General features: G+C 39.5%; 2 protein-coding genes across 2 annotated transcripts; one reads left to right on the top strand and one right to left on the bottom strand.

The window, feature by feature from the left end:
- Positions 1 to 26510: 26510 nt before the first annotated feature.
- Positions 26511 to 53009, top strand: CYP27A1 (cytochrome P450 family 27 subfamily A member 1). Its single transcript, XM_074307600.1, has 9 exons — positions 26511 to 26851; positions 41916 to 42106; positions 45223 to 45422; positions 45561 to 45758; positions 46014 to 46186; positions 50339 to 50505; positions 50767 to 50848; positions 51639 to 51851; positions 52625 to 53009. Exons 1-9 carry the CDS (start codon positions 26585 to 26587, stop codon positions 52742 to 52744), a joined length of 1611 nt encoding a protein of 536 aa, XP_074163701.1. The 5' UTR covers positions 26511 to 26584; the 3' UTR covers positions 52745 to 53009.
- A 6166-nt stretch (positions 53010 to 59175) lies between these two features.
- Positions 59176 to 67974, bottom strand: PRKAG3 (protein kinase AMP-activated non-catalytic subunit gamma 3). Its single transcript, XM_074307601.1, has 13 exons — positions 67746 to 67974; positions 67313 to 67477; positions 66553 to 66938; positions 65591 to 65672; positions 64832 to 64890; positions 64662 to 64707; positions 64436 to 64490; positions 63809 to 63935; positions 63352 to 63517; positions 62341 to 62378; positions 61976 to 62122; positions 61389 to 61635; positions 59176 to 60326 (listed from the first exon to the last, which is right to left on the bottom strand). Exons 1-12 carry the CDS (start codon positions 67768 to 67770, stop codon positions 61519 to 61521), a joined length of 1413 nt encoding a protein of 470 aa, XP_074163702.1. The 5' UTR covers positions 67771 to 67974; the 3' UTR covers positions 59176 to 60326; positions 61389 to 61518.
- Positions 67975 to 72089: the final 4115 nt, after the last annotated feature.

Below are 72089 nucleotides of genomic sequence, written 5' to 3'. Positions count from 1 at the left end.
TTGGTATTGATGTGTGAGAATGAGGGGGAGAGATCCCCTGCAGTTGTCACAGGTTCTTGTGAAAGAATTCACAATCTGGAATGCAGGTGAGGTTTGTGGCAAAAAAAAAAAAAAAAAAAAAAAAGGTTTATTACACTGAAAAATAACTTCCTCAGTGGGCCGAATTCAGAAAGATTTGGGATTCAGCCTTATACTGGGCTTTTGTGGCCCAAAGGTAGGGAAGGATCTCCAAATGAATTTGAAGGACTAATTTTCAATTCAATAAAGGGTGGTGATTATGCCCCAGGCCAAGATCTCCAATTGAATGCTATGGGAGTTTCCCCTAGGAACAGGAGGATGGGGTTCCTCCCAGAGGCCAGGAGGGGTTGAGATTTTAAAGTTTCTCTAACCCAGGTCCACCCCTTCCCCAAAGATCTGGGGGACACAGTTTACATCATTGATATACATTTTACCACTTCAGAGACACTATTTGCTCAATAGAACCTTAAACCTATGCAATATCCTGTCATTTTCTATAGATCTGGTAATAAGCTTCCAAGTACTTTTTGAAGCTTCTATTTTACCAGGGATTTTAAAGGGTTGTCAGTGCCCTATCCACTGCTCCAGCCACTCCTGATTGTTAATCCTTCCTTCATCAGAAATGGATAATTTCCTTTAGTGAGGGATGCCAGCTATACTTAAGATAACATAGTTCAGTTACACTCCCTAGACTTCTTTGGGAATTTTTGCAGAAGAAAAAGGATAAAAAGGCTGATGAAAAAAGATATCAAAATGACCACTACTTGGATTCAAGTTCATTGTCTCTCTAGACTTTTCCTATTTATTCCAGCTTTTTGATCCTTTCTAAGATTTGGAATGTTTCCTTTGTGGATGAAAGCCTTTCCCTTTACATTTGCTTATTGAATTTAATTTTCAATTTTTCTATTAATAAGCATTTTTATTTTTCTCTTTTCTTGCTATTGAAAAAAGGACCAAAAAATCATGTAAGAAATATATACAATCATCAATCAAAATAAATACCCACATTGGCCATATTTGAAAATGTGTGTCTGATTAATCGAGTATCTTAAGTCTATCATTTCTCTGTCAACAGATGGATAAAGTATTTCACCATTAGTCTTCTAGTGTTGATAGTCATTCCATCAATCAGAAATCTTAAGTCTTCCAAAGTTTGTTTTTACCATGTTATTGATGAGGTTTAGATTTGGGGAATTCAAATGAAATTAAGGTTTCTGGTAGTCAGGGAGTTAAATGAGGTCTAGTGGCAGGTTCAAGGTTCAGGGAATCAAATGGAAGACCCTGCAATCCCTTGGGATTCGGCACACGGGTAGGGAGTTTGGGGGACTCCCTTTTGGTGGTACAGTGGTTCTTTGTAAAGGAATTTATAGACCTGAAAACCTAGATTGATAAAATAGGTTTATTATGGGGATTGGAAGTAAGGTTAAAGTCTGGTTAGGGAAATAGGTGAGGGTAAAGAGAAGATGGTACTGAAAGAGTATTCCAGCAGGCAGATCTATGGAAAATGGAGTTTTGCACTGAGAATGCAGTTCTCAATGGGCACAAGATCCTCGTGGCTGAGTGAGACACCAAGGTCCATCTACAATGACCTTAGTTGATGGAAGCTCATTATATTGTTTGTCTTGATTGGGGTTGGGAAACCCAAGCAGATCATCAGAATGGGGACTAGGAGAGCCCAAGTTGACTCAGATGGGAGCTGTGACAGGCCCTGATCTCCTATTGAAATTCAAAAGGATGCTTTTGACCAGGATTTGTGAATCAAAGGCCCTGGCTTCCTAAACTGCTAATACATCAGCCAGGAAAGGCTGGGAATAATCTGAAATGAATCACAGATCAATCTGAAAGGAATCACAAATATAGTTTCTTAAAGGGACCACAACCCGCTTCATTATAATTGTATAAATTATTCTCTGCTTACCTCATTCTGCTTCAGTTTATATAGGTCTTCCCAGTTTTCTCTGAATTCATCCCTTTTATCACTTTTATGATGTTTTATGCACTATTTTCATGTGTTCTATTACATTCATATAAATATACTTCTTAGTTTCTAGTTCTTTGTGTTAGAAATGAAAACTTCAGACTCAAATTCTTGAAGTGAGTGGGGGGAAAGCTTTATTAAATTTCTTGCAAGAAACAGGCATGATACCCTTTTAGAACACACAAGCAGCTTACAGATGTGTGGGATGGCAAGCCCTAACTCAAAATGACTACTCAGAGATTTCCCAAAGTGAAGAACAGAAGCTTTATTAGAATCTCGTGAAAAGCAGGGAGACTCACTAGAGTCTTAGAGAGAAAGGAAGATCGGCTTCACAAAGGCTGAGAGAGAATTTAAATGGTCAGAGAAAAAAAAATTACAGAAACTATTTGTCCACCCATCTTCTGTTAATCCTCTAAAATCATTGGCAAACTCGACCTTTATTCCTTTATTTGTCTCTGGAAAAAGGTGGGCTTTTGTGGCACCAGGGTCTTGGGGTGTATACAAGACTTGTTTCAAAAGAAAGAAAGAATCTGTTCTGCTTCTAAGGTTACTAATCAATTTAGAGATTTCTAAGGAGACTTGGTTTTACCTCAGGCTTTTCTCACTCAACAAATAGATCCTTAGTTTGTAGACTTCTCAAATATCTCCAGGCCATTAAATAGTCAGATTCTTCTCTAAGCAGTTATCCCTTAAATGTTTTCTCTTGGAAAGTCTTTGTTCTTCTTCCCAGAGCCTAATGATTAAACCCTTGGTGCTGAGTCTTATTCTGAGAAGACCTCAGTTTCCATTTCACTCACCATTAAAGTGTTATAAAGTTACAATGTTTGTTACATTCCAGTCTGTTACCAATATGGTTGACTTATTACAAATGTTTCCTCAAGCTTAGCTGGTTACAATACTTAAACTATTTTAAAGTTCTTTATCATGATATTTATATAAAGAATTTCATTTCCCAAACCCATCAATTTATTTCATTCATTAAAATCTTAATGGTAGGTTCAGTCTACCTTAATTAGTGATTTTATGAGAAACCACACAATTCCTCACAAAAGTGATTATTATGAGAAGTCCTCAGTTTCCCCATTTCGCTCACAGTGGTTAGAATGAGCAGTTATTTTCTGTTATCCCATCCTAACTCCTTATCCCCTTCTTAGGGTTTCTATTGGAGCAGACCCTTTCAATATTTAATATTTCATTATACTTCCTCTACATATACTCCTTGGTATGTTTTCATATTCCTCCTTCCCCTTGCCACATCATCACCTATTCAAAAATGGTAGATGTCTCCTCTTTAAGGGAGAAGTTAATATACATGAGGCTTATTAAACATATTTAATTTAAAATTTAGCTTGCCCAGGGAATAAACCCAGATTATTTGCACTCAATTTCTCGTTACTTTTGTTGACTTAAGACATTCTCAGCCTGGATGTACTGTCCCTAAAGCTTACACTATATTTTTTCCTACCATGGCATTGTAAGGTGAGACTGTGAAACTGAAACTTTTCAGCTGTAGAAACAAAACTCAACAATGTTACTTCTCACATTTGTTGCTACAAAAAAGCTGCTATAAATATTGTTATACAGATGGAGCTTTTTTCTTTCTTTGATATCTTTGAGGTATAGATCTAGCAACGGTATAGAATTGTGTCAAAGAACATAAGAATCTAGTAACTTTTTGGACAATTGTTCTCTAGAATGACTGGACTAATTACAAACTCTAACAGTGCATTAATGGGCCTGTTTTCTTGTAGCCCTTACAGCATCAATCATTTTCTGTTTTTGTCAATTTGGCCTTTCTGAGGGGCTTGTTATGAACCTTCTGATTTGTTTTAATGTGTATTTCTCTATTACTGAGATAAAGCATTTTTTTTTCATGACTTGATAACTAGATGGTAAAGTGGATAGACTGCTGGGTCTAGAGCCAGGAAGACTTATCTTCCCAAACTCAAATCTGATTGCAGGCACTTACTAGCTGTGTGACACTATGGGCAAGTAACTTAACTCTGTTCACCTCAGTTTCCTCATCTATAAAACAAGCAGAAGAAGGAAATGGTAAACCACTCCACTATCTTTGCCAAGAAAACTCCTAATAGGTCATGAAGAATTGGACATGATTGAAAATGACTAAACAACAATTGGTAACTTGAATTTCTTTCTTTGAAAAATACCTATTCATATATTTTGACCATTTATCTATTGAAAAATAGCTTATGCTTATAAATATAAATCAGTTCCTCATTTCTTAGATATAAGACCCTTAAATATTCTTTCCTAGTTATCTGTTTCTCATCCAATTTTAGCTATGTCCCACCAATTCCCTCCTTTTAAATTTTTTTTAATTAACAAAAATCATCATTCTTCCCCTCCCACCTATCCTTTTCCATTGAAAAAGAAGGAAAATAAAAACTTTTGAAGGAAATAGGCAAAGTCCAACAAAACAAATTCTTGTATTATCCATATCCATAAATAAATAAATAAATTGTGTGTGTGTGTGTGTGTGTGTGTGTGTGTGTGTGTGTGTATACAATCTATCATCTCTCTATCTGGAGTTGGGGTAGCAGGTAGCATGTTTCATTGTGAGTCTGCTGGTCATTGCATTAATGATGAGACATGAGTGTGCTTTGGATCTGATATAATCTGCTTCTGCTCACCTTGCCTTTCTTCTCTTTCCTGAAACCAAAGGTTGTTATTCTTTCTTCCTTTGTTTTCTTTGAAACTTTCTTCAAAACCTGCTCATTATAATTAGTTGTTTGTTTTCCTTAGACTATTTCCTCCCTTAAACTATCCTTGCTTTTATTTCCACCTTTCCTTTCCTATTTTCTCATCTGTTTTCTTATTGAATGAAACATATTTTTGTACCCAACATAAGAGTGAGTGTATAGGTGATGTGGTTTGAGGACCAAAATGATGTAGTTGATATAGACACCAGATGATGGTAGTCACCAAAAGTTGGGGTCAGTCATGTGAAATATTCACATCAGCTATTCTTTTTGGCAAAAGGTAGATTTATTTTGAGAAGAAGTTACAGACAAAATGAAGCAATACAATAGACAATGGGAATGGTAAATATGAAATATAGTTGGGAGAGCATATGAAAGACAAGTTCATCCATGGAACTCACAATTACCCAGTGGAAAGGGAGCACCTCATGAAGTTGGGGCATGCCTTTAACTAGCAGACTAAATCCTGAAAAGTACTTAGCACCCTAAAAGAGTTAGTTGTAAGGAGGAAAAGTGAGATTGAGAACACTGGAGTTAGAAGAGACACTGATGGAATATAGCTTCTAGGGGAAATAGCAATAAGGAGTCCCCTCCCCCCCCCAACTAGCCAGTCTTCTGGCTTTAGAATCAGTGATCCCAAGGTCCTCCCGACCTTAGAGTGCTATTGTTTTAATAATCTGTTCATCAAAGATTGTGAAAGTCTTCTGGCATAGGAATATAATAATATTTCTTCCCTTAGACTTAGTGATCCCTAGACCCTTTGATCTTAGAGTGCTATTGTTCTGACAATCTGTCTGTCAAGGATTCTAAAGTCTTCTGGCTTTTAAAAGAGTTCTACAAACATTACTGGCAGATAATCTGTTGGTAAGTGATAACCCAAATTCCCGAGACAATAGTGAATAGATCACTCCTCAAATCTACCTTAAAGTCATAAAATTAACAAATAAGTAACATGAAGCTCTGATCTCTGTCCTATAACTCTATCTCCTTTCTCTCCATTCTTTGCTAAATTCTTTTGGAATTTAGCCCACTTCAACTGGCATTACAATTACAATAAACTTTGTCCCTTGACTTAGAGATGGTTCAAGCTACAAATTCTTTTGAGATACTTTGTGACACTGGTCTCCAACCCCAACCTTTTGGGGTTTCTTTCTGAAACAACATTTGATGGCCTGTACAGGGAGAATCTGGCCTCCTCTGGCTTGATTCCCTCCTTGTTAAGGTAATCCCCTCATTTTTTTCTCCTTCAATCCTATAGCTGGTATACTCTGAGCAACTGGGAGGAGGCTTGTCTGGGTCATCATGAGCTCTGCACTCAGCAAACAAATTTTCTTTTACTGAGGATGCCCAGATTTGGAAATTCTTGCAATTTTGGGGGAAAATTCCTAGGAACCTTTGCCACCTTTCCACCTTCTCTGGAACCCCAGAGGAGTCGAGGCACTATAGGATGGTTTTTGGAAAATAAATTTTATGGCTTTTGGCAAAGATGGGGCAGTCTTCTTTTATGTTATTTTTCTCTGTGCCTGCTTCTCTATGCAGAATGTCTATATCATGTTTGTTCTGTGAGCTAGATTCTGTTACCTGGAAAGATTTAAAATTCAGTCATCCACAAAACAACTATGTTGTAGTTGAATGCTGGGAAGGTTTCTTAACATCCTTGACTCCCCCCTTAAAAAGGGAAAAAGTCTAACTTTTTCCTGTGGATCTCAGCTCTGGCCAAGCTGGGGGCTACAGAAATAAAGTTAACTAATTAAAATTAAAATAACATCTTAGCAGATTCTCAAAGTTTTGAGAACAACAATTAAGACATTTGTCAACTAGTCATTTTAAGATTGCCAAAAAAAAAAAAAAAAAAAAAAAATATATATATATATATATATATATATATATATATATATATATATATATATATATATATATAGAAACATATTGGGGATAATTCCAAGAATTTACCTCATTCTGAAAGAAAAGAAAAAGAACAAAACAAACTAGGTAAGTAGCAACTTTTTGATTCCTTGACTCCTTCTTTGACTCGTATATTGTCGGAAGGGACTCTGATCCTTTGGGAAAGTGTCCAAGAAGGTATTAAGGACTCTCTCTACTCTACTCCCCAGAGTCCTGAGTATATCTCAGACTTTAAGGAAGATATACTAGTGATCCTGACACCCTTTGACCTTAGTTCTATTGTTCTGACAATGTCTGTCAAAGATTTCTAAAGTCTTCTGACATTAGAACAGTTCTACAAATATTACTGACTGACAGACAGATAATCTGTTGGCCAGTGATAACCAAGTTCCTGAAACAATAGTGAATAGATCACCCCTCAAACCTATTAGAAAGCCATAAAATTAGCAAATAAGTAACATGAAGCTCTGATCTAATTCTATCCTATAAATCCTTTCTCTCAGTTCCTTGCTAAATTCTTTTGGAATTTTGCCCTCTTCAATTGGCATTACTATTACAATAAACTTTGCCCCTTGACTTGGAGATGGGTCGAGCCTACAAATTCTTTTGAGACACCTCATGATATTGGTCTGTGACCCCAATCTTTTGGGGACTCTTTCAGAACCTCAAGAATACCACATGGCATGGAGGGGGGCAAGGAGAAAGACATCACAGAGGTGTTTTCTATGGCAGACTGACCAAAAGAGAGCAGTAGCTATGAGATGGCCCATACATAGATTTTATAGGTAAAATTTAATCTCAGAGTCATGACTGGGATTTCTGATAGGACATGGCAAGGTGAGACTGCTGGAGACTCCTATAAAGGGTGGGTATCAGGAGTTTGACATACCTTGGATTTCAAACTGGACTACCTCCCAGAGGGTGTGGGATCATGGAGCTAAATTGATCTCTATCAGTGCCTTCTGTCTGCTTGCCACAGGGATCAATTCTTTAGTTTCTCCCTGTCCAAAACACTATTCAGGACCTCATCATGTATATGTGTGGGGGGAGAGGCATGCGTGTTCACATTTGTGTCTTTTTCTCCTTTATGGAATAATTTGTGTATTTCTTCGATTTATATTGAACTTATGTTGTTTATATGTAGTTTTGCTTTTCTTTATATTCCCAGTACTTAGCACAGTGTCTGGCACATAGAAAGCACTAAATAATTGCTAGTGACTTGAGTTGTTAACTTAATTTGATTTTTTTACTAAGTTTTATTTTATTTTCAAAGATCATTTTTTCCTCCCTTCCACTGCCCTCCATTGAGAAAGCAAGAAAAACTAAACCTTTGCTACAGTCATGTAGAGTTAAGCAGAACAAATGTTTGCATTGGCTATGTCCAGAAAAAATGTCTCAGTTTGTGCTATGCATCCATCATCTTTCCACCAGGAGGTGGGCAGCGTGTTTCATCAAGAGTTCTCAGGAATTGTGTTTATTAGAATTCCTAAGTTTAGTTTTTTGTTTTATCCAACCAACGCCCAATTTTTTACCCTGCAAACCCAAGCTCCCCATTGAGAACACACACACAAAAATGAAAGCCCATTATAAATATGTATAGTCAATCAAAACAAATTTTTGACATGGGCCATGGAATAAAATAATATTTATCTCATTCTGAGTCCTTCACCTCTCTATCAGAGAATAGGTAGAAGATTTCATCATTAGTCCACAGGAATTATGCTAGATCATTGTGTTGTTAAATTAAGTAAAACAGTATTTCATCATATCCATGTACCAAACTTGTTCATCATTAAAAAGAACTATAAATATTTTTTGTACATCTTTAAAATTTGTTTTGTTTAGGATCAATCCCTCCCTTAATCTATCCTCCTAATTCCCCCTCCCTTTTTTTAAAACTTTTTTTTTTTTTTTAAATTTTCTGAGGCTGGGGTTAAGTGACTTGCCCAGGGTCACACAGCTAGGAAGTATTAAGTGTCTGAGATCACATTTGAACTCGGGTTCTCCTGAATTCAAGGCTGGTGCCCTATCCACTGCGCCACCTAGCTGCCCTTTTTTAAACTGTTGAGTGAAATGTATTTCTGTACCTGTGTGTGTATGTGTGTATGTATTCCTTCTTTTGACCAGTTCCCAGTGATATTCAAAAGTCAGCTGCCTTCTCTACTCCTCCTTATTTGTATAGATGTCTGTATGTTGTATATGCTAATTATGTGTGATAATTTCCCTTAATCTTCTTTTCCTTTCCTTGGTTTACCCCAGCTACCAGTGTATAAATCCCTTCTTTTCATAATTTCATTACAATTGTCAAAATATAACAGAATTACTTTCAGGTCTTATCTAATTGGACTCCCTCTGTGAATCCTTTTTTTTTTTTTTTTTTTTTTTTTTGTTACTTAAAAAAAAGTATTTGTTTATTTTAAGACACATTGCTTTATGAATCATGTTGGAGGAGAAAAATCAGAGCAAAAGGAAAAAAAAACATTAAAAAAGTGAACATAGCATGTGTTCATTTACATTCAATCTCCTTAGTTCTTTTTCTGGATGCAGATGCCATTTTCTGTCCAATGTCTATTGGGATTTCTTTGAATCCTCTGTGAAACCTGATGGCATTAAGGATTAGAAGGGACACATACCATATTTGAATTTAAACAGTTTATCCTTGTTTAGTTCTTTGTCATTAATTATTCATGTTTTCTTTTTGGTATCTCTCTTCACTCTTTTGTTTCTTTCCAGTTCTATTTTTTTTTTTCATCAGAAATTCCTGGAAGTGCCCTCCTAGCCCCTCTCCCCCTTATCCCCATAGCATTATACTCATTTTTACTGGGTTAAGTTATTCTTAGCTACAAGCCCTTATCTTTTGCCTTCTAGAGTTTTGTATTCCAGACTTTGTTTTTGTGGTGACTGCAAAATGTTGTATCATCCTCATTATCACAATCTTAGTATTTTAATTCTTCTTTTCTACCTGCTTGCACTATTTTTCCTTTGACTTAGAAGCTCTGGATTTCAGTTATTGTGTTCCTAGGAGTTTTTACCTGGGGCATTTTTTCAGAAGACTAGTGATTTATTTCAGGGAATTTGTTGCTTTGGGCAAGGTTCTGTATCTCTTGTGCCAAGCTGTTAATTTCTTTTTCAATTTTTTCTTCCAAACCCTCATTTCTTTTTTTTTTTTTTTCTTTTTCTGAAGCTGGGATTAAGTGACTTGTCCAGGGTCACACAGCTAGGAAGTGTTAAGTGTCTGAGACTAGATTTGAACTCGGGTCCTCCTGAATTCAAGGCTGGTGCTCTATCCACTGCGCCACCTAGCTGCCCCACCTCATTTCTTTTCCATTTTTTTTTTTTTTTTTTTAGCATTTCACTTATGAAGTAACATTTTAAATTCATAGCAAATTCTTGTTACATCTCTTTCAGGAATTCTACTTGAATTTAGCTTTAACTTGTATTTTACTCTGAGGTAATACTTATAGATGCTTTAGAGTCATTCTTTTCTTTTGTATTTATGTCTTGAGTGGATATCCATTCCTTCACAATAGTTCAAAATGGATTTTTTTTTTTTTTTGGCCTATTCTTTCAGCCTACCTCCTGACTTTGGATTGTATGTTAAAACTGGGATCTGCCACATTTCTGGAGGGAAGATGGTACTGCTGTTTTGGGAGTATTCAATTTTGTATTATTCCAAGTTCTCAGAGATAGGCTAGGGACTTGCAGAGAGGTCTGATCCAGTGCAAAGATTTGTTGATAACCCCACTGGTTTGAACTCTACAAGTCCTTGACCTCTGTTTGGATTGTATAAGAGTATATAGCTGTTGAGTAGACAATTTCGATATGCATAATAAAATAATGAAAACAAGAGAATACTACACTGGTGACCAGAAAGCTCTGTTGATTCAGAGCAGCAGAATTGTAAGCTCCTCTTTGAATTGTTATTCTTTTTAGACTGGGTTAGACTGTGAAAGTAAGACTGCTCTGCATTTGGAGTCTGAGTTACACTACTGCTGTTCTGGGCTTTCTTATATAACTCAGAACTTCCCTACCCAGGAACACCATCCTTGCACAAGTCCTCTTCTTAGTGTGAGAAATGCTAAAAAGTTGGATTTCCGCAGTGTTTCACTACCTTTGTGGTAGTATGAGACAGTGGGTACCACTGACTAACAGGTTTTCAGAATATGAGAGGTTAAGGAAGGTTAAGATTCCACAGAGCAATTAAGTGATCAATAGAATCCTTGAGCAAACAAGGAATTAGGCAGTCTTGAGCAACAAGGAAATGCGGAGGCACATGTTTATCTATATTTAGGGGGAAACATGTAGTGATCATAGCAGAAAGATTATAACCTGGAAGGGAACAGATCAACCCCTTCTTTGAAAGGAGAGGCTGTACCACACTAACAAGTATAATACTTCTCCTGCTTCTGTGCTCAGGGCTACCTCTTTCTGAAGAAGTGGGGCCCACCTCTGGCCAGAAATGTTAAAAAGATTTCTTAAGAAAACAAGGTTTCTGCTCCACCCTTCTCCCCACACTTTTCTTGTTGTATAGCTTTCTAATTGCACGCTATGAGAAATAGATTTATTTGGTTTCCACAGTATAAAAATTAAATTGGAGAAATCAAACTTAAATTGAAATCCACAGGGTGATGGGGGTAGAGATTATTCCCCCAAAGAATGTAAGAATGTAAGCAACTTAGGGGCAGGAAGTAGGTTTCATAATCAGGTCTGATGGCCAGAGATTTGAAAAGAATCTTTTGTTCTTTGCCCTTGGCTCTCCACTGTTAACTTCCTCTTCTAGAATGGAAGCAGGGACTGGATTGAGAGAGAAACACCCTACTCTGTTAAGCATTTAATATCCTTAGACTTTAGTTCATTTTTTTTTATTAAAACTTTTTATTTCCAAAACATATCATGGGTAATTTTTCAATAGTGACCCTTGCAGCTTGGAGAGACTTGCATGAACTGATGCTGAATGAAATGAGCAGAACCAGAAGATCGCTGTACACTTCAATGCTGTATGAAGATGTATTCTGATGGAAGTGGAAATCTTCAACATAAAGAAGATCCAACTCACTTCCAGCTGATCAATGATGGACAGAGGTAGCTACACCCAGAGAAGGAACACTGGGAAGTGAATGTAAAATATTAGCACAACTGTCTATCTATCCAGGTTACTTATACCTTCGGAATCCAATACTTAACATGCGACAAGAAAATTGGATTTACACACATATATTATATCTAGTTTATACTGTAACACATGTAAAATGTATGGGATTGCCTGTCATCTAAGGGAGGGAGTAGAAGGAGGGAGGGGAATATCTGGAAAAATGAATACAAGGGATTATTAAAAAATTACTCGCACATATACTGTCAAAATGTATAATTATAAAATTAATAAAAGAAAAAAAAAGAAAAAGAAAAAAAATATTGACCCTTGCAAAGCCTTCTGTTCCAAATTATCCCCTCCTTTCCCCACCCCCTCCCCTAGATGGCAGGTAGTCCAATACATGTTAAATCCAATGTATGTATACATGTTTATACAGTTATCTTGCTGCACAAGAAAAATCGGATCAAGAAGGAAAAAAAATGGGAAAGAAAACAAAATGCAAGCAAATAACAACAGAGAGAGTGAGAATTATGAGGTTTAGATTTGGGGAACCCAAATGAAATTAGGGTTTCTGGCAGGGAGTGAAATGATAAGGTCTAGTGGCAGGTTCGGGGTTCAGGGAATCAAATGGAGCACACTGCAACTCCTTGGGATTTGGCGCAAGGGTAGGGAGTTTTCGGGACTCCTTTCTGGCAGCACAAAGGTTCTCTGTAAAGGAATTTATAGACCTGGAAACCTGGATTGATAAAAGAGGTTTATTATGGAGATTTGAAGCATAAAGTCTGGTTAGGGAAATAGGTGAGGGTAAAGAGAGGATGGCACTGGAAAAGAATATTATTCCAGCAGGAATTTCCAACTGAAAATGCAGTTCTCAGTGGGCAGAAAGACCTGGTAGTAAAGGGTAGTAAAGCAAAGACCTTAGTTGATGGAAACTCATTATATTGCTTGTCTTGGTGGGGGTTGGGAAACCCAAACAGATCATCAGAATGGGGGCTGAGAGAGCCCAAGTTGGCTCAGATCCCACAGGAGCTGGGACAAGCCCAGATCTCCTATTGGATGGAATTCAAAGGGGTGCTTTTGACTAGGATTTGTGAATCAAAAGCCCTGGCTTCCTGAACTGATAAGTCCCCACAACCAGCTTCATTCCCTATTGAAGCAGCAAAACTTAAATTCATTTAAGGGAAAAAAGACTTGGGGCAGGGTCTCTTATTGAGGCAGAATTGAAGATTTTCTCTGTCAAGGATTCTCAGAGTTTTGGGGTCCCCTCTTCAAGAATGCTATGTTGTTTTCCACACTCTGTTCCCACAGTTCTCTCCTGGGTGTAAATGGCTCTCTTCATCACTGAACAATTGGAACTAATCTGAATCTCACTGTTGAAGAGGGCCATGTCCATTAGAACTGATCATCATTTCACTCAACATCAGTTCATGTAAGTCTCTCCAGGCCTTTCTGAAGTCATCCTGCTGGTCGTTTCTTACAGAACAATAATATTCCATAACATTCATGTACCATGACTTATTCAGCCATTCCCAAGTTGATGGGCTTCCACTCGGTTTCCAGTTTCTTGCCACTACAAAAAGGGCTGCAACAAACATTTTTGCACATATGAGTCCCTTTCCCTCCGTTACGATCTCTTTGAGATACAGGCCCAGTAGAAACACTGCTATCTCATTTTTTAGAAACTGCACTTTAGGGGGGCAGCTAGGTGGTGCAGTGGATAGAGCACCAGCCTTGAATTCAGAAGAACCTGAGTTCAAATCTAGTCTCAGACACGTAACACTGCCTAGCCGTATGACCCTGGGCAAGTCACTTAACCCCAGCTTCAGGGGAAAAAAAAAGAAAGAAAGAAAGAAAGAAACTGCACTTTAGAAACCCTAGTCAATGAGGAAAGAAGGCAGGGGGTTGGGGAGGAGAGCTCACGTGTTGGGGACTGTCTTTTGCCTGGGTGTGAGCGTCTCTCAAGCCACATTTTTTGTGTTAGAGACTTTGCACCCTTTCCCATGAGAAAGAAATAAACTTTTTCCTACACTCATACTTGGACTTCTGATTGTTTTTGTGGACAGTGACCCTTACCCAAATTAAAATCAGAGACACACAAGGTTTAAAAAAAAAAAAAAAAAAAAGGATTTATTACAATCTGGCAAGAAAGGACAACTCCCAATAGACAAGGTGTCAGTAGAAGAGTGCAAAGTGCAAACTGTAAAACACAAGATTAAACAGACCCTAAAACAGACACCCTCCCCCACCTCTTCTCCCATTGTCTGGGGGGAGTCCAAGCTTACATTCTAAATTCAGAAATCTATCCCCAAAACAAAAGAATATTAGAAAATAACAAACCCTTAATTTAAATTTCCCTAGAGAGCTGCTATACAAGCAGATATTTTTGGATGAGAGAATTATTACCTGAATTCCCAAAGACATTACTTTTAAAAGAAATACTTAAATGCTAATTAAGAGACGTAGGGAAACAGGAGGCAAAATGTTCATCCAAGACAATCCAACACCTGAAGCTTTTTAGCTATAACTCAACTTGTTACTGCAAAGTCTCAAGTCACAAATAGGGCAGAATTCAAGGCCACATTTCCATGAGAGCTCTTCACTCAGCTTATCCCTTTCAATCACTACTTTCCTACACACACACACACACACACATACACACACACACACACACACACACCCTCCCAACTAATGAGAGTTAGGTAAGGGGTACCTAGATGAAATTAGGGTTAATTGAGGTCTAGTGGCGGGTTCGGGGTACAGGGAGTCAAATAGAGCTCTCCTGCAACCCCTTTTGGTTCGGCGCAAGGATACATAGTTAAATGCAGTCTAGTGATGATGCAGAGTCCCCTGGAAAGGAATTTACATACCTGAAAACCTAGATTAATAAAAGAGGTTTATTTGGGGTTTGGAAGTAGAAAGATGCCAGGGCCAGGGCTGGCGCCAGGCGGACAGGAACCCTTAACATAGCCAGCATAAGGATGCCATGTTTGGGGCTGCTGCAAAGAGTGGGCTCCAGGGTTCCCCTTTTTATAATGGGGTTCCCCTTTTTATAACCCTGGCTGGCCAGGGTTGAAATTGAATAGAATTCAATGGTTGTTTTTTTTTTTAAATTTATTTATTTTTTCTGAGGCTGGGGTTAAGTGACTTGCCCAGGGTCACACAGCTAGGAAGTGTTAAGTATCTGAGACCAGATTTGAACTCGGGTCCTCCTGAATTCAAGGCTGGTGCTCTATCCACTGTGCCACCTCGCTGCCTCTCAATGGGTTTTTAGATAAGGAACTGTTTGTGCTGGGGGTGAGGGTTGGGCAACCTGAGCAGATCATTAGAGTGGGGGCTGGGACAGCCCAAGTTAGCTCAGATCCGGTGGGGGCTGGGAAAGCCCAGATATCTCCCATTGGGATTCATGGGGGCTGGGAATTAGAAATGAATCTTTAACCCACATCACAACTATTCGAAATAATTTTTCTTCCTCTCTCTAGTGCATTCTTTTTCTTTCTTTTTAAAAAATCATCAAAACATTAAAAAAAAAAAAAAAACTCAAACCCCACTTCCAGGACTTCTTAATAATTAGATTCTCTCCTATAATTCTTGATGATAATAGATTTTTGATGAGACACAAATACCATTTCTCTATGTGAGAATATTAAGAATTTATCTTTAGTTCCTTGATTGTTCATTCATATTTATCTTTTTCTGTTTCACTTGCTTCTTGTGTTGGTATTTCAGAGTTTTTATTCGGTTCTATTCTTTTCCCCAGGAATATTTGTAAGTCCTCTGTTTTATTAGAGATCCATTTCCCCTCCTATAGGATTGTTGAGGAGAAAGACACCCCAACAAGATTAGGTTCGCCCCTGGTCCATGTGGTGGGTTTGGTGAAAGAATTTGCACATTCAGTCTCCAAGTTAAGGGGCAAAAGTTTATTATGCTGCTTGACAATGGGCTAAAATTCCAAGGGAATCTAGTAAAGAATCAAGGTTTATAGGAAGAAGACAAATATGATTTAAAGGTACAATTGCTGAGTGGTAGGTGTGGGGTAGTTCCCATTATGGAGTTCTACAGTTTACTGACCAACAGATTGACCAGCATTGTTTGTGGCACTCCCCATAGCCAGATAGCCTTAAGCTTTGTAGGAAATTGATATTTTTTCACACCTTTTCATTCTTCCCCTCAAGGAGGAGAATTGAATTTGAATTAAATTGAAATGAAATCCAAATTCTTTTGGGGCAAAAGGAGCTGTTTCAGGCTGACAAGGGGTGTTGAGCTGCCCCTGCTTAGCTGAGTCCAGTTTGAGGAGGGAAGACTTGATGATGGCAGCAGCATCCAGGGGATGTTGAGTTTTAGGATTAGGTAGCAGGTGGTATTCAGGTTGGGAAATTCATGGATTAGAGTCTGGAAGATACAAAGTTTACTAGTAGTGGGGGGGGGGGGATTTCCTAGTAGCAGGGGGAAAAGTCGTAGGGGAAAATCTTGGAGAAATTGGAGGATAATGGCAACAACAAAAGGAAAGCTGGGATGAGCCAGATCTGTTTAATTCTTTGAATAGTGAAAATTAATTTTCTAAGGGATTGGAGGGCATTGTTTCCCAAGTGAGTAGTTTGGTGCAAACCAAAAAAAAATTCCACTGGGATGAGAAGTTGACTTGAGGTTGTTTGAAACCACCCAGAAGGAGAAAGTGTATATTCCCTTTCTTTAGCAAAGAACCTATTCCTGGGAGTTTATATGAGGGAGTCTAGGAGTTGGGGAATCAAAGATGCCATCAGGGGCACCTAGGCAATAGTGATGTAATAGGATCTTTGGTCCCCTGATTTTTAGGGATAGCCTGGGTCAGGAAATCCTGAATATTCCGCTTTGGAAACTCTCCTAATTTTTCAATTATTTATTTATTTAAAGTTTTTTATTTACAAAACATATGCATGGGTAATTTTTCAACAATGACCCTTGCAAAACCTTCTGTTGCAGATTATCCCCTCCTTTCCCCCACCTCCTCCCCTAGATGGCAGATAGTCCAATACATGTTAAATATATATTAAATCCAATATATGTGTATGATGTGGCTTGAGGTCCCTTTCAGATTCCTTTCTGATTCCCAACTCCCTCATCACTGAAGAAGCTAGGATCTTTGATTCATAAATCCTGGTCAAAAAGTACCCTTTTGAATTCCAGTGATATCTGGGCTTTCCCAGCCCCTACTGGATCTGAGCTAACTTGGGCTTTTCCAGTTCCCCACTATCTGCTCAGGTTTCCCCAACCCCCACAAACAGCTTCTTCCTTATCTAAAAACCCATTGAATTCTATTAAATGCTAACCCTGGTGGAAACCAGCCAGGAGCCTGGGACTCCTTCAAGATCCACCTTCAAGATCACCAAGAGCCCCCATTATAAAAAGAGAACCCTGAAGCCCATTCTTTGCAGGAGCTGAAACATGGCATTCTTACATCAGCCATGCCAAGGGTTCCTGTCCTCCGGGTGACCAGCTCTGGCCCTGGCATCTTTCTACCTTTACCCTTACTTCCAAACCCCTACAATAAACCTTTTTTATCAATCTAGGTTTTGGGGCTTGTAAATTCCTTTACAGGGGACTCTGTGCCATCACTAGACTGCATTTAACTATGTATCCTTGTGCCTAATAACAAAAGAGAGAGTGAGAATGCTATGTTGTGTTCCACACTCATGTCCCATGGTTCTCTCTCTGGGTGTAGATGGCTCTCTTCATCACTGAACAAGTAGAACTGGAAACTCCTAATTCTGATCTGTCCTCAGCTTCTAGTCTCAGGAAACTCCTACGATAATCACCACCCTTAATTCATCTGGAGATTACTCCTTAGCTTTGGATCATAGAATCAACATTATTCCTTAGCCTCAAGCTATAGAAGACTAGATAAAAATGAACTCTTTCAGTTACCTGCTATTTTCCAATCAGGAATTTAGCCTGCAGAGAATTCTCAGTGTCTAGATAAACTCTTTTTTTTTTTTTTTTTTTTTTTGGCCAACTTAACTTGGAGACTGGGACTGTGGATTCTTTTGCAACACCCGAGACACCGACCTAGGAACCCCCAAATGTTGTTAGGTTGTCTCATCCTCCAACAGCAGCTTGGGATGCTGAATCACAAGCCTGTTTCTCATGGCCTGAAGTGAATCCCCCTTCTTGTGTCCTTTACAAACATAACAGAAATCTCTCTAGGTGCTTGGACAGGTTGCAATAACTGTGAAATTTCCCTACATACTTAATGGGGGAATATTTGGCTGTCAGAAATCCCCTTTCTTTCCATATAGCTCTATGAGCATGCAAGACATGAAAGGCGTGTTTGGAGTCAGAATAGATGTTCATTCTCATTCCTTTCCCCACTTCTAAAGCTAGGTGAGGGCAAGGAGTTCCGCCCTCTGAGCAGAGGTCGCAGGAGGGAGCCTCCAAAGTATTAAGGCTTACCACAAAATAACCTTACTTCCTTTCCCCATTTAAGTCATTGAGGCAGAGGTCAGTTTGGCTTTCTTTGAGGTAGGTTCTTGCAGTGATGAAATCACCAGCTTCTTCTCCTGTGATAGTGAACAGAAGGTGGGAGTATTCATGGCTCAAATACTTAATGAGAGCCATGTGGGCCTTAGACAAAGAAACTTCATCTTCTCTGGAACCTAGAAAGTCAAGGGTTTTTTATGGAAGCTTCCAGAGAAGTCTCTTGGGTTGGGCTGGAGACAATGAGGCTGCAATTAAGCTGTTCCCGGTTTCTTAAATCTTTAACCAGTATCTGTCCACATGAATCTGGGGTCTGAGAAGAAAAAGTTGGGCCCCCAATTTCACCATTGAGTCACATCTCAGCAAAGTTGGCAGAACAGGAGGAAATGTTTGAATGGCAGGTCACCAAACTGACAAGGCAGGGAGAAGGTCTCGAAACAATTCCCTTCAATTCCCATCACCTCAGGAGGGAAGGGGCGGGTGCAGCTGGAGTGCCAGGGCAGGGCAGAAAACAGGTCAATGAATTGCCACATCCCAAGGGTTCGGCCATCACCATGGAGCAAGGGGGAGCCTGGCCAAACCCCACACACTGTGACTTCCGGTCCTGAGGATACTCACAGAGACCAATGGCCCTGGCAGTGGCATCTGAAGCATGAACCTACATGGTTCCCAGTTGAATGGAAAATTTACTATTTCTTCAAAAGAAAAGTTATAAATTAACCAAACTATGGGATCAGTTTCCTATTTTCCCCTGCCTTTCCTCATTGGCAAATAGTTCCCAAGATATGGGGAGGAGAACAATTCTAGGAGAGTGTAGAGTAGACTGATTCAGTCCTAATCTATCCAGCTCATAAGCACATGTCTCAGGGTCAGTAAAAGGAATGAATGTCTGTTTAAATTTGAATATATGTGCTGCTTTCCCATTTGCTGTAGTTTTAGCGCTTAGAATATAAGATCACATTCTCTGTCAATGAGAATGGGGAGGGGGGAAGGAGGGGAGATGTTAATATTATGTTAATATTACATCAGGGAACCTATATATTGACCTTACTATCTGCGCTCAGGACCTCACTCCTCCGCTCCCCAAGATGGTTAGAGTGACTTCCTGCTTCTCATGAGAACCAAATAAACTTTCTCCTTGCACCTTGAGAGATCTCTGGGACTTATTGGATGGGTTGCACACCATACACAGTCACCACAGGAGCTAAAATTTGAGCTTCCTCTCTGATTCTTGCCCTGGCCCTGCATTCATTCTTCTCTGCATTAGCTTGGTCCCTATTGTTGAAAACTCCAAAAGCTATTTCCAACAGCTGTGACTGGGGAGTTTGAGGACCCAGGGCTAACTTCTGCAGCTTCCTTTGAATATCTGGGGCAGGCTGATTAATAAAATACATGCTGACAGCAGTAGTCTCCTCTGGAGAATGGGGCAGTCCAAGCTAGTGTATTTCTTCAGAGCCTCTAAAGGAGTCTCTGAAAGAGGGCAGGATTTACTTCAGTTCTTGGATAACTTCCTTAAATTTTTCATAATTAACCTGCTTCTTAATTCCCCTCTTTATGCTTTTAATGAGGCAGATTAGAAAATGATCTCATTGTCATATAAGAACTGCTGTTAAAAATATATATGATTCTTCTCTTCAAGTATGCTTCTTTCCTGATAACCCACACAGGATCTGAGGCTGGAACAGCAATAGTCCCTGGGAATATTTATCAGAAGAGGAAGAACTATGTCCTCTCCAAACTTTTGGGCTAGATCCCAGATTCTCTTTTTCACCTTTATGGTGAAAAATGTACCTTTATGGTACATCAAAGGGAGATAATGATGTCAGCATCTCCCCAGGTAAGATCAAATTGAAGGGAGATGGCTTTAAAGTCCTCAATATATTTAGTGGGGTCCTCATGGTAAGGGCCAAATTTTTTCCTTAATTTGGGAAAGGTTTGATACTGAAAAAGGCACATACAGCCTGACTATTCCACCCCTAAGAGCCTGTTAACAGTAACGATAACAATAAAAAGAAAGCTACTTTTCTCAATAGACAGAGTTTAGAAGGGGTGGCTGGATCAGGATCCTCAGAGAGAGAAAAAAGAATTCTACTCTTATTATAAAAGGAGTGGGACTGGGAGGTTTCTGACTTAACAGGTGCAGGTTCAGGGGAAGGGTACTGAGTTGAAGAAATATTGCTAGACATAGGATCCAAATCTTGATAAGGGGATGATCCTAGAAGGGACTTTTGGGTTTCTGCTTTCAATTGTCTTTTGGTAGATTTAAGGATAGAAATGAATTGTCCCATTTTTGCCATGAGCCTTAGAATTCCCAGACCTATAGCCTCCTCAAAAATCCAGGGAGGGTGAAAAAGAGTGGCAAAGGTTCCTTAGTCAAGAAGGAACTTTGCCAAGAAATGGCAAGATATTCCAAGTCAGGTGCGACTGGCAAGGAAAATTTGTGGAGCTTGGAGCTCAGACAACCCAAGCAAGTTTTCCTAAGAACTTGGGGTACCCCTCAGGTATGGGATTAGGGTGAAAAGGGCTTACCTTGGCAAGGAGGGCATAAAATTTGGGGGGCAAGGGAGTACCACATTGGGGTGAGAAGACACCCCAATAAGATCGAGGTCCCCCCAGTCTCAATGATAATGAGATTGACTCACTTGTTGCCCACTCTAGCTCAATATTTGAGAAACTTGGAAGGAAAGCGTGAGAGAGGAGAGGTAATAGGCTGACCACCAGACTGAAGGTCTGACTTTATTGTTGTATATCTGTGAAACCTGGATAGTCTACCAGCACCATGTCAGGAAATGGAATTGCTTCCAATTGAATTGTCTCAGGAAGATTCTGAAGATCAGCTGGCAAGATAAAGTACAAGGTCCTTTCTGGAAATATTCTAAATCTTCTAAGTCTTCTGCAGACAGCACAACTCTGCTGGGCTAGCCCCATTGTTCGAATGCCAAATGTAGGCTTGCCAAAAAGACTATTTTATGGATAACTCACACAGGGGAAGATCTCATAAGGGAAAAGTGGCCAAAAAAAAGTGATGCAAGGACACTCTCAAGGTCTCTCTTAAGAACTTTAGAATTGATGTATCACATAGGAGACTTTGGCACAGGACTGCCCAGCATGGTATGCCCCGTTCTTCGATGCCCAGAATGGCATGTCCTCATCAGAGAAGATTCTGTATTCTATGAGCAAAGCAGAATTGAATTAGCTCAGAAAAAAATGTGAGATGCTTAAAGTTAGGGAAGGTATTCCAAATGTTCGTAGGGACTATTGTTTCTGACAAATAAAGTCTATTTGTGGTAGAGTATTCTGAACTTATATTGGTTTGATCAACCACACTTTAACTCAACTTTAACATAATGATGCCATTTTGGTTCTCTTTGAGAAGGACAACAAATCAGTTTTCAGGTAGTCCAATGAGTGTTAAATTCACTCTCTTTTGTTTTTCAAATCAGTTGTTTTTGATATAAAATAACTTTTACTATTTTCTCTTTTTTCAACCTTTTAATTTTGTTTTAATTTTTTCTTTTACTGAAGGTTTTAAATTTTATTTGGTTTATTCTAATTTTTAAGGATTTGGTTGCTTGAGTGAGATTTTGTATCTCTTTGTATCATGTTAAGTCTCTTTCTAATTCTTTCTTCCATAGCTCTTATTCCATTTATAAAATCATCTATAGTTTTTTTTTTTTTTTTGTTTTTGTTTTTTTTTTCCCTGAGGCTGGGGTTAAGTGACTTGCCCAAGGGTCACGCAGCTAGGAAGTATTAAGTCCTCTTGAATTCAGGGCTGGTGCTCTATCCACTGTGCCACCTAGCTGCCCCTATAGTTCTTTTTTTGTTTGTTTGTTTTTTGTTTTTTTTTTTCCTGAGGCTGGGATTAAGTGACTTGCCCAGAGTCACACAGCTAGGAAGTATTAAGTGTCTGAGACCAGATTTGAACTCCTCCTGAATTCAAGGCTGGTGCTCTATCCACTGCTCCACCTAGCTGCCCCCTGCCCTTATAGTTCTTAAAAAAAAAAGAAAAAAAAAGCCAAAGCCAGACAATTTTTTCTTCATCTCTTCCTGGAATACTAGTTGAACTTATGTATAAGCTGTGTTTTTATTGCTGCTTCGCTTATGGAAATTTTGAAGTTAGTCTTTCCTAGGTTTGTATTCTGAGGGTCCCTGCCACCATATTTTGTGTAGTAGATTCTCTTTTGCATGTTTTTCTAGACTTATTTCTTGACTTGTTTATGTTAGGGAGAATACTTTGTGTGTAGGACCAATTTCCTTGTACTTTTGGAGCAAATAGCTGGCTTTGTTTGGGTCTGTTTTGTGTCTTCTTGGATTCTGCTGCTTTCTTGTATCCTTGAGTGTTGTGTTATACCAAGATCTCAAGAACAACTCAAATTAAGTACCTGCAAACTTTCCAGCATGTCAAAAATGGTCCCATTCAGGAGGAAAAATGAGATTGCTTTCTTGGTCTTATTTTTACTAAGTTTGGGTATGAGCAACACAATTATGGATTTGCACCCTGATTGGAGTGCTAATCAACTGTCAATGGACTCCAACACTGTTAACCATTTGGAAAATTCTGCAGGTTCAGAGTAACAGAACTGAGGACTTCCTTTTGATCTTAATTTCATGCCTTGATTATTTCACTCCAGGCTTTCATCATAATCATTAGACTAAAGAATGGAAGAGTGACCCTATTTTGCTCCCAAGGGTCACATAGCTTCTTCTTGCTTCTATTTCTTTGATTTATACATAGATTGATGCCCGCTCTTGCTTATCCCTAGGTACCGGTCCTCTTCTCTCTCTTCCCCTCCTACTGGGGAAGTAGTAGTAGTGATACTTGTTTCTGCTTGCTGCATAAAGGCCCCCTTCTGTGGGTCTGGGACCACTTTTTGCCCTGAGATATCACCTCAGGCAGCCCTTTATTCAGTTTGTGCATTGAAATGATATTGTGCATGTCCCACTATATACTTCTCTGTCTCCCAAAGCTAAACTGCACTGGAAAAATAACTCAACTGATTTTTTTCCCATTGAATTTCAAAATTAAGACTTGGTGTGGTGCATTTTCCAGCTCTCTGTGGGAGGAAATCTTTCTTCTACTCTTGGCTCATCTTTCTCTTTCATATCTTAAAGTCTATTATATCTTAAAGCCCCTTCTAGCCTTTATCTTTGCTAAGTCTCAAGTGGACACTACCAATGAACTTTTTATAAAGACAAGATGGAAGGAGGTATTGGTAGCCCTGAATTCCAAGTTTCTAACTAATCATATTGTTCTCCGCATCTATGAGGTGGCAGGCTTTGTAAACAATCATATTTTTTTTCCCATCTATGATGCTGCCTTCTAATTTTTGAATGCTCCTTCTTTTGTTCATGAAAATGATCTGTCAGCTTTCATTCAGGGTTAGCTAGCTGAGGAGACTGAGACCCTGTTTGTTGATAAATTTGTACTTTGCTAATATATTGATTCAACTCAGAGGTCTGTGTCTGTTACCTTAATTTCAATTGTGGCAATTCTTTGGCATTAGGGCCAATTTGTTTTATTAAAAACAAATGGTATTATTTGTTATTATTAAATACTTATTAGCCACTTGGGTTTTATAAGAGGACTAAGATAGAAGGAAACTCGTAGTATTTTATTTAAATACTAAGAAATATCTACAGAATGCTGTAGGAATAAGTTCCAAAAATTAATGAGGCCTAAATTCCAGACATCAACTCTTGTGTTCAGGATAATATTGTCAATACTGACATCTGTGACCTTGAAAGCAAGTTAATGGGCAACTAGACTAGCAATTGGGAACAAATAAAGCCTTTCCTTTAAGACTAGTTTGTCATTATTTCATAAGAGCATAAGTGAGGAAGTATAGAGCTTTGAAAGGACCTTAGGGATTGTGTGGTCTACTTCATCTACTTTTAAATTAAATTTTGTGGATTTTTTTTTTTTTTCAATTATCAATCACATTTTTTTTCTTACTTCTAGCTTGCTCTATCCTCTTGGGGGAATATAAAAGAAAAAGAAAAATAAGCATAGCCAAGAAAAAAAATCCTATATTGGCCATATTAAAAAACGTACTTCAATCTGTATATTAAACCATCACTCCTTTGACAGGAGATGAGTAGCATGCATCATTAGATCTCTAGATGGTTAATCACAATGATGATCAGAGCTCTCTAATCTTTCAGAGTTGATTATCTTTACAATACTTGTTAACTTAAAAATGTTTCTTGGTTCTGCTCACTTCACTCTACATCAATTCTTATAAGACTTCCCAAGTTTCTCAGAAACTATCTCTTCAGTCCTTACAACACAATAATAGTTCATTACATTTCATATACTACAATTTGTTCAGTCATTCTCCAAAAGATGGCATCTCCTCAATTTCTTTTTTTTCTTTTTTTTTTTGGATAAGACCTGCCACAAATATGTGGCAGCATGGCCAGCTTTATGATATGATATGATAGGTTGATTTTTTTTTGAGATAGTTTCTTTCTTTTTTTTTTAAATAATAGCTTTTTATTTTCAAAATATATGCAAAGATAGTTTTCAACATTAGTCCTTGCAAAGCTTTGTGTTCCAAAAATTTCTCCCTCTCTTACCCTCACTCCCTCCCCTAGACAGCAAGTAATCCAACATGTGTTAAACATGTACAATTCTTCTATATCTATCTATCTATCTATCTATCTATCTATCTATATATCCACATTTATTATGCTGCATAAGATCAAAGAGGAAAAAATGAGGAAAAAACAAAGCAAACAAACAACAAGAAAGGTGAGAAAACTATGTTGTGATCCATATTCAGTCTCTATAATCCTTTTTCTGGTTGCAGATGGCTCTCTCCATCACAAGTCTATTGGAATTGTTTTGAATCACCTTAGTTTTGAAGAGTCACGTCCATCAGAATTGATCATCACATCATCTTGTTGTGCACAAGTCTCTTGGTTCTACTCACTCCACTCAGCATCAGTTCCTGCTGATTGTTTTTGTTTTTGTATTTTTATAGAACAATAATATCCATAACATTCACATACCATAACTTATTCAGCCATTTCCCAACTGATGGGCATCCACTCAGTTTCCAGTTCTATGCCATTTGGAGGCATAGAACTCCTCCTTTCTCTTTTCCCCTCTTCCTCCCTTCCTTCCCTCCTCCCTCCCTCACTTCCTTCCTCTCTTCCTTCCTTCCTTCCTTCCTTCCTTCCTTCCTTCCTTCCTTCCTTCCTTCCTTCCTTCCTTCCTTCCTTCCTTCCTTCCTTCCTCCCTTTCTTTTTCCCTTCCTCCTCCCTTCCTTCATTCTTCCCTCCCTCCTTCCCCCCTCCCGTCTTTCTTCTTTTCTTCCCTCCCTCCCTCCCTCTCTCTTCTTTCTTTCTTATTTATTTTTAATTAACTTTGCTTTATGAATCATGTTGGGAGTAGAGATAGTTTCAAATTATTTTCAAAATTCCCCTTTTATCAATGAAGAAATCAAAGCATAATTCCCTGACTCACTAGATTGTTACACAAGGCTGATTCAATTTAAATCAACAGGAAGCAGGAAGCTGTGTTTTCTTCTTAATCCTCCTTTCAGACTCCCAGAGTAGTTGTTAGTCAGCTCCAAGAGCGAGAGAGAGAGCGAGAGAGAGAGAGACAGAGACAGAGAGAGAGAGAGACAGAGACAGAGAGAGAGAGAGAGAGAGAGAGAGAGAGAGAGAGAGAGAGAGAGAGAGAGAGAGAGAGAGAGAGAGAGAGAGAGAGAGAGAGAGAGAGAGAGAGAACTGAAATGAAGACTTCTATATAGTTTTAACTTGAGGAATTATGTAATGTTAAACATTCATTTGTCCATTTATTGAGCATCAGATGTCTCCTATACCGCAGGAATAGGAGACCTGTCTTTATTTGTAGGGATACAGTCTGGTGCTGTCCCACGTCAACAGAGACCGTGAGGGCCTGGGGGAAACATTTCAGACCTCAGGCCTCTAGTCAGGGAGGGCAAGGTATTCTCTGCCCCTAGAAATAAAGATAGGAGACGCTCCTCTTCCGGACTTCTGGCTTGGGTGCTGGGGAAGAGAGACAGGGCGGGAGCGGTGGATAAGGAACTATGGTCATTTGAAGGAACTCTGAGTCCGCAGAACCACAAGTTTCCCTACCCGTTTGTTTCATTCTTGGACTCTTCCTCTAGAAGTCACTTTCTTTATCCCCCCTCGCTCCTCAAAAATGGGGAGAAGTCTTTCCTTTCCTACCGTGTCAGACCCCAGCAGAAGATGTGGAGACTGTGGGGTTGGGAGGCAAGATTCGGGACTCGTGTTCCTGGATGCAAAGGGAAAGTTACTCGAGTGTGAGAACAGAAACAATGTGTTATTTTTCCTCTGGGACTCCGCCCCTTGCCCTGATCTCTCCAGCTCCGCCCGGGAATCGGGTCCAGGAGCTCGCTCCGGTACTTGGGGCTGGAAGCAGTGCCTGGTATGCAGAACCTCGGGTCCCTGGCAATGCGGGGCCGCATGGCGCGCCTGTGGGCCCCTCTGCGAAGGGCCCCGGAGCGTTGTCCCCTCGGCTCTAGGGCCAAAGCTGCGTCCACAGTGCTGACTGCGGATCCCGGTACCTTGTCCTCCTCCGCCGGGCCTGGCGGTCGGCAGCTGCGCAGTCCAGAAGAGCTTTTAGGCCCTGGCGCGCTGCGCAATTTTTTCTACCTGTTTGTGCAAGGCTATGTCTTTCACATGCACGAGCTTCAGGTACTCAGGGCAGAGGGTGGAAGAGCGCTCCGGGCTGCGCCGGAGGGGAGGCTTTGGCCACCGAGGGATGCCGCAGCTCCCGTGGGTCTGGGAGGGCTCCAGGGGCTCTCAAAGTTGGACGGGCTTTCAGAGCCATTCATGAGGCGGAGATCCAAAGCATAGGGGATTTGAACTCCGGTCCTTTGACCCCAAAGAAAGGCTTTAAGAGGATTCCGTAACAAAGCTTTGGAGAATTACAAAAAACTTTAGGAAGGATCTGAGCCAAAGAAGAGAAAGATAAGAAGTAAGGGGAACTTCCAAAGGAAAAACTATGGAATCTGCTGATCGAACCATATTCGTTTCAGTGTGTGTGTGTGTGTGTGTGTGTGTGTGTGTGTGTTTCCCTTTTATTTGTTTCTTCTTTCACATGATGAATCTGGATGTGTTTCCTTGATTGCCCTTAAAAAAAAAAAAAAAAAAAAAGGAGGGGAAAGGGCAACAAAAGCTAAAGAACCTACAGGATCGCAGTTCAGTTCTCTGACCACACCAGAGTCCATTTACTTTATCCATAGTAATAATCCCACAGAGAGATTTATTTTTACTAACCCCTAATAAGTTCTCTGTATGTAAACGTGTTAGTATTCATATATATATATGCATATAGATGTAAGAATGCATTTCATATGCAAATACTACATACATAAATATATAGTTTAATGAAGGATTAATGAAAACAGCTTTCTGGAGGTTTATATTCACACAGTATCTATATCTTCATGCATATCATACACATACGCACAAACGTACCTATATACGCATGCAAACATAAATAGCTTAATGAAGGGTTGGTGAAAAGAGATTGTTCTGAGGGTTTCTATTTTCATATATACCTATTCTTCCATAGACATGTGCATATGTATAGACGCATGTATGTATATGCTCTATATATAAATAGATTAATGAAGGACTAATGAAAACAAACCTTTCTGATGTTTTATATACACAAGGAGATATATGTTTATATATGTCCATGTATATATGGATATATGATATATGTGCTCATATGTATATGGACATATGTCTCTTGTATGCACACATGATGTGTATGTGTAGAGATACACACATACATATACACATATATAGTTAGATAGAAAGGTATAATCTCAAGTTCTGGAAGTACAAAGACAAAAAGTAATTTCTAGCCTGAATGAACTTCCATTTAGCTGGGGATATGTGCCTTTCAAGAGAGGGTAAGTATAATATGGGATAGTAGAGCAAACAAAGGAGGCACATGCTCCAGAGTAATTCCAGGAGGGAGAGATATTAGAGAAAGTTTCATGGAATAGTTGGCATCAGGAGCCGAAATTGAAAGGAAGATAAGGAACTAAAAGGCAGGGATGGGGAAGGGCAATATTCTGGGGGAAGGCCTGGGCAGGTGCAAAGATGGAAGAGAGAAGGTGAGGGCAAAGTGCATAGAGAGTATTAAAGCAAATCAAGCAGGTAGGAGGTGCAGAGGAATCTCCTAATATACTGTAGAGGACAATCTCAATGGTCATTTTGGGAAGAATAGCTGCAACGAAATTTAAAATCATGGTTTTTAATGAAAAAGTAGATCATTTCTTATAGCTAATAGTGAGTTGCAGAATCTGGAGAAAAGAACAAATAAAGCAGAGAGATAATAGGAGAAAAAGCAGAGAGAGAGAGAAAATAGGAAGACACTTATAAAAGAAAAAAAACAATAGTTTATATTTGGCATCATTTTCAAGGCTTATAAAATTCTTTTCTCATAAATAAACCCTGGAGTTTGGTGACAAAAGTGTTTATATTTTCACTGAACAGATGAGGAAACAGGCCAAAGGAGGTCAAGCGACCTACTTTTGCAGTAGCTAGTAGGCAGTGTCAGAGCCAAAACCTGAGCCAGGAGCTTTGCTCCAAATTCCCTGATTTTTCCATTATAATTTCTTGCTGTATAAATTGGGCCATAGAAGGGGTCCAAGTATGTATAAGGCAGAAATGGCAGTTTTCATATCTAAGGGACTTTGTAGTGTTCATTCTTGTTCCTTAAGAATGCCTTCAAAACAATTGGTACTAGGGGGGCAGCTAGGTGGCACAGTGGTCAGAGCACCAGCCCTGAAGTCAGGAGGACTTGAGTTCAAATTTGACCTCAGCCACTAACACTTTCTAGCTGTATGACCCTGGGAAAGTCACTTATCCCCAATTGCCTCAGCAAAAACAAAACAAGCAAAAAAAACCCCCTCAAAACAAAAACAATTGGTGCTGGAATGGGTAGAAGACTGTCCTGTAAATAAAGGCCAGTGAGCCATTTGCAGTTTGTTTGAGGAGGAAATGATAAATTAGGGCATGAGAAATTTGTGCAATGTATACACACATATACATGAATACACATACATATGTATGTATTTATATCTATCTTTCAAGTAATAAAACCAGAATGGTTCTGCTCTCAAGGGCCTTCTATACTTAGGGAAACACAGCATAAATACAGGTGAGTAAACACAGTGTATGGGCAACTAAGTGATGTAATGCATAGGGTGACATAGCTGTGATCAACAAGACTCATCTTTCTGAGTTCAAATTCGACCTCAGACACTTACTGGGTCATAACCCTGGGCGAGTCACTTAACCCCATTTACCTCAGCTTCTTTATCTCTCAAATGATCTGGAGATATCTCTGCCAATAAAATCCCAAATAGGGGTACAAAAAGTTGGACAAAACTGAAATGTCTGATGAACAACAAAACATTTGCAAAATGACTGCAAAGTGATTTCAGGGGAGAGACGGTGCTGGCAACTGGGAAACAGGAATAGGAAATCTGAAGTAACATCCAGATTCTGTATTGGAAGGAAGCTAAATTTTTTTATGGGAGTGAAAAAGGCGTAGAATAGAAGCAAACAACACAGAACAATAAATATCTGGTACTTTTTTGATTTATAACTATTATGAAGTTGGGATATTGATTCTTCAAATGGGAAAAACCATTTGGGAACTTAAACTCAATTGGTCATTTTATGTATTTTTAATTTTTTAAACATTTTAAATTATTTTTAAATTCTTATTTATTTTTTAAAATGGAAAACTTTTTTATTTTTAAAAATTCAAATTTACTTTCTTTTCAGTCAGAATTTTCTCCCTCCCATATCTCCTTACCCCATCCATGAAGAAGGAAAGAAAAATGAAATGTTTTACAAAACAGTCAATCAACCAAATTCCTACACTAGCCATGCTCCCCCCTCCTCCCCAAATAAAAAGCAAAGCAGAGATGTTTCAATGTGTTCTTTGGGTCCATTGGCTCTCTATCTGGAACTAATATCATATTTCATCATAGACCTTTGGATTGGAGTCTACCTGGCATTTCAACAATCATTTACCATGTGAAAAATAGCATGTTTAGCCCAAAGAGACACATTTAGATAAGATGAGGATATAATTCATATAGTTTAGAGCAGTGAGAGAAAATAGACAAAATAAATATCATAAGATAGACATATAATAAAAACAACGAATGATAATTATATTGATTATAGACTGTTAGAATTGGAGAAGGCCTTAGAAGATGGATTCTCAGAGTTTTATGAGTTGGTTGATGAGGGGATGGAGGTGGGCATTTGTGGAGGATCTTGAAGGCCAGACTAAAATGCAAGAAGAAAAGTGAACAGGGATCAAGAGATCACTCTGCTAATAATTGTGACACTGAACTACTAATGATGAATAAGTCTCTTAATCTCTCTGGCCACCCTTGCCTTGTCTGTAAATTAGGAGTTTGGGCCAGGTCAGGTTCCTAGAATGGTCTGTGATTCTCAGTTTAGATGTGCTGAGGGAGATATTGTTGGTTACTTCGTAAGGGAAAGGAACAAGTATTTATAGCATTTACTATGTACCAGGCACTGTGCTAAACTCTTTACAAATATTATCTCATGTGATTCTTCTCACAGCCCATGGAGGGTAAGTGCTCATTTTGCAGTTGAGGAAACTGGGGTAAACTTGTCCAGAATCCCCCAGGAAGTATCTGAAGCCAGCTTTGAACCCAAGGTCTTTATGACTCCAGACTCTGAGCTCTATCTACTTCCCATCTAGCTAGCTAGTCATGACAATTAAAGTCATGTTTTGGGAGATCTGGAGTCCAGTTGGGAGTTGGGAGGAGTTGAAAGAGCCTTGAACTTAAACTCAGATCAATATAAAGAACCACCTTTGTCAATTATTAGCCTCCTGACCCTGAACAAATCCCCATACCTCATGCTTCATTTCTGTAGACTGGCAGGTGAGGACCTTTGTGCTTTGTTCGTAGTCTTTTGTGAGGGCAATGCCATTCGAATTGGGATTGTTATTAGTTTGGTAGTATTGCCCGGGATGGATGATAGAAGGGAGAGAAAGGCTGGAAGGAGGGAGGCTAAGGCAGGAGGTTTAGGCCTAGATTAGGAGGGATGGCAGTGGGCCAAATAGGTAAAGGTGATTTGGAGAAATGGTCCAGAAGAATTGGCAGGAATTGGTAATAGTTTGAATATGGGACATTTGAGAGCACTGGCCTACTTAGGGACAATATGCAGGCCCCAGCTGGAAGGTTCTCCCCCTTCCTCATTCTGAGGTATTTACACATTGATGTGACATAACCAGTGGGTGTGTTAATTAATATTTAATTTAAGCAACCAGCTCTCTCCTCCCCCTCTGCCTTTACATTATCAACTCCAGACAATAAAACCAAAAACCAAGCCCTCATTTGTAGTGTTCGCCAAATTCAGAGGGATAAATGCTTTCAATAAAAATTTAACAAGCAGCCCAGAGCCTGTTTGATTTGGAGTCAAGCATACTTCTGACTTTAACAATTGATGGAGGCTAGTTTGGAATAAAATTCCTGCCTCCAGGCTGGAAGCCAAGGATAGAAAGTGGAATTGGAAATAAATAAACATAGTATTTTCACCTTTGCTTGTTTGTTTGCTTTTTATTTCTTATGTATTGTTTTCCCCTTTTGGTCTGATTTTTCTTGCACAACATGACATGTGGAAATATGTTTAAAAGGATTGCACATGTTTAATCTATATCAGATTGTGTACTGTTTTGGGGGGGAGAAGTAAGGGAGATAGAGAAAAATCTGGAACAGTCTTACAAAGAAAACTGGCAACTAAGAGATTACTGGCAGTTTAGGAGAAAGTTCAGTTGAACAATAAAACCAGATAGCAAAGTGTTGAATGAAGTGAGAAGAGGAAAAGTAAAGGTAGCAAGTGTCAAGGAATTTTCAAGGAGTTTAACTTAAAAAAGAGAAAAGTAGATATATTGAATGATGGCTTGTGGGCATGGTCCAGGTTTTTCAGAGGTGGGAAGTGATGCAGTTTGAGTGATCTCAATTTCTGGTGGTCAAGAGGTTAGTGGCAATAAGAGAGTTGTTAATAATCCCCTTTAAATCGGTCGCAGGTTTAGGAAGGAAAGAATTCCCTCATTCCCGAATTATTAGTCGCAAAATGAAAGTTTATTGTTGGATAGAAATCAGTTTCTAGTGGGAAATGGAGTTTTGGCGCTGAGAGAATGCTTTCTCAGTCGGCAGAAAGGTCCTGGCAAATTGCTTAGGCCATCAGCAAAGACCTTAGCTGAGGGAAGCTGTTATATTATCTTGATGGGGGGGGGGGTGGGATAGCCTGAGCTGGTCCGACCAGGTGGTGCAGGAGCCAGGTTCCCAAGCTTAGATTCTTAACAGTTTTCAGCCCTAATCTCCTATTGGAATTAACAACACTTCAAAGGGGTGCTTTTGACCAGGATTTCTAATTGAATTACATCTAATCTAATTGGATCTGAGGCTCTGGCATCCTAGAAAGATAACTTATCTGGGGGATATATGCCTTCCCCAGGAGGGGCTGAGACTCTGAAAGGGATCACAGATCAAAAGGAAATACAGTTTCTTAAAGGGACCACAATTTATAGTAAAGGAAACAGTTTCCTCCTGCTTCGGAAGGACTTGGGCATGTTTGATAGCAGAAGAAAGGAGCTAATAGAGTGGAGAAGGATGGAAATTCTAAAAAGGGAGGGGAGATGATTAAGGTTGCAATCTGCTAAAGAAGTTTGGAAGAACAAGTGGAGGGGATAGCCTTGGCTAAAAGGGCCATCTCATTGTCAGAAAATGGGGGGAGGGAAGATAGAGTGGGAATGAGATCAAGAGGCTTTGAAATAGAAGGGAAAAGAGGGAGGTCACATTGAATGATCTCACTTTTCTCAGTAAAGTGAGAGATGAGATCTTTAATTCATCTTCCTGAAATCCTAGACGACTTTATTATTTAATTATTGTATGACTGTTTACTTCATTGGTGAGTACTTCATCTGTTAGGGCCATAGAACTTGATCTCTCCGTGACTCACTAGAACATCTACTAAATTACTGAGGCCAGAAAAAAAATGACCACCTGTCGACCAGCATTCTGGTGATGAAACTGTTCTAATCGTAGCTTGATCCTCAGATAATCAGACACACAGTCCACTGTTGGATCATAGATAGCCGTGCTGGAGAGAGGTTTGGAGATCTTCTTATCCAACCCTATCATTTTATAGTTGAGCAGACTGAGGCTCAGTTCAAGTGATTTGTTTAAGGTCACCCAATAACTGACAGAGCCAACTTTTGAATTAAGGTCTTCTGACTCTTAATCCATTCCAGTTTGGAAAGGTCTGCAGAGTTTTTGCTTCAATGACCAACCTTTAACACCTCCATGCCCCAGTGAAGCACCTGAGGACTTTAGTAGAGGATTCTTAATACTTACTTCTCCCAACTCAACTCAATCAGTGATAGCTTCAGTTTAGGAACTCCATCCCATTCATGCCTTCCCACTCTGTGCAGCTCTTAATATATTTCTACAAAGTCTACCTATGTGCTAGAGACCTTGTTGACCTTATGAAGGTGCCAGGGGAACTTTCTGCCCATCTGCCAACCATACTTCATTCTTACAATATGACAATCCATCTTCTCTCTCTCTACCATATAGATAATGTCTTTTACTCCTGCTCTTGGAGTTCCTTGTTGGTTTTAGTGACATGTGCCTCTTCATTGCCTTCTAATTGATATTTATTTTTATTTCTTTCATCTCTCTACTACATTACAACAGTGAGAGAATGATAGTATTAAAAAGATGGACCCTTGTTTTCATGAGAGGCTTGAAGTTTGCATTGTTTTAGAGCTTGATGCAGTCAGCACAATGTCATCTATAATGAAAGGAGCACTTGGGAAACATTGTTATCCTCAAAGTCTGCCAGTTAATTTTTTTACAATTATTATTGTTTGCTTGTTTTAACTTGTAGGCTTCTCTTATGTTAAAATGTGATGGGCTTAGAAACAGGACTTACCACTCAAGTGGTAACTGAGAGGGAGAATGTCAGGAGAGCAGGCATGAGTAATCACAGCTGTTTCTAGCTTTCTTACTCTGGGGTTTTCCTTTCACTGTTTATACCAGCTCCATAGGCCTTATAAAATCTGGAGCTTGGATCCTGCTGCTGCCTTGGTTACTGTCACCAACACCATTCCTGACCTTTTGGGACTTCTTAAGACAGTCTCATCCTTTGGCTTCCCCTGGATTGTTGTTCAGTTGTGTCTGACTTCATGACAAATCCATTGGGTTTTCTTGGCAAAGATTCTGGAGTGGTTTGCTATTTCCTTCTCCAGATCTCCTGGAGGAACTGAAGCAAATAGGGACTAAATAACTTGTCCAGGGTCATATAGTAAGTGTCTGAATTTGAACTCAGATCTTCCTTTCTCCAAGCCCAGTGAGCTATCTACTATACTACCTACCTGTCCCTGATCTCCTGAATTAGATGTATACAAATCCATTTTTTCCATTAGTTCAGCTAAAAACAGAATTGGATTTTTCCAAAACTAGCATACTTTGTAGGTCAAAAAAGCCTCACATGAATCAGGCAAAAGAAAAGTGTTGTGGTGGAAAGAGCCCCCACATGGAACTACAAAGACCTGTATTCAATCTTTTCTGCCATTTTTTGTTTACAGATTACACAAACCTGAGAGGGATGTATGACGTCGGACAATAGAGGCAGGTCTAAGTAGTCAACATGGGCTAGAATATTTGGACACTTCTAATAAGATGAAATGGAATGGAATAAATGTAAAATCTTATAAAGTCATTTTTATAAGTGCAAGCTGGAGGAGGCAGCCCAAGGTCAAATAGATTTGCAACCATAAATCATTACCAGCTCTTCATTCTTTCCCATCTCATCCAATATTCAATCAGTTGCCAAATTCAGTTGATTCTACCTCTACTTCTCATTTCTGTCCCCTTCTCTCCATTTACATAGCCACAATTTTAAATTATGACAATAACTTCCTAATTGGCGCATGTATGTCACATTTCCCATTCCAATCTTCAAGATATGTCTTGTTTCCTCATAGAGGGAGGGAGTTTATCATCTCTTTTAGCTTATAGACCTCCGTTGTGAGCTCCTCAAGGATGAAGACTGTCTTAATAAAATTTCTGTCTTTCTGTTTCTCCCTCCCTTCCTTCTTCCCCATTGGTCATTCTCTCTCTGTTTCTTATATCTATCTATATTAATCATTCTTCCCAGCCTCCTTTATGATTCAAATCAAAGCTATCAACACATTATTATGGAATTAATTAATTGGCCTTTGGGGCTCCTTTGACTCTGAGCTGTATGTATAAGATTTGAATATACTATTCTTATCATTAACTATATCTTTGACATATATGTTGGCCTTTAATTTAATAAGAAGAAAAGAGCAGGCTGGGTTATATTTGGGAACAGCACAAAGCTTTTGAAGATACTCTGAAACACAGTAACATTTTCCTACTGAAGCATCCTTTTGGAAATACTTGGGAATCATAGAATCCTATATTTCTAAAGAATCAAAATGACTACTCAAAGGACAAAAAGAGATCACAGTAGACATACTTAGGCTGAAGCATTTTATAAACCTAAATCATGATATTTGACTTGGTTTGAATTAGGAAGAGGTCATTCATAGCATCAAGGCATGAGAGAATCTTGGGGGAAGCTGTTGATTATTTAGCATTTCTATTTAATGAAGGAGTATGAGTTAACCCCTGAAGGGAGAGAAATATATAAAAAAAAAAGGGGGGGGGAACTAAAAAGGACTTTTTTTTCAATAGTATTTTATTTTTCTAAATATGTGTAAAGATAAATATTTTCAACATTCCTTTTTTTCCCCTAAAACAATTGGGGTTAAGTGATTTGCCCAGGGTCACACAGCTAGGAAGTGTCAAGTGTCTGAGATCAGATTTAAACTCAGGTCCTCCTGACTTTAGACTTTAGGGCTGGTGCTCTATCCACTGCACCACCTAGCTGCCTCCCAACATTCATTTTTGTAAGATTTTGTGTTCCAATTTTTTATCTCCCTCCACCTTCACTTTCACCTTCCCTAAGATATAGGTTTAAAAGGATTTTAAAATATTTTCATATTTGTTATTTTGTGCAAGAAAAATAAGATCCAAAGGGAAAAAAATCACAAGAAAAAGCAAACAAACAAACAAAAGGGTGAAAATACTGTATGTTGATACACATTCAATCTCCATAATTCTCTCTGGTTGTGAGTGATATTTTGCATTCCAAGTCTATTGTAATTGTCTTGGATCACTGCATTGCTGAGAAGAGTTAAGTCTATCACAGTTGTTCATCACATAATCTTTTTTTTTCTTTTTAAAAAAGTTATTTTAAAAATACTTTGTTTCATGAATTATATTGGGAGAGAAAAACAAGAACAAAAAAAATATAGAAAAAAGAAGTGAACATAGCATGTGTTGATTTATGTTCAGTCTCCTCAGTTCTTTTTCTGGATGCAGATGGCCTTTTCTGTCCAAAGTTCATCACACAATCTTGCTGTTCCTGTGTACAATGTTTTCCTAGTTCTGGTTGCTTCACTCAGTATCAGTTCATGTAAGTCTTTTCTGAATCAGTCTAATAAAGAGACTCTCTTGATGAAACTTTCACAGTAGAGGGTTTTGGGCACCTCAACTGGATTTCCTTCTTCTCTTATAAAATAATATCTGTCAGAATAAAATTGTATGTCTTAAGACACATGTTCTAAATATAATTGTTTATTGATTTGTCTAAAAGTTTTTCTCCCTGTCAGGGACTATTTGTTGAAGATGACAAAATAACATTCTGTGCTTGTGTTGTCAAAGTTAATTATTGGCTGATTTGATACTGAGTTAGTGAGGAGGAGGTAGGTGGAGGGTATGGAGAAGGTAGTATAATATAGGCAGCATAGCTATCAGTTAAACACATTGTTAAGTTTTGAGAGCAGGAATGTGTTATGGATGCATTATTACTCAATAGTGTTAAATTTGCAAAAACATGTCTTCTAGAGACTAATCTTCTCTGGCACTATGCCTAAAGTTTATATTGCTGAAGCCAGGTAATATCTTGGTTGATTACACATAATCTACTTTTATTGATATATGTCCAGATGAGCTAAGCATACAGGGTAAGGTACTTAATTTTGGCCTTACTATAAAAATAGAATTTATTTCAAGTAAAGTCAGTGACCATTTATGAAGCACTTGCTTTGAGCCCTGCACAGTGCTAAGTGGGAATACACATATGAACAGAAAAATGATATCCCTGACCTCAAAGAGATTATATTCCAATGGGGGAAGACAACACATAATAGAAAGATAAAAAAGGAAGAGATGAAGATTGCTAGATAGGTAGGAGTGCAGTCTGGAGAGGGATAAAGACATGACTGACCTGGGTATCTACCTTAGAATGGCAATTCTGGGAGGAACCGGCTAATTAGAAATTTAAAGGAGAAATAGAAATTTCAATGTGTTAAGTCCAGGGGATGAAGCCTCTCTTCTTTTCTCTCTCTCTGTCTCTTTTTTTTTCTTTCCTTCCTAAAAATCCCTCTACATCTTCACCCATTTGTTGTTGTTTTTTTTCTGAGGAAATGGCTTTCTTGCCAAGGCCAACCTCTCTACCTATGCCCTGGATCACGCCCTCTCTCATCTTTAGCAGCTTGCCCTAATCATTCTCTATTATTCTTTCAACTTTAATATACTGGTCCTATCCTCACTGCCTGCAAAAATATCAATCTTACTCAAACTGAGACCTGTTCGAGACCTAAGCTTAAAAAGATCAAGCTCTCCCATTTCATCCAAGGCTATCATCTTGATCTATATCTTTTTGTTGGACCCAGATGGCTCTGAAGGGGAAAATGAGCAGGTGACCTTGCACAACCTTCCCTCACTTAAATCCAATTCACTTGCATGTCAGGGCATCACCTCCCTTATGTCATGGTCATCTTCCAGAATGAAGGACAAACAACAACTCAGACTTCCTCTATCCTTTAAAATCATCCAAATTGAACTATAAACAGTCATATCATAGTTTTACTTCCTTTCACTGCAAAAGTTCTAGAAAACAATTGCTCCACTTCCTCACTACTGACTCACTTCTCAATTCTTTGTGGTCTGACTTCCAACCCCACCACTAAAAATGCTCACAATTTCTTAATTGCTTTATCTGGTGACCTATTTTTTTGTTTGTTTGTATCTTACTTGATATCTTTGCAACTTTTGGTACTACTGAATGCTTGTCTTCCAGGGTACTGCTTAATTGTGGTTCTCTTTCTGCTTATCCGAGCAGTCTTTCTCAACTCCTTTCCCCTATATTCCATTCCCTAAACTTCTGTATATTCAAAAATTCTGTCCTGGGCTATTTTTCCTTTCCACTTATTTTCTTTCTTTCTCATTGGCTTCCATGGGTTCAATGGTCAACTCCAGCCCAGCTGACTCCCAGATCTCTATATCCAGCTTTAATTCTGTACTTAATTCTAGTACTGTATCACCAATGGCTTCCTAGGAATCTTCACTGGACATGATATAGGCATCCCAAGCCCTAAAAGACTAGAGTTTCTAGCATAGTTGCTCATGAGCCTCATCCACGTGTTGCTCATTGGTGATCAACAGTAGAACTTTATTAGCATCTAGAAGAGAGATTTTGCTGAAAAGGTATAGCAAGAAGGTATACATTCTTACCTGCTCCTACTTCCTCTTCATTGTACAATAAAATGTTTTAGTTAATAACTGACAATAAAAGTTACCACCAAATAGACTGTAGCATATTAATAACAATGAACCACACACCACAAGCCACATAAAAGTATCATTGAAGAGATATATGACTGGAGAAGGAGATAGTCCATTCTGGTAGAGGAGTAAAAAAATGATTACTCTGACACATAATGTCAAGATAGTCAGAGAAAGGCTCAGAACATGTTTATGGACTCCTAGTGGATGACTTATGGAAGTAGATGGTTAAGAAGTTGATAGTCTTCTGTATCAGTAGTTTCTCAGGAATACCCACATCCAGCATGTACCCACTGAGGTGCTGAAGTAAGTAAAAGTGGCTAGGATAAAACAGAAGTCACTGATCTCAGAAACTGGCCAGATGAACCTAGTTTAAGACTATATAACAAAGTCCTCTCACCACGGCTTCCAAGGTACTTTCTTCCCACCCCACTCCCCAAGATTGCATGATTTATTGTTTGTTGATTGCTTCTCCTTTTCCTCCTAAAAAACCCAACAAAACCAAAACCCCAAACATTTGACATAGCAGAGCAAGATGTAGCCCTAAAATCTCTCTTCCACCAAGCAGACTTCTGTGCCTAAGTTAAGATCACACAAGACTTGACAGCCTTCATATTTATCTAAATTCTTCATACTGGTTATTTCTGATGCAATAATGTTCAATTATATTCATATCTCACAAGTTATTCAGCCATTCTCCAATCAATAACCACTCACTTTTTTTCCAGTGTTTTACTTCCAGGAGGAGTATGAATATGAATATTTCTATGAATATTTCAATGTTTTTCTATCTAAAGTACTATTTAGATAAATTCTTTTTAGTTAAAATAGATCATAGAATTTCAGAATCTGAGTTGGAAGAAGCTTAAGTCGTCTTAACTAGTAACTGAATACAAATCCCCAGTATGATAAACCTAATGAGGAAAGAAAGAACAGACACTCCACATTTTAGCTAAAAAGTTTGTTGGAAGCACATTTGTTATTTTATAAGTTGTTGGAATACAAGGGAAAGCTGTTGGAATACACAGGAGCCACCTGACCGTGGATGCTAGAGATCCAACCCAAAATGGATCTCCTCTTGTGAGAGGATGATACAAGGAGATGGAGAGGCAGTTGCTGTTCTCTGACCTTTCTCCTCTTCCCTCTGCCTCCAATTTATCTCATTCCCAGTCTGCAACACCTGTGTCAGCAAAGGTTGCCTTGCAACTCCTTCAGATGTTATGATCCACATCTCAGCTACACAGAGAATTTCTCTGATTCAAGCAATTTTCAAGCCACATTTTTTGTATCAAAAAACAAAAGATGAAGAAAATCTATAGCAAGAAAAGGAGCAAAATGCATGGTGGGGCTCAAACCTAGGTATTTGCAAATGACTTTTTTTTACTAGTAGAGAGAATGATTACTCAATCTTCCATGCATAGGGATGGAGTGGGCAAAGCTTGGGAAGGTAAAGGAGACTTTTGTTTTTCCTCTGACTTCTAGAGAGGACTCCTGCAGCTCCAGGTTCTCTTCAGGGAGAGGTCTTTGAAGACAAAGCAAGCTGGGAAAAAGCCTAATTGTAAAGGACTCAGATCCCTGAGCTGGTTCCCATCTCCAGCATAGCACACTACAGACCAGAGAATTTCCCCAGGAGTTTGACTGGGCACTTTGTTTCTTGGTTGAGCTGAGATAATTTATTCCCCATGTGCGAGCTCATTCTTTCTGTGTATTGCCCAATATATTAAAACCTGTTTTCTGTTTGCAATTGAATTAAAGATTAAGGTCTCTCTCCAGTCATCCTGATGGATGGACCCATATAGCTATGGAGGGAATGAGGCAAGTGACTTTGCACATCCCTCTCTTACTTAAAATCAACCCACTTGAAGATCATGACCTTCTTCAAGAACAAGGGACACACAACAACAAAAACAGTGGCACTCTGTATTTTCTCTGACCAGGGCAGAATGTAGGTGGGCTATTTCTTTGCTAATTATAGATAGTCTAACATTCTTAATGAAGCCTGAGATAGATACAATGAACTTGTTTTTTGGCTGTCATATCAGGACACTGGCTCATGTTGAGCTTGAAGTTTTAATACTCTTAAGTTTCGGTTAAATTAATGTCTAATGAAACACTTTCTTATCTTTTAATTGTGAAATTAATTTTTGAGTCCATTCATATTAAACTTAATCTTTTTAGAATTAATAAAACATTCTATCCTTTTAGGATATTCTTGGATCTTAAGTCTCTTGTTTAACCTTTTCCCACTTAGCTTTGGGTTATAATATAATTTGACATGTGTTACATTTGTGCTTACAAATATTCTTATCTGTATTCTGTGGCTAGGGAAATTAAGGCAGAGATAAGAGAAATGAATTTACATGAGGTCACACTCCTAGGATTCCAGCTAGTATTTAAACCTGAATTTTATGATTCCAAAGACAGTTTTCTTTCTACTATATCACTGCAGAACCACAGAAGACCCCCAAACTCTGGAGATAGGTCTGGGCTCTGGGCTACAGAGTCCAAGCTAACTTTAGACTAGATACTGGCATAATCCATAGCGATTCTGCCATCAGGCATACCCCACACCTCGGGTACTCCTCAAATACCTTACTCACAAATTCCATATCAGGAATTCAGTTAGATGTGACAATTCTGACTAGAGGCTGCTAAGGGGTACCACAATGCACAGAGTATTGGACCTGGAGTTAGAAAGACCTGAATTCAAACCCAGCCTCAGGTATCACTAGCTGTGTGATCCTGGGAAAATCAGTTAACTTCTGCCTTCATTTTCTCATCTATAAAATGGGAATAATAATAGCACCCATTTCCCAAGGTTGTTGTGAGAATAAATATTTGTAAAGAGTGCAGCAAAGCACCTGACATATAGAAGACATTTAATAAATGCTTCCTTCCTTCCTTCCATTTTCCCTTCCTTCTTTCCCTCTTCCAACTCTCTTCTCTACATACCCCACTCCCAAACCCAGCTTCCGTTTTTTCCAGGCCCCTAGTTACCCAGCCCTGGTTGTTTCCTACAGGTGACTTTAAAGGAAAAGTATGGGCCAATCTGGAAAACAGTTATAGGACCATATACCAATGTGAATCTGGCGAGTGCATCACTGATAGAGCAGCTGATGAGACAGGAGGGGAAGTACCCTTTGCGAAGTGACATGGCTCTCTGGAAGGAACACCGTGATATTCGAGGATATTCCTATGGACCCTTCACCACGTGAGCCCAGGGACACTGGAATGGGAGGGGGCTTGATCATTGTCATCTTTAGTACTGGTTATTACCAAGAATGAGTACATTGGGGATGGATGGATGGATGGATGGATAAATTAATGAACTGATGAAGCTTACTGGATGCAAAGCACTGTGCTAAGGACTGGGGGAACAATGAGAAAAGTAAGAAAATCCCTACTTTCTAGGTGCTTGCATTCTGGTTGGTGAGCCAACGCCTGTGGAAGGTTTCTGTTGCAAAATCCTATAGTCCTTGAAGTTGAGCAGCAGAACAGATTGCCAGAGTCTCTTCTTTAATGTTTTTTTCCCCCACTGACAAAATTACATTGGTTCCTGATGTTGAAACATCTGATGGTGTCATGTTGTCCCAATAGAGTGGGACCAGGCACCTGTCCTTTAGGCCCGACACTGAGAAGGGATATTTAAGTTTTCTGTCCTGAGGTGAGACTTGGAGCTGGAAATGACTTCAGTCTCATTTTATGAATAGGAAAGCCAAGAGAAAAGGGGCAATTGGCCTAATGGCTCTTCTAGAGCCAGAATTGAAATCCTCTGACTTTCTTGTCAGAGAAATTGCATCTGGCTGACTCCTCTAGACAGCGTTTGATTAAAAAGTTGTGTTTGAAATCATGATTTAAATATCTAAGACTGTTAAAATAAAATGCCATTTAAGCCATTAGTCAGAAAGTCATCAATTTTAATAAAAAAGAAAAAAAACTTTTACAAAAATCCTATTTTTGTCAGTAACAACTTGAATATATTCAGTGCCTTGCTGTTAGGTATCACCCTAGTAGATAAAGGCCTGTTGTCAGGAAAACTTATGTTCATGAACTCAAATCTAGTCTCAGATACTTAGTAGCTGTGTGAGCCTGGGCAAGTCACTTAACCCAGTTTGCCTCCGTTTCTTATCAATTGAACTGAAGATGGAAATGGTAAATCACTCCAGTATCTTTGCCAAGAAAACCCCAGATAGGGTCGTGAAGAGTCAGACATGGCTCAATAGCAATAAAAGTTTTCAAGTGGCTTTCTCCACAATACCCCAATAAGATATATCACATACCTGCCATTATTCCCATTTTACAGATGCAGAAACAGAGAAACCAATATCATAACTAATAATTGTTAGAGCTCAAATCCACATCTTTTAATTTCTAGTCTAGTTAGCTCTCTGAAACAGTGCCTCTGGCTGACATTGCTTTAAGTTTAACTGTTTAGATCTAGAAGGCACACTCACAGATCCATTTCAAATGAGTTTGAAAGATGTGCTAAGAAAAGTGAATTCTATTTGGATTATTTTATGTGTCAGTAGCTGATGGAAATAGAACATAAGAATCCAGAACTAGAAGGGAATCTTAAAAGCCAAAGATACTCAAAAAGTCATGGGGAAGAAGGGGACCAATGAATTTCCACTTCATATGGAACAATCAGATATTTAAGGCATCATTTGATGCCTCAAAATTAAGAAGTTACTCTCTTTATAAAAGCTTTTTAGTTTCAAAACATATGTATGGATTTTTTCAATATTAACCCTTGCAAAACCTTGTGTTCCAATTTTCCTCCCTTTCCCTCACCCCCACCCCTAGATAGCAAGCAATCCAACATATGTTAAACAGGGTAAAAATATATGTTAAATCTAAAGAAGTTACTCTTTAAAGCAAATGTTTTGTTTTTGATGACTGGATACCCCTGAACTCTTCAAGTCTTGTTCAAGAATAAAGGATCTCTTATAATACTGAGAAGTGAGAATACTGACTTAAGAACTCTTCCCTTCATGTTAAAATGTTTCTGTCCTTGCATGGCTATCATTAAAACTGTCGCTGAAATCCTTCTATGTTTTAGCAGCATCAGAAGTAAGACTAATTCTTTACGTGTTAGTGGAGAGAATAGTCTTTGGATTGCCATATGCAAGCAGTACAATTCTCTTTAACCTAATTTGGAAAGAAGCATAATTTGGTTCAGAAATAGCTATCTAATTAGAACAATTAGTTGACACAGTGGATAGAATGCTGAGCTTGGAGTCAGGGAGACCTGAATTCAAATCTCATCTCAGACACCTATTCCCTATATGATCCTGGCTAAATCACTTAGCCTCGGTAAAATGGGAATAATAATAACACCTACCTCTCTAGAGTTCTTGTGAGAATAAAATTAAGATAAAATTTGCAAACTACTTTAAAAAACCTTTAAGGATTAACTGTTAGTGTTGTTATTATCTTTAGCTGGGCATAGGTTAGTAATAAATATCTATTCTATGAATGAATAGGAAATCATGAAATTGAGCTCCTGATATAGTCCATGGCTTGATATGACCGACTTGGAAAGTTTTTCTTAAAAACTTCCATAAATACATTGTTTCTAAGAATGGGAAGGAAACCTTGGTGATCATGATTTCCCTCATTTTACATGTCTCAAATGTGTGAATGACCAAAGAATTGCTGTGAGATCTTAAGCAAAAACTATAGTTAGATAGGAAGTCTTTAAAAAGAGAAAACATCTTAACAAAAAATTTTTTTTGATTAAAAAATTTAAAACCTGCTCTTCCTCTCACTCTCTTCCCTTATCCTGATGGGGTGGGAGTTAGGGACATATCAATCCCCTTCCTTTCGAGAATGAGTACTTCAGTGGCCAGCTAGGTGATGCAGTGGTAAAGTGGAATTGAGTTCCAGTAAGACCCCAGACACTTACTAACTGTGTGACCAGTTAGTTAACCCTGTTTGCCTCAGTTTCCTTATTTGTAAAATGAAAGAAGGAAATAGGCTATGGGGAGGCTCTCAAAGTGAATGGGTAAGTAATAGTGGGGTGTGGGTAGGATTGCTGGAGAGGTCCCCTTCTTTTCCTTTCCTTTACCCTGAATATTTTCTCAGTCTTTTAACCTGTGTAATGAGTGTTTTGAATTATATTGCTTCTATAAAATCTTTTCTACTTCTAACTGATCTGGGAACTAAGGCCCTATCTCTATTTGTCATTAAATCAAATCCATGCTATTCATGTCCATTCTCCATCTTCCATTCTATATGCCTATTCCATTCTCCATTTCCATGCAGTCCCTTATGATCCTCACACCCATTCTCCCTTTCCCACTTTGCCCCATACTGTGTCACCCACAGGCAAGGAGAAAAATGGTACCAGCTTCGTCAGGCTCTGAACCCACGGATGCTGAAACCCTCAGATGCTGCCCTGTATACAGATTCCATTAATGAGGTGGTAGAGGATTTGCTGGTTCGACTAGAAGAACTAAAGATAAAGAGCCCCTCAGGGGACCAGGTGGTTGATGTTGCTCATCTCTTCTACCTCTTTTCATTGGAAGGTATGTGGAGGTAGAGGAACTGGGTGAGGAGAAGGAGGCTGAGATTTAAGGGGAGGAGTAGTTATCACCACCTTCCATTGTGGGAGTTTCTTGTGCCCTTTTGTCTACCCTTCTCTGCTTTTCTTCTGATAAATCTAGCTATTGTGTACATCTTGTTCGAGCAACGAATTGGATGCCTGAAACCATCCATCCTACCCGAGACAGAGATCGTGGTAAAGTCTGTGGAGCTCATGTTCAAGAATTCTGTGTATGCTACTTTCCTGCCAAAGTGGACCCGTCCCTTCCTTCCTTTTTGGGATCGTTATTTGGAAGGCTGGGACAACATCTTCTCTTTTGGTGAGAGGACAAGGGCTGGAACTGGGGCTTGGAACCAGAATAATCCTTATGGGAAGGATGACAGGCAAGCCCAAGGTGTTAGTCCATCCCTCTCTTTTATATTTCTATCAAGACAAGTTTCCCGGGAGCCCCTGATTTGTCCCAGGGACTTAAGGGAAGGCATCTGTAGTGGATCTGATTTGAGGTCATGGCTTTGGTCCCTGGAAATTAAACACCCTTGATCTCTTCTTTCCTATTACACTATGGTCTTTGTAGGGAAGAAAATGATTGAAAAGAAGCTCAAGGAGATGAATGATGAATTAAAGGCTGGGAATTCTGACAAAGTCCAGGTGTCTGGCTACCTGCATTTTCTGCTGTCCTCTGGACAGCTCAATCCTGATGAGGCCATGGGCAGCTTGGCTGAATTTCTCTTGGCTGGAGTGGACACGGTGGGTCTGAGGGCCTGTGGGAAACTAGAAAACATAAATCACATCAAAATTGAATGAATTCTTCTATCCCTTAAGGTGCTTTGGTTACTTATATAATATAGGATCATAGCATTAGAAGAGATCCTTAAAAGGTCTTTCAGTCCAATTCTTTCCTAACTATAGGTAAATCAACACCAAACCAGTTTTCTTTGGCTTTTAAATTCATTTTACTATGTACTGAAAAAGGCATTGCACCAAAAGTCAAGATACCTGGATTTGTGTCTTTTAAAATTTTTATTTATTTCTAACATTTTTTTTCTTTCTAAATTTTGAATTCAAAATTCTCTATCCCCACCTTCTCCCAATCACCAATAAGGCAAGTAAAATGATATCAGGTATACATGTGAAATCATGCAAACTATATTTCCATATTAGCTATATCACAAAAAAACCAAACAAAGCAAAAAGAAAAGTATGCTTCAATTTGCACTCATAGTTCATCAGATTTCTTTCTTGAAAAGAATACTTTTTTCATCATGAGTCCTTTAGATTTGAATGAGATCATTATATTGATCAGAGTAGCCAAGTCTTTTATAAGTTGATCATCATTACATATTGCTGTGTGCACAATGATCTTCTGGTTTTACTCACTTTACACATGAATGCTATGTGTTCAAAAGAAGAAATCACAAGTGATATTGATCACTATTGATTAGAGAAATGCAAATTAAAACAACTCTGAGAGGTCATCACATGTATCTGACATGTATTTGTCAGAAATGACAAATGCTAAAGGGAGTGGTTTCAGGAAAAAAAAAACCTATAATATGGTAAATATTGCTATATTATAGGTTTTTTTTTCCTGAAACCACTCCCTTCATCATTTTTATAGGACAATGCTATTCCATTACAATCAGATGGCATAACTTGTTCAGCTATTCCCCAATTAATGAACACCCTTCCAATTTCTAATTCTTTGTTATCACCAAACGAGCTGCTATAAATATTTTAATAAATATAGGTCCTTTTACTTTTCATTTGATCTCTTTGTGATACAGACTTAATAGGAACATTGCTGCATTAAAGGAGATGTACAGTTTTGCAACCCTTTGGGCTAGTTCCAGATTGTTCTCCAGAATGGTTGAACCCATTCACAGCTCCTCACAACAGTGCATTTAGTGCAACTATTTTCCCTCTTCCCTTTCAGCATTTGTCATTTCTGACAAATACATGTCAGATACATGTGATGACCCCTCAGAGTTGTTTTAATTTGCATTTCTCTAATCAATAGTGATCAATATCACTTGTGATTTCTTCTTTTGAACACACAGCATTCATATCCCTTGACCATTATCAACTGAAGAATGGTACCTATTTTTATAAATTTAATTCAATTCCCCATATATTTGAGAAATATCAGAGAAACTTTATCAGAAAAAATTTGCTGTAAATTTTTTTATATTACTTCATTGTTTATTGTACCTTTTAGCAAAGTGTAGTTTTCCTGATTATCTCTTTTAGTTGGTTTTTGTTTCTTCTTCTTCTTTTTATTTTTTTTTTTTTGCTTTTGCTTTGTCAGAGGCTGTGATTGCTACCTCTGTCTTTCTTTTACTTCTGCTGAAGCATTACAGTTTCTGCTCTGGTTCTTTGCTATAAATCTAACTTCGTCTTTTGCTATTTCAGAGTGTGTCTCCTGTAAACAATATCTTATTGGATTCTGGTTTCTAATCCATTTTGTTTTCTGCTTCCATTTTATGGGTGAGCTCATCCCATTCACATTTATAGATAACAATTACTAACTGTATATTTTCCTGAATTCTATTTTCTTCTATTTATCCTTCTCTCTTTTTTTATCCTGTCCTGCCTAAAAATTCTGCTTTGCTCCTGACCACTGTCTTTCTTAATCCTTCCCTCCCTTTTGTCATCTCCTATGTCTTTCATCCCTTTCCTCTCCTATTTCACTATCTGGTAAAGTAGATTTCTAAATGCAACTGAATTGGTATTCATATTCTTTCCTTTTTGAACCAATTCCAATTCCAGTGAGGTTCAAGTATTGTTCCCCTCCATTTTTCTCTGTAATATAAAAGTTCTTTTTTGCATGCCTCTTTTATGAGAAAAATTTTCCTTATTGTACCTCTCTTCCCCCTTCTTTTAGTATATGCTTCTTTCTCACCTCTTATAATTTTCTGATACAATTTCCCCCCATTTTAATAGTTTTTTTATTTTACCAAATACATAAAAGATTAGTTTTCAACATTCACCTTTGCAAAACTTTGTGTTCCAACTTTTCTGATACCATTTTTAAAGATATCTTTGCTCCCATCCCCAACCAACTTAATAGTGTTCACAGTCTCCTTCAATTATCTGTTCTAGTCAACAGTCTGATAAGATCCTTTCATGCTAAAATTTAAATATATCCCTTCTTGGTCAGCCTTGTGCTGAGTCAATGGACAACTACACAGTTGGTGCTATGCTTGGGACAGCTATTCATAGAGTCAGACCTTCTCTGCTTTTCTGTTTCTCTGAAAGGAAGGGCAGATCTGGGTCAGGAAGATCTTGATTCAGATTTCATCCTTGATGCTAGCTGGAAAATGAGTTCCTTGAATCTCAAATTACTCATCTGGCAAGCAAGGATGATAAAAATACCTGCAGTACTTGCCTCAGTGGTTTTCAAAGGAGATGAAGTTCTATTAAAATGGTAGCTTTTCTTTAAGCAAAGCAAACTTAGCTCCTTCAACTTTTTAACATAGGACTATTACTTGACAGTTTGTCAACTATTTTCTGGACAATCTCTTCAGTTTCTCTCTTTATGTACATACATACATACACTCACACAATATTCATATACACATACATATATACAGGTACACAGACATATATACACAGACAATACCTATGCACACATATACATATATATGTACATACGTATAGTTCCAAAAGTCTTAGATCACCTTTAAGGTTTAGTTGATTAAAACTACATATACATCCATATGCAATTTTATAGAAATGTATATATATGTTATATATATATATATGTGTGTGTGTGTGTGTATGTATATTATATTGATATCTTTTATTTATATGTCTAAATAAATGTTTATATATTTTGAATATTTCTTGCTCCCTATCCAGTGAGCCATAACTTATAATAAAGAAGAAAAAAGCTATTTAGCAAAACCAACCAAAACATTAATCATGTCTGATAGTATATATAATATTCTATACCCATAGGCCCCTACCTCTGTGAAAATTTCTCCAGATTTTTTACAGCGTAAAAATCAAATTGGATACCATAATCTGATAAGGATCTAACCAGTGTCCAGGTCCAGGTCCACTCTCACTCATATTACTTCTTTTAAAGTCACTCTTCTCATTATATGGCATAGGGGTAAACTGCCGGAGCTAGAATCAAGAAAGCCTAAATTTATATCCAACCTCAGACACTTCTGTGTGACCTCAGCCATCTGACTTTTGATGGTCTCAGTTTCCACATATGTAAAATGGGGATGTTAATAGCACTTACCTTTCAATGAGATAATAATGATAAAGTGCTTAGCACATTGCCCAATACGTAGTAAGTTGTATATAAATATTACTAATAAGAATAATTACCATTAATCATATAAACAAGAATAACTGAAGCATCATCTTCAGGTTGTGGTCCATTCTAATCTCTTGTAATTAATTATTTATTTATTTATTTTTGCCATGGAACTCATTTTCCAACTAGCATCAGGGATGAAATCTGAATCAGGATCTTCCTGACCCAGATCTGCCCTTCCTTTCAGAGAAGCAGAAAAGCAGAGAAGGTCTGACTCTATGAATAGCTGTCCTCAGCATAGCACCAACTGTGTAGTTGTCCATTGACTCAGCACAAGGCTGACCAAGAAGGGATATATTTAAATTTTAGCATGAAAGGATCTTATCAGCCATAAGGTTAGCATCTTGTAGTAGAAAAGGCTTTTTTGGAGTATTAGAGTCAGAAAATCTAAATTGGAGGGCTGGTCCAGCCACTTCTGTGACTTGTTAACTGCAAGTTATTAAGACTCTATGCAAAATTACTCCAAATGACTTGAGTGAGCTAGTCCTTTCATCTGTCCACTTTCCCATAGCCCCTCACTCAATCTTAGACAGCCCCTTCCCATCATCTTACTTGGCTTTGCTTTCTCCTAGAGTGCCAACACGTTGACTTGGGCCTTTTACCACCTGGCGCAGGATCCGGAGCTCCAGGAAGCTTTGTACCAGGAGGTGATAAATGTGGTGCCTCCTGGGGAGATACCCCAATCCAAGAACTTTGCTCATACGCCCCTGCTCAAAGCAGTGGCTAAGGAGGCTCTTCGGTATGTTCCCAGGCTTAGGAGTGAAACACCAGAGTGGGGAGGGGAGAAGGGAAGGGTTACAGGGGGGAAGTAAAGATGGGTATAGCAGTAGAAACCTGGATTTGAGAAATGGGCTTGATTGGAAGGAAGGAGGCGGGAGGGAAAGAGAAGAGGCAATGAGAAATTGATACTGGGGGTTATCAGGAAATGGGGTGCAAGGAAGAATATTTCCCTGCTTCTTTTCCAACATGCCCCTGATTCCCTTCTCCCATATACCTATAGCCTCTATCCTGTTGTCCCCATAAACTCAAGAATCAACACAGACAAGGAGGTTGTAGTGGGAGACTTCCTCTTCCCCAAGAATGTGAGTCGGGCTGGAAAGTCATGGGAGGTGAACTTATTCAGAAAATTGGGAAGGGGGTACTTGGGATGGGGATGCTAGAATTAGGAAAGGGGGTGTCCACTAAGAAGAACATGAGTTCTGCCTGGCTTTGGGCTGCATAGATGCCTTGGACTCTTCAGATTCATGGCTGGAAGATACTTCAAAGCAGTTAGGTGATGCAATGAATAGAGTGCTGGATATGGAGTTAGGAAGACCTCAGCAAATAATTTGTACTTTCTCAGCTTCAGTCTTCTTGTCTGGAAAATGGGGGTAGTAATAACACCTCCCAGAGTTGTTGTGAGGATCAAATGAGGTAACACATGTCTAGCAGCTTTTCAAAATTTAAAGCGCTGTATAAATATTATCATTATTATTGTTATTGTTAGTAGCATAGTTATACTCTAGAGCAGGGCTTCTTAACTTTTTCTACTTACAACCCCTTTTTACCCAAGAAATTTGTATATGACCCCAAGTCTCAAGATACAGGAAATAGATATACAAACATTTCCTGATAACAAATCATAATTTCATGACTCCCACATTCAGTTACAAGACTCCATATGGAGGTCATAAATCCCAATTTAGGAAGTTTGGATCAAGTCAATTTTCCCACCCCATTTTACTGATGAGAAATTTTAGGCCCAAAGACCTGTGACTTGCTCAAGTTTCTGCAGGTAGTAATAGAGCTGGGCTTCTAAGTTAGTTATCCAACCTACCAATACAGCCTTCTTTCCCCTACAACTCAGCCACCTTTTCTGCTATCCTTTTGCAGACCCAGTTTGTATTGTGTCATTTTGTAACATCCCGGGACGCAGACACCTTCCCATCTCCCACGAAGTTTCTGCCTCAGCGTTGGCTACGGAAAAACGAGAGTGAGGATGTGGGAGTCAATCATGCCTTTGGCTCCATACCCTTTGGCTATGGGGTCCGAGGCTGTCTAGGCCGTCGAATCGCTGAGCTTGAGATTAATTTGGTGATCTTAAGGGTAAGAGATGATGGAAACTGGTAGAGGGAGTAACAGGAAAAGCTTCTTGATATTGATGGAAGAGAGAATTAAGTACAGAAGAGGGTTGGGCAGGTCTAATGGAGGAGGAATTAAAATACAGGAGAGGAATAGGAGGGATTGTTAGAGGTGGGGGACTGGGGACAGGATGGTTGCAAGGGAAACTAGTGACAGAAGAAGGATGGAGAGGGGGCTAATCAAGAGGGAAATTAGGGATAAAAGTGGAAGAAGGGGTGGTTAACTGAAGAGGGACAGAAATGACAGTGGGTAGAGAGTTGATAAAAGGGGAACTTTGGATAGGACAGAATGAGGGCAGTTGACATAGGGGAGAAACAGGGACAGTGTAAGAATAGGGCCATTAATTGATGAGGGAGCCAGGGACAGGGGAGAAAATGGTAAGGATTAATAGAGAAGGGATTAAGAGACAGTGAAGGAATGGATGAGATAGTGCTGCTAATGGAAAGAAGATTCATAGTAAAATTTAGTAAAGGAATGGGGTGAGTATTCATGGAGATGGGAGCTAGAGGTTTGAGGTAAGTGGAGTTTGGAATAGGATTGTTGGAAAATGGACTTACTTTGAGAGGGACATTGAAAGTGACCACAAGGAGATAGTTCTAAGATGAACCCCCTACAAGGATTATGATAGTTTAAGTCCCAGAAAAGAAGGCTTTATGAAAGAAACTGGGGAGAGTAGGCAAATGAAAGTAGATTGAAGTCATTAATTACATTTTTCCCTCTTGGTATTTGTTCCTCAGGTGATACAGCAATATAAGCTATCTCTTGCTCCTGGAATGAAGGAAGTGTACCCTTTGTCACGAATTGTCTTGGTGCCTGACAAGATGGTTAGCCTGTGCTTCCAGAAAAGGCACCCCTGAATCATGGGGCACCCTATTGTTCTTAACTAGCCAGATTCCTTTTGGAGGTATCCCCAGACCTTAGCTTCCACTGTGCATTTAGCTCAGCTTGCCAGTCCTAATTGTAATGGACTCTTACCCAAAAGATACAGGATGAGCTCAGGTTACCTCCCAAATTTTTGGAAGACCAAACTCTTGGGTTCTACTATCTTTGTTAGTGTCTGCTTACATCTTCTTTGAGGCCTTTGGACCATTGAAATGAAACTAATAAATCGACTTTCAGTGAGCCTGGAATCTGTTTGCTTCTATCTCAATCCTCCTCCTTCTGCCTTCCCTCGTCTCACCTCCATTAGCCCAGTGATGATAATAACACTATTTTACATTAACATAGATGTAGCATTTACTTTTGAGTCTCACTCTCCTGGAGAAAAACCAGTTCCATCTCTTCCATGGGGTTTTAGGAGTACCATTGAGGGCTTGGGATATCTTTTCTACTACTATGGGCAGTATAACTGCCCATTCCAGGTATCTTCTTTCCACCATTACAATCAATGACAAAGCACAGTTTGTGTAACGAATTAAGATCAATCAGCTTTTGCAATGGGCTATTTATTTCAGCTATATCAAGATAAGAAATACAACCATTTCCTTCTCAGCCAAAACCAAGAGGAAATCTTCCTTATACTACCTTCTGTCTTTAGAGAGAGTGAGTTCAATCAATGAAATTTCTGCATAATACTGATCCTACAAATCTCTCATCCGAATTCGGCATCACTTCTGAGGAATTATCTCCGCTATCCCTAGGATGGGCTCTGGGGATCCTAAGATTTCTCCTCAGGCCCAAAGCATTGCTCGTTTCAAAACCCAGGATGGATTTGACTTCAGGAGGCTCACTTTCCTGCCAAGAAACTCAGTTGTAACCTTCAGAGGAGTCTTTTTTACCTAACATAAAGGGACAAACACCAAGGCAAAGAACCAAGGATTGTACTCAGTATCTGATGTGACTGATGTAGGCAACAGATGATGGTAGGCACTAAAAATTGGGGTTTGGTCATGTGAAGAATTCACAGAGGCCATTCTCTTTGGCAAAAGGTATGTTTATTAAGGAGAAGAGGTTTACAAGCAAAATGAAGATACACTAGAGACTAGGAATGGTAAATATGAAATAGATTTGGGAGAGCATAGAAAGGCGTTTTAATAATTAATGATGGAAAGGGCAAGTTTCCTAGTAGAACTTCCATTAACCAGAAGAAAGGAAACATCCCATGAGGTTAGAATGTAGCCTTAGCTGGTAGGCTAAATCCTAAAAAAGACTTAGCTCCCTAAAAGACTTATTTAGGTATAAGGAGGAGAAGTGGGGTTTGGGAAGAGAGTGTTGTGGTGGTGGATTTGCCACCAAATGCTGGGATTGGGAAAGGGGACTCCAAAGTTTGGCGTCCCAGACCGGTATCACGAGGTGTCTCAAAATAATTTGTAGGCTTGAATCCATCTCCTAGTCAAGGGGCAAAGCTTTATTGCAATGGTAATGCCATTACAAAGCAAATTGAATTATAAGGGAATCCAGCAGTGAAACAAAAGCAAGGAGAGACATTTATCCAGCTTTTATTATTGGTATGTTAATTCTATGACTCATAGGAAGGAATTTGTTCTCATTGACCAGATTATCACTGACTAGATTATCAGTCAGCAATGAATTGAAGAGTGGTCTCAGTCACAATTGTCCCAGGAGTTTAATTTGTAGGAGTTTCCTGTAGCCAGAAGCTATCTGACTAAGGAATGGTCAGAATCAGACAGAATGGGTTTTGGGAGTTTCCTGGGACAGAAAATATAGAATCACTGATTTCTTGCCAGAACAGAAGCCCCCCTAAAATCAGGGGATCACAAAATCATATTATATCAGATTGACTCAAAGGAGAACAGAAAAAATGGCCTGGGCCATAACTAGATTCATAGGGGAAATTTAACCCCAGGAACATGACTGAGATTTCTGACAAGACATAGCAATGTGAGGCTGCCCACAAGGGCCTTAGAGGTTTGCCAAAACTTGGATTTCAGATTGGGCAAATCCACAGAAGGTGGGATCAAGGATTGATCTCTATCAGGGCCTTTTCCCTATCTATCCCAGGGAACAATTTTGTCAATCCTACCTACAGTTCTTCTCTGCCAAAGACACATAGCATTCAAAGATATCATCAGTACAGACATTTGGCTTTAGATAGGAAGGGCCCAAGACCTCTTCCCTAATAGTACAGTCTATTTTCTCACCAGAACAGCATTAGCAGAAAGAAGTCAACTGAAAAAGGAAGCAGGATGAGGTCATGAGTAGTGCTATCTGAATGCCCTCAGGTCTGGCTGTGCAACTATAGCCAATCAAAGGGACTCCTCATAATGGTATGGTTAGCAATTAGGAATCAATTATAGAACTTCCACATAGTGAATTACCTCAACAACACTCTTTGCATGCTCATAAGGGCTGGGCTTAGTGGATAGTCCTAGGTTACTAAGTTCTTTCAATTTGGCAAATATTTAATGTTTCTTTTCCTTAGAAACATATAATTTTAGAACTAGACATGATCTTAGATTAGTAACATTCCCTTTGCATTCAATCCTCTAATATTGGGTTACTTGCTGCATAGGGCAGGAGGGAGGTCGAGTGGGAGGGAGAAAAACTTGGAACACAAAGTTTTGCAAAGGTGAATGTTGAAAACTATATTTTCATGTATTTTGAAAAATAAAAGGCTATTATTATAAAAGAGAACAAGTAAAAATTTTTTTTGCAAGGTTGTCTCTCAGAGAGGTGACTTACCTCAAGTTTTTTTTTTTAATTAATTTTATAATTATGTTTTTTTTTTTTTGACAGAACATATGCATGGGTAATTTTTTACAACATTATCCCTTGTTCTCACTTTTGTTCCGAATTTTCCCCCCTTCCCTCCACCCCCTCTCCTAGATGGCAGGCAGTCCCATACATGTTAAATGTGTTATAGTATATCCTAGATACAGTATATGTGTGCAGAACCAAATTTCTTGTTGCACAGGAAGAATTGGATTCAGAGGCTTACCTCAAGTTGAAGGATAAACAATTTGGATGATTATTCCTAAAGCTATAGCTTGTGAGCTCCCAATGGAGCACTTCACATTAATAATTAGACAAAATTAAACAATTATCTGTTAGAAAAGGCATTTGCTCAAATAGTAGGAAGATGTTTTCTTCAAAACTTAAGGTATGCTTTCCCACAAATACATCTATAGAGGGGTGAAGGGTGGGCATAAACCTATATTACAATGCTAATAAAACCCTCATGTAAGGGAGCATATGACCAAGATAATTCATAACTCTGGAACTATGGGGCTTTGAAACCTTTCTTTCTATAGAGAATCCTTACAAAGTTCACTGCTAGGCACAGGACAAGTTACTTTGCTGCTTCATTTGAATGGGTAACTCAGCTAGCTCTTTATGGAGCATATCATCGTTGAGCTAGCTCAAGCAGATCATTTAGCTGCAGAACTGGCTCTTCACCAGATTCAGCTGACTCTTCCTAGGGCAGGTGTCTTGCAGGTTTATCTGCTGTTTTCTTGGGCTTGCCACTTTCAGATTCTGGCCTGGCGGTTAGTACTGTACTCTTTCTGCTAAAGTGTTACAGCTTTCTTTTCAAAAGGAATAGTATTATGTTCCTCAAAAACCCTTATTCCAGAAATGGTAGAAGCCTTTCTTTGACTCCCTTAGGATCTTAGCCCTGAGATCTGTTACCTTGTAGATAGGAAGTGTAAGAAGCATAGATTTTCTTTTTTTCAGCGTTCTTAGTTCAGAGCAGTATTTCCTCAGGGAAAGAGCCTACTCTTACTTATGATGATCAGTCAGTTCCATTTCCCATGTTTTTGTTGGTATAATTTTATCTAGATGAGTGGCTGGAGACAAAGATATTGAGGTAATATGTTCTCTGAGGTAACTTCTTTGTCTTTGCTGACCTTTTCATGTTCATTTAAGTTATTGAAAGTCTCATACCCTTTCAAGGAATAGAATACTTTATTTACTGTTGGTTATACAGTGGATAGAGGATTGAGTCTACAGTCTGGAAGAGGAAAGACTCAGTAGCTAGATGTGTAACTTTGGGGAAGTCACTTATCCTTTGCCTCAATTTCCTCATCTGTGAAATGAAAAGAATAAAAGCATTCACTTCTCTGGATTGTTATGAAGATCAAATGAGATAATAGAAAGACTTAGCACAGTGCCTGATATGTAAGAAGTACTATATTAATGCTTCCTAAATTTTTTTTATCATTTAAGATTTTAAAAATATTAATAGTTTTTTTTATTTTTCAAAATACATCCAAAGATAGTTTTGACATCCATCCTTGCAAAACCTTGTGTTTCATATTTTTCTCCCTCTCTCCCTTCCTTAGTCCTTCTCTAGACAGCAAGTAATTCAATATATGTTAAATATGTGCAATTCTTCTATATATATTTCCACAATTATCATACTATACAAGAAGTCAGATCAAAAAGAAAAAAAATGAGAAAGAAAACAAAAAGCAAGCAAACAACAACAAAAAAGATGAAAATATGATGTTGTGATCCATATTCAGAGCCAACAGTCTTTTTTCTGGATGCAGATGGCTCTTTCCATCAGAAGTCTATTGGAACTGGCCTGAATCATCTCATTGTTGAAAAGAATCATGTCCATCGCAGTTGTTCATCACATAATCTTCTTGTTGCTGTGTACAATTTCTCTTGGTTCTATTCATTTTACTTAGCATCATTTCATGTAAGCCTCTCCAAGTCTTTCTGAAATAATCCTCCTGATGGTTTCTTATAAAACAATAATATTCCATAATATTCATATACCATAATTTATTCAGCCAACTGATGGACATTCACCCAATTTCCAGTTCCTTGCCACTGTAAAAAAGGATTGCTACAAACATTTTTGTACATGTGGATCCTCTTCCCTTTTTTAAAGATCTCTTTGGGATACAGACCCAGCATTGCTGGATCGAAGGATATGCACAGTTTTATAGCTCTTTGGGCATGGTTCCAAATTGCTCTCCAGAATGGTTGGATCGGTTTACAACTCCATCAACAATGTATTAGTGTCTCAATTTTCCCACATCTCTTCCAACATTTGTCATTATCTTTTCCTGTCATCTTAGCCAATCTGAGAGGTATGAAGTGGTGCCTCAATGCTACCTACTACTATTACTTATAGATGAAAGGTATAAATTATTTCTTTGCCCTTCAAAACATTAACTTTGTGGAAATCTAAATGAGGATCACTTGCAGGTTAATCCTCATAGTAATAATGTTTTAAGGGAGATAGGACAGGTGCCCCCCATTTTGTAGATTAATTTAAAATGAAAGAAAGTAATAAAGAGAATGAAATATGGTATGATGATGGGAGAGATTGCTTAGTTCTGGAACTGTGATTGACTTGCTGCGAGATGTTGAATAAGTCTTTTCAGTATTCTGGGTTATATTTTCTTCATTCATAAAATGAGGTTTGCCTAGATGATTTTTAAAGGCCTCTTCTAGTTGTTAAATTCTAAATCATCAAAGGGATAGAATGGTCAAGTAATTTAAGGTTTAAAACAAGTTAACAGCAGACTTTTAAATAAGAATCCAAGTCTCCTGAGCCTCAGCTCTAGATTCCTTCCCCCCTTTTCTGAAGTACTGTTTTCCCTTTTTTTTCTTTCTGTTCAGAACTCTCTTCTCCCTCTACTGCAAACATAAACACACACACATACACACATACACACACACACATGCACACATGCACATAAATTTCACATAAAGAGAGAAAACTTTAATACTTTTGTCCCAATTATGAGAATTATGAGGAAAAACTTGAGATATGAAAAGAATAGATTTTCAGTCTCCAATGAGAAAACATAATGCTGACCTGCTCCCTCTTCTGAGAACAGGAAGAGATGACCAGACACTATAGCAGAAATTCTGAATATTGGGAGTTATAAGTAGAAAAGCCAAAAAGACTGGGAGTTTATTCATCTCTTAAAATAAGGATGATAATATTTGTAGTACCTGGTCTAAAGGTTTTTTTTATAATAAAGGAACTTCGTAAACCTTTGGAGCTATAGACGTTGTTATTCCTTCCCTGGAGGCTTAGGAAGTACCATGGTGTAAGAAAAGTGAGATTCAAAGCCTTACCTCTGCTACTTAATACATGTGTGATCCTAAACAACTCATTTATAGCAATTTCTATGAGTTTTTGTTCCTTCAACAGTAATGAGATGATTGAATAAAATGTCTTTAAAAGTTCTGTCTCCTAAGTGTCTGTCTCTCTGTCTCTAAATCTATGATTTTTAAGTCCAAAGTCACCCCTAGCTCTAAATCTACTAATATGAGGCAAAAAGAAGTCTTTGCTGAAACCTGGCCAGAGACTTGCTCTCTCTCTCTCTGTGTATATGCATCAAAGGTACCAAACATGTAGCTCAAATAGCTTTTAAAATTTTTTTATTTTTAACTTTGTGGAGGAAGTCACCTTTCCACATGGGTTAATCCATCCTCTCCTCTTAAGTTTATAGTTTGTGATAGAACCTAGAGAAGGAAGAGAGCTGGAGGAGAGAGAGAGTATTCAGCACAGTTCCAGGAAACAAGGATGGAAAAGAATAGGAGGCCTTTGGCAAGAGGAGTAAATGGGGACTCCCACAGAAAAGTCCATAAAGCTGAATTTCTAGGTCTCCAGGGATGTTCAGGGAAGGAACAGGATAGGCACACATAAGAATCATCCTATCTTCCTGCCAAATGTCCATTTAAACCAATGCCTTAAAAAGGATCCTTTTATTCATTTATCCTGCTGCTCAGAGAAGGGATACAGTCCAAAAATAACAATGTCTAATAATTCAGTTCTCATGACAGACTCCTACATCAAAGTCGATCCCAACACAAAAAAGATGGGGCTTTATTAGACTTTGGAGCATCTTCAGAACTTACACAGCCCTAACTCTTTTCCCAAGTCTTTTAGCCTAAGAGTGCCAAGGCATGGGAATAGTTCAGCCCCTTCTCTTGTTCCTGAGAAATAATAGCAGAACCAGATTGGAACAGAGACTGGCCCAGAGTCCTACCACAAGTTAATGATTGAGGCAAGACATAGACCCAATTGTCAGCATTCTAGATCTTTCTCTGGGTCTAGTCAGGTTAGGTGAACAGCCAAAGAGGGGTCTGGGACTCCACAACTATGACTCCATATTGATACCCAACTCCTGCAATGCCAAAGTGGAAGGGAAGAATTAAGGGGAGGATGGGAAAAATCATGAGAAAACACTGGGGAATGACAGTGAAAGACTAAAAACCAGCCCAGAAACCAAAGGAGTTGGGTCCCTGTCTCGTGTCCCAAGACTATAGAGTATAGGTTCTCAAACCCCATAATCAGCCCCATATTGGGGGCTGTTGCAGATGGAAAGAAGGGGATTAAGAATGTGGGGCATGCAGGGGACTAAGAATATCCTCCAATGGTCCTAGTGCCTGAAAGTCAGGGAGCTCTCTCATCCTGACCTCTGCCATCCATGAAACATCGGCCTTTCTCAAAGGTTTATGGGAATAGAACTTTGTATTAGGGAAGTGGAACTGGGGATGAAGATGCAGAGCCTGTGAAGGAGGAAAAAAAGGCAAAACTGTGAAGTAGACAAAGTCTCTCCTTCCAGCTACCACTGCCCTCACTCTCAGGTTCTATAACCCAAATCAGGTTCTTAGTGTACCTTTCCCCAGCCTGACCCCTTGCCTCTAGAGTAAGAAGACCCAGCTCTGCTATTCCCTTTACGACTTTGGGCAATACTTCCTTGGGTCTCAGTTGTCTCCCTTATAAAACGAAGGAAGCTATTGGAGGAGTTAATCTGTAATGTCCCATTTAGCTCTAAATCTATGATCCTATAACCTGCTATCAGGCAGGAAAGGGTCTGATTTGTAGTTCAGCTTCACTCAAGAATGAATTTAAGTCATGTGTTCCTTTTCCCAAGAGGATTTGCATTTTAAGCCTCATCTCTAATTGTCTAAAAGGAAGGATTTGTTCTGTGGGTAAAGGGATTTCAGGGAACAGATATCAGACCTGTTTTGGACCATATGGACAAGGAAACCTTCCCGGGGATCCTCAAACTAGAATTTGAGGTTTTCCTTCTCTGCTTCAAGTACCCTCTAGCTTTCTTTAATTATTTCCTATCTTGTACATCAATTGCTTTATAATTATTTGTTTGCATGTTTTCTCCTCCATTAGATAGTAAACTCCTTAAAGCCAAGGTCTGTCTTTTGCCTCTTTTTGTACCCTCAAGGCTTAGCAGATGGATGCTTAATGAATGCTTTTTAAATTGAATTGCTCTTATATTAACTCTTCCTCAGCTACCCCTATTCCTGATACCTCCATGATGGCAGCATAGACCAATTTCAATGTGATCATCTGGGACTTGGGGGTGAGAGGAGGGAGAGGAGTAACTCCAAATCCCTACATAAAGTACTCTTTCCAGCCCAGGGCAGCTTTGTTGGAGCAATGAATGGCAAGTTTCATGGTTTTCTTGGACCTATTTGTTCGATAATAGGGTCCTTCCTCTCTCCGCTGATTTCCAGCAAAGAGGTCTGGGAATGGGGCAAACCTGAGAGCGCCAGTATTGGAATTAGTAAACGAGAGGGCAAGAGAGCGGTGAGAATAGCAGAACATACCTGAGCAGGAGAGGATTTAGCTGAGAATGAGTGAGTGAAAGGAGTGAGCTCCCCTCCTTCTTCCATCTGGTTTTTTGGGGGAGGGGTTGGGATTTGGAGTGCTGCATAGGACACAAAGACACTGGGATTCTCAGGCACCAAGTGCATCAATGCCAGCAGGGCTGAGCACCAGGGCTTGGAGGATGTCAGACAGGGAAATGACACCTAACAAGTGCTGTGATTCATCCACCATCACCAGCCGGTGAACCTGTGGGTACAAGGAGCTGGGATTAGGGAAATGGCTGTGGCCCAATCACGGCCAAATAATTATGTGACCACATAATTGTATCTCTGAAGGGAGATTCAGACTCTCTGGGGATTTCAGTTAGCAAATGGCAAAGGCAAGATGGGTAGGAAAAAGTATTAAGGGATAGCCATAGAATGAGACACCTTGTACTGGGATAGTTGTGGGTACTATGGACATAGTGATGGGATGTTGAAAGTGGCCAGGACTTATCCTGAGGGCACTTCAAGGATTCAGGGTCTTCCTAAAGGTGAAGAAGCTCTGTGTGAATGGGGATGAGGACATTGTGGAGTGGAGTGATCACCTGCTCTCGGGCGATTCGGTCAATGACATCACCCAGGCTTTCGTGAGGCTGGCAGGAAATGATCCCCTCCAGGCAAAGGGACCGCTGCCTCAGTGCTTCACCAACACTCATGTCCAGATGGTTATAGGTCTTCTGGGCAGCCAGGTGCTAGAGAAGAGATAGAAAGCAGGAAGGGGGGGAGGGTATGATTATCAACATTCTCAGCCCTTTGGATTTCCTTTGGCTGCACAGAAAGTCCAGCTTCTACAGATTTCCACCTGGCTAACTCCATCCTCGGACCTCCCTCTTCCCAATTTACAACAAAACCTCTTTTCCACCCTCAGCCTCTTCAAACTATTCCTAGCTCCTTTTAGCAGAATACTCACTATGACATCAAATCGGGAATAGAGGCCCACAACCTGTCCTGGATTGGAGGAAGGAAGGATGAAAGGAGTCAGAAGAGCTCTAAAGAATATCTGGAATAAAAGCTTAGCACCAACTATTTCTTTGGCCAGTTAAGTGGCTCCATGTGCATAGAGCACTTGGCCTGGAAGACATATTCCTGAATTCAGATTTGGTCTCTGACACTTACTAGCTGTAGGATCCCTGGTAAATCACTTAGTTCTGTTTATCTCCATTTTTTTCATTTGTAAAATGGAGTGGAGAAGGAAATGGCAAACTATTCCAGTATTTCTTGTCAAGAAAACCCAAAATGAGATCATGAAGAGTCAGACACAACTGAACAATTATTTCTTTGGCAAGAGTTTTTAACTTAGGAAGGCATTTCCCTAGACTCACAGAAATTTGAAGCTGCAAAAAAGATTAGAGATTCATACTGGATCTTTGGTTTAAAGATTAAGTCTCAGAGGCTCAGAGCCCAAGGTCATACAGGCAGTTAGCAGCAGAGTCTTTTCTAGTCAATATATTGCCTCCCCAAACTTCTTTGAATCCTCAAAAACACCTCATATAGGTAAATAATTATTTCCCTGATTTTACCAATGGGAGAACCTGAGCCACAAAGAGTTTACACATGAACTTGAATGCTCTTGACTCACTGTATTATGATATCTGGACCAGGAAGGAGTTCTTAACCTGGGGTCCATGAACTTAAAAAAAAAAAAAAAATCAACCCATATATTTTGACTATATTTCATTATATTCTGATTTTTTAAAATTTTGTATGTTTAAAAATGTTATTCTGAGAAGTGAATTTAATTGGACTGCTAGAGGAATCTATGACACATCCACAAAAGTGAAGAACCCTATTTCTAAGTTGATTTTACAATAACCCTCTAACCACATTGTGAAAGTCTAAACTAAAGATCTATCTGCCCTCCTCACAATTCTCTTTTCATAGCCCCCTACTGACTACCACCCTCTCCTCTTGGCAAAGATACCGGACTCATTGACCACAGGTAGCGCAGACACTCGGCGATCTACAAAAATGTCCAGTGCAGACAGGATGGGGGCTGTGTCCAGCACCACGGCCAAGTCCCGGAATGTGCCAATGCCCAAGTCTTGGATAGATCGGGAAAGAAACTGTGGCTTGGGAAGCAATGCACCCTGAGTATAAGAGCAAATTAGGGGATAGGGAGGGGAAAAAGGCAAAGATCAGGAAAGAGACCAAACTAGTCCAAATGCCACGGTAAGCCCCAAACTCTCTGGATTCTGAGTTTCCCTCCCAATCTCTTGGAAATCTTGGGCTAATGCAAATCTATGTAACTGGAGCTAGGGGCAGCTGAGGGTCTTAGGAGCCCAAATTAGGTCATGTGTCCCATAATGCATTGGTGGAGTTAGAATCTCCCTGCCCCCATTCCAGAGACTGGCCGTTCCCAGGTCTGGGTAGAGTCTTACAAAGATATGCAAGAACTTGAGCAGCCTCTTGTGGGTGAGGATGTGAAGCACGTTGCCAGACGCAGGATCTAGAACTGGCAGGCGGTGAATCCGGTTCTTGATCAGGGAATAAACAGCCTCAAACAGGCTGAGGAGGTATGGTCAATGAGGTGGAAGGATTGGAAAGTGGGAGGAAAGGATGGTTTAATTTAGAAATGGATCTTTGGGCAAAACTTGAAAAATATTAGCAGTAATAATTTTTAAAATTACTGATACCTTCATTTCTGAACATATCTCTTCCCTTGCCTCTACCAAGTAAGGCAAATAGGCGAGGGTTGGGTTTTTTTTTAATTTGAAAAATTTTTAAAAATTATTTAATAGTATTTTTTCCCAATTATATATAAGGAAAACTTTCAACATTCATTTTTAAAAAGGTTTTGACAGCAAGCAACAAGCAAAGGGAGATTTTGAGGAAAGGTCTTTTGCTCCAGATGCACCCCCACCCCCATACACACACCCATGGAGATCAAGGCCATTGGTATTCTTTGCTTCTAAGATCAAGGAGATGAACCCACAATCAAATGGGTTTAAAAGGGGGAATGAGACCCAAGAAGATATTTGAAGACAAGATTGAGGAGGGAGACCTACCTGTCATTGGGAGAGATGGAAACCAATGGCTTGAAAGAGCCTTGAAGGTAAATCTCTGCAGGAGAGGGAGAATCAAGTCCAGAGAGTTGTATCCTCCTCTCTGGGGACTCCCACAGATCCCTTTCCTCCCCTATTTCCCATGTCATCCCTATTCTCCTTCCTGTACTTCATTCCTAAGCAGAACTCCCTTGGTCCCTTTCCTTAGGGCCCCCAGCTCTCTACTCACCCCTCCAGGTTTGGATTGTATGTTCCTCAATTTCATAAATCTGAACCTAGAGACAGATGGATAGCCTCTTCTGATTAGGCTTGGCAGGGTTCACATTGAGGCTCCTCAGCCCCCCTGGCTTTCCCTTCCCACCTTCTTCAACCCAATTGACCCATTTGTGCAGGACTCACCAAAGGTGATCTGTAGTACCGATGGAGTACTAAGATGAAGTCTGTGATAGTCAGCATACCTGAGAAAGTGGGGGAGAGATATGGATCTGGTCAGCCTGGGGTCCCACCAGCTCCAGTCCAGTGCCACTGAAAAGCAGGGGCTTCATCTTAGTTATCTTTGCTGCTTCCCTTTCTCCTAATCCAGTGCCTAGTCCAGTTCTCAATGCATGTTTGGTGAAAGAATAAATAAATGATTGTTGCCCCCAAGGTGGCAAAACTGAGACTCGGTAAATAATCCCTAATATGGGCACAGCTGGCCAGTGCTTATCTTTCTTACACCACTTCCTATGCTGAGTTCTCTCTTTTTCTTTTCTCTCCTCTTTCTCTTTTTTCTCCTTTCCTTCTCTTCTTTTTTTTTCTTTTTCTTCTCCTTTTCCTCTCTGCCTGGCAGGAGAAGAGAATGGTGGGAGTTTGTCCTCATTGCAGCCCAGGATTGGAGAGATAAATTGCTAAGCTGTTATCTAACCATGGTTTTCTATTCTGTGCAAACCATCAGAGGATATAGGATTTAGAGTAGGAAGTGACCTTGGAGATCACACATCCCAGCCCCTTCATTTTGCAGATGAGGAAACTGAGACCCAAAGCAAAATGACTTCTTGTCAACACAGTCCACGTAGTTAAATGGCAAGAGTGCCATCAAAGAGACCCTGAATGCTCTAAATGTTCCCCTACACATCTTCACTAAGACCTTTCCCTTCCCATTTACAGTCTTTCACTCACCCACAAAGCTCTGCTTCTGGTTGTCCCACAAAGGGGCTGCCCGTACCCCATTGGCCACAAGAGCAAAGAAAGCCTTCTTGATCTGGGTAGAATAAGAAGGAAATGATACCATCTTTTGTTTCAATCCCACCATATTGAATTCTACATTAAAATTACCGCTCCTGCTTGATTTTCAAGGCCTTCTACCATGTGGTCCTAACCTAACTGCCCTATCACCCTATTCTCTTTTTGTAGAATCTTTGTTCTGGGCAAACTGAATGACTCTTTTCTCCATTCTTGACCTGCTCTCTCCTGTCTCCGTCCCTTTCCTTACTCTCTTCTCCATGCTTGGGAATGATTTCCGTCTATTAATAATTCACTGTTCTTATTAGACCTCCTCCTTGAAGCCTTCCCTGACTTCAGCTCCTAGAGGATCCCTACTCAAATTCCTTTGCATCATTGTCATTATTTACTATAGCTATTTGGATACTCACTTGTCCTGGTCCCCATTAGATCATAAGCTCTGTGAGAGCAGGGTCTGTTTCTTTATCTCATTTTGTATGCTTTGCATATAGTAGGTGCTTCTTAGATGGTTGTTGAATTTAAGCACTTTTTTGCAAGATCCTTGATGCACCTTTCCAACTACTCATATAGCTAATATTCATCTCAACCTCAGTTCCTCCATATGTTGATGGCTGCTGGGGAAGTTGAGGCAGGTATGTATTGGGGCATAGGGTAAAGAGAGAGTTTAGAATGTCTTAGTAGAAAGGGAAAGGAAGGGAGCCAGTAGGGAAGAACCAAAAAAATTTGGGGAAGCTATGAAGGAAACCTATGGGGCCAAGGTGGAAGGAGTGTCTGAAGTACTCAGGGGGTTTGGACACCTAGGTTTGCTTTTGTTTGATTATAGGTTTAGAGTTTCAGAGTCCTAAGGAGATCCAGGAAGGCCTTTTGACTTTAGATTTGTAGCACAGGGAGGACCTCACCTCTAGCATGGTATCAAAGATGACTAGCTTTGAGCTGGTAGCCATGGCATCATAGCAGCTATGCTCCTGCATGAAGTGCATGTAGATTTGGGCTCCTGGGTGGAGTAGCTCTCCATCCCAGCCCAGTTTGGGCAGGAGAACCAGTGGTGATGGACTTCGGGTCTCTCTCTCCGGAATCTCGCTTTCCTGCCTCACTGATAAAGTGTCTGGCTCCAGGGATGTAGCCCTTGTTGGTATAGATGTGAACTCTGGACATGTGGCTGTGGAGTCCAAGTCTATGGCTTCTAGCCCCCAGCTAAAGGAATCGCATCCTGGGAATGTAGCAACTTGGCTTTGGGATATGTCTTCTGAGGAGGTAGACCTAGACTCAGGCCTTGCCAGAACACCTGCTGGGAAGATGATGATAACAGTTTACATTTATCCAGTGCTTTCTATTTTACCAATAGCTTTCTTATTTTTCTCCCTCAGCAATTCCACAGAGCACTGGGTATTATTCCTATTTTACAGATGAGAAAACTAAGTTGCTAAGTTTTTGAGTAAATTGAGGTTTGGAGATATGAAGAGGTTTGCCCAAGTTCATACAGCAAGCTTGCAGAGGAACTGAGGTTAAAACTTGGGTTTTCTGACTTCTGGTCCAATTAGGCCAGCTTTTCTCCCAGATCGAGATCATGGCCAGGTCCTAGTCCTGGCATAGGAAACCAGAGGCATTCTAAGCTCCAATTGTCTCCCCCTTTTCTTCCACAATGGGCCCATTCCTCACCCTCTGGGCTATCTCCTTCTTCCAGGATAGGGGGGTCTCCCTCTTCTACAGCTTCTTGCCTTGTCCACCTGGAGGCTTTGATTTCCCGTTTTTCACAGCTCTTATCTGGGCTGGTAGTCATGCAAGGCAGTGGCCTTGAAGGGCTGTCCCCCGAGTAACTCACTTCTGCATGAGAAAATAGAATTTGGATAGGAGTGAAAGAGAAAGCCAGTGGGAGGGAGAAGAGATGAGTGAAGAAGAGACAAGGTAGAAGAAAAAGAAGAAAGAAGAGGAAGGGTGAAAAATGGAACAAAGAGGAAGAAGAGTAAAGGGGAGAAGAAAGGGAAGGAAAGGCATTGTGGAATGTAGGGATGAGCTAACAAGGGTAGAGGGATTTCATGCAAAGGAAAAGGAGGTAAGAGATTGAACATGGGACCAAGCAGCTCCTACCTACCTGGTTGTTCCATCATGTCCCACATGATTGTTTCAAGACAAGATCTGGGAGGAAAAGGCAAGGTGAAGGGGGAGAGAGAATGGTAACCCAAGCCTTAGTTGCTCTGAGCCCAAGGGACTGCAGCTGTACCCCACCCTCTGTCCCTTCAGACTCCCTTTATTCCCTCCCTGGGGCCTCTGTACCCAATGTAGGGTGTGTTCCTGCTCAGGCTGCATCCGGCCAGTGTCGTGCTGACTAAAGCTGTGGCAGACTATTCTGGGCCCCTGCTCTCTGGCTCCCTGCCCCCACCAGAGGATCAGTTTCTCTTTGGCTGGGTGTCAGACCAATGGGAAGGAGGGGTTCCTCCTAGCCCAGCTGCCCCAGTCCTGCCTGGGCCAGCAACTCTGTGGACCCTCGCCAGCCTTGGAGACAGGGAAAAGCATACAGGTGCTTTTTTGGGAGGGAGGAAGAAAAACACCCAGATCATCTCAAGACACTAGCTTCACAGATTTTCCCTAGCATTTCCTTAAGAAAGCATTAAAGAAGATAGGAAGAATAGATCAATTCACAATAGAAGACTTTTCCTAGCATTTCCTCTAGAAAAAATTAAAGAAGATTGGTACAAAAGCAAATCAGTTCACAATAGGAGGAGGAAATGAGAGGTGGTAAGTAGTGTAAGTGGAGCAGATGAGAGCTATCCAGAGGTTCACCCAGTGTGAGACTTTCCTTTCTTTGGTTAACAAGCACTCTCAAGCCCTAGAAAGAAGATGTCACTTCTGGGATATAAATGGGGAGATTGAGTTGCGGGGGAAGGGATTGGGTAGATAGGGACATTTTCTTGGAGGTTAGGGTACAGGATTGGTTTAGAGAAAATACTGGAAAAGAATGAAAGGAAAACTGGGAAGAACTGAAAGCAGCTGGCCTTCTAGGGCAGGAGGGTGGTAGGAAATGAGGGGTCTTATTACAGGCAAATAGAAGGTAATAAAGAACTGTAGAAGGGAGAAGAAAGGATACTTTTAGCAGGGATATGGGCTCTAGTGCTTTGAGAACCTTGGGGGTTCTCTTATAAGTCTTGGGGGAGACAGCAATTAGTTTTCTCATCTCAGCCCCCAGTCAGGAGAGGCATTTTGGAGTGTATTAGAAATAGGGCACTGCAGGGTCCAACTAGTCTCCCCTTTTTGCCTGTGAAGTCCTCATTGGTCTTGGTGCCAACAGGCTTACAGCCCAGTTCTGATATCTAACCTCCCTGTCCCTTCTCTCCCCCACCCCCCCACCCCTTGGCATTCCTGGAGCTTGAGTCACAGTCCTAATGAGGAATGCTGGCCACGCAATCCTTGGTTCTCCCTCCCTATTCAGAGGCCTGACCTCTCTTCCTTTGGAGTCCTTTCCCATTACTACTCCAAGTTACCCTTCCTAACTTCCTTTTCTGGGGGGAAAAAGTGGTGTGATGGGAGGACTTAAGACCTAGGAATAATGCAGTGACTAGTGTGGACTCCAGAGTATATATGTGTCCCAGATCCTGGCCCAGAAGGAGGGACTAGAAATGCAGAATGAGAATGACAATGACATTTCCACACGTGGCCAATGTGTGGATTCATTTTGCTTGGCTATGATTCTATGTTGCAAGGGAGGGTTACAAAAATGTGTGTGTTTTGTGTGTGTGTGTGTGTATGTATGATAGTGCTGTCAAGAGTCAACAAATGTTTATTAAGCTCCTACTATGGGCCATGAATGATACTAGGTGATAGAAATACAAAGAAAAGATAAAGTTAGGGGCAGCTAGATGGATAGAGTGGATAGAGTGGAGTCAAGAGGACCTGAGTTCAAATCCAACCTCAGACACTTAACACTTTCTAGAGTGGATAGAGTGGAGTCAAGAGGACCTGAGTTCAAATCCAACCTCAGACACTTAACACTTTCTAGATGTGTGACCCTGGCCAAGTCATTTAAATCTAATTGCCTTACAAAAAACAAAACAGACAAAACCCCAAAAGAAAAGTAAAAGATAGCCCTTGTTCTCACAGAGCTCATAGCTTAATGGGGGAGAAATATAATTGCACATATACATGTTACACATAGTTGTTTCTGGAAATAAGATATGTATAGAATGAATTTACATGTGTGCAGAATAAATAATCAGTAGATCCAGGGCATTCATGCTAAAGGGGATCAAGGCAGGCTTCTAATAGAAGGTAGGATTTTAGCTGGAAAGCCCGAAGCTGGAGATGAAGATGTAACCAATTCCAGACACAGATTTTTCATATGGGCCAGTCAGAATGCCAGGTATCTGGAGACAGTATCTTGGGCTTCTTATGGAAAGATTTGAACTGAGACTTCAGGGAAGCCAGGGAGTGATGAAGAGGAAGAAAATTTCAGGCATGAGGGACAGCCAATGAAAACAGAGAGATGAGAGAAGGGAAACCAGTGCTTAGGTGCTGGGCCTGCAGTCAGGAAATCCTGAGTTCAAATAAATCTGATCTCAAATGTTTACTAGCTATATGACCATGAGCAAGTCAGTTAGCCTCTGTCTACCTCAATTTCTTCATTTGTAAAATGGGAATAATAATAGTGCCCATTCCCAAGGTTGTTGAAATAAAGATTGCAGTTTTGTAATGCTCCTTTTTTCTTTTTTCTTTTTTTTTCCTGAGGCTGGGGTTAAGTGACTTGCCCAGGGTCACACAGCTAGGAAGTGTTAAGTGTCTGAGATCACATTTGAACCCGAGTCCTCCTGAATTCAAGGCTGGTGCTCTATCCACTGCGCCACCTAGCTGCCCCATAATGCTCCTTTTGCAGAAACAGTTTTCTCAACTGCAAAATGGGAATAATAATAGCACCCATTCCTAGGATTGTTGAAATGAGATAACAATTGCATAGTTTCCCACCTCATTACAGAGGAACACAAAAGAGGCCTGAGTCAGGATTATCATGTACAGTGAGGCAGTTGGAGTGGGGTGGAATGGGATGCAAAAAGACTGAAAAAGTAGGAAAAGGCCAGTTTACTAAGGCCTTTAAAAATCAACCATGAAATTTGGTCTCAAGGAAAGAAAATAAGGCAGTTGAAACATTTTAAAAATGCACAGAGAGAACAGAGGACATTCAGAGAAAGATACAAACAGGACAGCTTTGAAACAAAGTGTTGAATTTATTTCATATTTAAAGGTGTAACTATGTAATAGAGATACACAATTTCATAGTGTGATCATCTTTTCTGCTATTTTGTATATAGGAATGTTCACACAAAAAATAAGATTTAGATCAAAGTATACTGATCTGGGACCACAACACCTGGATTTTGGAATTGATTCTGATGTAATAGGATTCTTTGGTCTTTTTAGAGGGGCCTGTGTCAGGAAATCCTTAATTCTTCTTGCTTGAAGTCTATCTCAAGCAATTCTCTGGATTCTGACCACTCCTTAGCCTCCCAACTGGTACCTTTAATTCATATGGAGATTACTCTTTAGCTTACCACCCTCCACCCTCAATTCATTTGGGAGATTACTTCCTAGTGTACCACTCTTAATTTATCTGGAAACTACTCCTTAGCATTGGGTCATAGAATCAACATGTATTCCTTAGCCTTAGGCTATAGAAGAATAGATAAAGTTGTTCTGTTTCTTCATTTTGCTATTTTCCAGTCTGGAATCTAGCCTGCTGAGAATTCTCCACTTCAATAATTTTTTTTTTTTTTTTCCAACTCAACTTGGAGCCTGGGACTGTGGATTCTTTCGCAATGCCTGCCACACTGACTTGGGGACCTCCAAACACTGTAAAGGTATCTCATCCCTCAACATTTCTACCACTGACTTTCATGACCCTGGATCTCAGATTCTCTTTCTGTAAAATGGAAATAATGATACCTGTTTCACAGGGTTGCTATGAAGCAAGTTAAAGGATTAATCAATAAACATTTATTAAGCAACTACTATGTGCCCAGGCACTATGCTAAGTTCTGAGGATGTGAAAAGAGGCAAAAAGATTTCAGAAAAGATTTCTGGATTTCACAAAGACAGACTTAGATGAATTGATTCTGGATGGAGTAAGCAGAACCAAGAGAACATCATACACGGTAACAGAAACATTGTGTGATGATCAACTTAGCTCTTATAAGCAATAAAGTGATCCCAGCCAATTTCAATAGACTTGGGATGGAAAACACCATCCACATCCAGAGAAAGAATCATAGAGACTGAATGCAGACGAAAGCATATTATTTTCACTTTCAATTTTTTCTTTCTCATGGTTTTCGCCTTTAGTTCTGATTTTTATTTCACAACTTGACTAATAGGGAAATATGGTAAAAATGAATAAATATGTATAACCTATAAAAAATTTCTTGCTGTCTTGCAGAGGAGAAAGGGAAAAAGA

This window comes from Sminthopsis crassicaudata, chromosome 3 (genome assembly GCF_048593235.1).
Source record: "Sminthopsis crassicaudata isolate SCR6 chromosome 3, ASM4859323v1, whole genome shotgun sequence".
NCBI classification, from domain to species: Eukaryota; Metazoa; Chordata; class Mammalia; order Dasyuromorphia; family Dasyuridae; genus Sminthopsis; species Sminthopsis crassicaudata.
The sequence above is the reverse complement of the archived record's forward strand: the minus strand, read 5'-3'. Positions and strand labels throughout refer to the sequence as shown.

Excerpts from the sequence above, each read along its gene's own strand:
- CYP27A1 (XM_074307600.1), top strand. The coding sequence starts at position 26,585 with ATGCAGAACCTCGGGTCCCTGGCAATGCGGGGCCGCATGGCGCGCCTG. Across the intron at positions 42,107-45,222 it reads TCCTATGGACCCTTCACCAC|GCAAGGAGAAAAATGGTACC; the intron begins GTGAGCCCAGGG and ends TGTCACCCACAG. Across the intron at positions 45,423-45,560 it reads CTACCTCTTTTCATTGGAAG|CTATTGTGTACATCTTGTTC; the intron begins GTATGTGGAGGT and ends TGATAAATCTAG.
- PRKAG3 (XM_074307601.1), bottom strand. The coding sequence starts at position 67,770 with ATGTGGGACATGATGGAACAACCAG. Across the intron at positions 64,708-64,831 it reads GGTACTACAGATCACCTTTG|GTTCAGATTTATGAAATTGA; the intron begins GTGAGTCCTGCA and ends ATCTGTCTCTAG. Across the intron at positions 62,379-63,351 it reads ACCTGTGGTCAATGAGTCCG|GACAGGTTGTGGGCCTCTAT; the intron begins GTATCTTTGCCA and ends CCTCCAATCCAG.